Source organism: Haliotis asinina, chromosome 7 (genome assembly GCF_037392515.1).
Source record: "Haliotis asinina isolate JCU_RB_2024 chromosome 7, JCU_Hal_asi_v2, whole genome shotgun sequence".
Taxonomy (NCBI): Eukaryota; Metazoa; Mollusca; class Gastropoda; order Lepetellida; family Haliotidae; genus Haliotis; species Haliotis asinina.
The window spans coordinates 29943862-30004809 of record NC_090286.1 but is presented as its reverse complement, the minus strand read 5'-3'; the positions used below and the strand labels follow the sequence as shown (position 1 = coordinate 30004809).

At 39.6% G+C, this 60948-nt stretch overlaps 2 protein-coding genes across 4 annotated transcripts; one reads left to right on the top strand and one right to left on the bottom strand.

The window, feature by feature from the left end:
* The first annotated feature begins 5853 nt into the window (after nt 1-5853).
* On the top strand, nt 5854-7796 carry LOC137291131 (uncharacterized). The gene has a single exon (XM_067822417.1). It carries the CDS (start codon nt 5972-5974, stop codon nt 7640-7642), a length of 1671 nt encoding a protein of 556 aa, XP_067678518.1. The 5' UTR covers nt 5854-5971; the 3' UTR covers nt 7643-7796.
* Nucleotides 7797-13105: 5309 nt separating this feature from the next.
* LOC137290614 (EF-hand calcium-binding domain-containing protein 14-like) lies at nt 13106-37440 on the bottom strand. Of its 3 annotated transcripts, none has more exons than XM_067821672.1 (15): nt 34481-34816; nt 32351-32499; nt 30903-31048; nt 28903-29001; nt 27673-27795; nt 27099-27194; nt 26038-26130; nt 25108-25215; nt 23654-23776; nt 22617-22712; nt 22155-22296; nt 21594-21668; nt 20543-20632; nt 19745-19948; nt 13106-17731 (listed from the first exon to the last, which is right to left on the bottom strand). In XM_067821672.1, exons 1-15 carry the CDS (start codon nt 34633-34635, stop codon nt 17703-17705), a joined length of 1728 nt encoding a protein of 575 aa, XP_067677773.1. In that variant the 5' UTR covers nt 34636-34816; the 3' UTR covers nt 13106-17702. The 3 variants fall into 3 exon arrangements, with proteins under 3 accessions (XP_067677773.1, XP_067677772.1, XP_067677774.1); XM_067821671.1 differs by lacking the exons at nt 32351-32499; nt 34481-34816 and adding exons at nt 35929-36110; nt 37178-37440 and having other exon boundaries at nt 13802-17731; XM_067821673.1 differs by lacking the exons at nt 21594-21668; nt 32351-32499; nt 34481-34816 and adding exons at nt 35929-36110; nt 37178-37434 and having other exon boundaries at nt 17605-17731.
* Between the last annotated feature and the right edge of the window lie 23508 nt (nt 37441-60948).

Genomic DNA, 60948 nt, shown 5'->3' with positions numbered 1-60948 from the left:
CTCCACACCTCCATCTATATATAGATTCCTATGCTACAGTTAGCGTTTTCTTGGAGTATGTTAACGAAATGGAACAGGGTGCGCTTCTACAGTTACGAAATATTTTCAGATATGAAGACACGGATGGTTGGAGTTGCATTGTGACACTTGACGCGAAAACCTTAACACCTACAGGGATTGTTAAAATCGGACTGGTGTTTCAAATGTTTTCTAAATCAGGTCAACGATAGCAACCACGTGTCGAGTGAAAGGGAGGGGGACTGGTCAAGGAATGAAACGCTGTCAGTTTAAATCTTCATTAATCACAGTTTAAGCGTCTTTGATGTAGTAATCAAAGCGACAAGATGCTTTGCAAGGCCCAGGAGCTTTGTGTCAAAGATAGAGGGGGTCCGTGACGTGAAGCAGGGGGGATCGGAAGGGGAGGGGAAGAGACAATGCCCCTCAAACCCTCCCCAGTCAAGCGCTAACACCTATGATCTGATGCTTGCTTGAGAGCGGGTTCATAGTGGGAGAAGTGTTTATTATGAGAGAACGCTCAAATATACTCTCACCCTTCTTTGCCTTTCTCTGACTTTGCACGGCTCGGTAGATACATTTTATTAATTGTCCCAGTAGGGGGGTCCCTTAAATGACAAGTAATAACCTCAGATTTACCGCTCGGTGTCCGTCGGTATGCAGCACGTGACGAGAGTTGAAATTAAAAATATGGGCATGACATTAGAAACATGATACATCGGGGTGTGAGGCGGCCGGCTGTAATGGCGTTCCGGGTAGAAATCGGGAAATGATTGTCCTGGGGTATAGGGGGGCAGCGTTGCAGGTCCGACTTCCCGTGTGAGGGGGATCGGAATGGTGCGGGTGGATGGGACCAGGTGTTGCTTGAACTGAACACTTTGTAGTTCAGCTTTACGGGATGGGAAACCTTAAAATCGCGGTGAATTTCTGTGTGCAGCGTCATATTGTAATGAGGGTTTAGTAAAGAATGTTGTTACAATTATTACACAATAAAATCTTAAAATCAGTATGTTTGTGTGTTTTGTACTTCAGGTTCTTTACCTTGATTCGTTCAAGTAGGTCACTTCATCTCGGTGAAATGAATCAGGGAACAATGAACAATGGCGCAACTGTATGCCTGAAAATATGTTAACTAACAAATTGAAAAAATATGCTTCAAGCTGATCTGTTGACAAAGAAGCAGTTGTGAATATAATCATATCACGCAGAAGCGAATTAAATTTACCATGTGAATGTATTTTTTACATAAATTAATAAATTTACAACTCTCTGTCCACAATGGACAAACATGACCTGTAGTGTGTAACGACCAGCATCGCAAATACTTTACATAAGGGATTCTGTTATTAAGAATGGAATGGTATTTTGACGTGGTCGACTACAGTCTAAAATGGCGAAGCGTTTTCTCATTAAGATATTTTAAAAAATCAATAAACACATGATTTTGGATGATTTCTATTGCTTTAGTCCTATTTTATATCAAACCAACAGTCTCATGGAAACGAATAAGGGAACAGATGACTGTAGAAGTGTTCCTTTATTTGTTTAAAGAATTTCACCATGAGTGTAATACATTCCTTGTGAAGAAACCTGGAAAAGAATAAAGGAACACTTTCTTTTTCGTATGTTACCTTATTTGTTTCCATGAGTATATATGTATATTGAAAGCGTCTTGGTGTGCTGAAAGTGTAAGCTTGAACATTTATACAATGTCAGAGTAAACAGTCTCTCCTGAAAAAATGCATTACATGATTTGACATGTTTCAAACAAAATTAACTATTACTCAACAATTTCACCGAAATACATGCAAGCATTTTCAAACTCCAAACCCCGCCCCTACCGCCCGAAAGGCTGTACTGGGATCAAATCAATAGAGAATACACGGTAAGTTTTCATCATCTCCAATTCAACATCGTCAGTATTAATACAATCAAATCAATCAGAATTCTGATGAGAATATCTGTTCTTTACTATTAAACACTCTCCATGTGTACATCCACATATAGATGCTACTTGGAACGATTTGTCCGGGCAGGTTTCACTAAATGGGTTAAGATATTGCTTCTATTTAAAAAAATAGGAATAAAACGACAAACCATCCTTCCCAAACAAACACAATATACACAAGAAGAAAGAAAGAATGTGAAAGAAATAAAGAAGAATAAAATCCACACAAGCTTTCCTGAAAAGGGACATTAATGTAACATACTGGAAAATTCCACCTATATGCGGTTATTTATTAAAAGTGCGTGAGTGAGTGAATTTAGGTTTACACCGCACTCAGCAATATTCCAGTTAAAGGGAGGCGGTCTGTAAATAATCTAGTCTGGACCAGACAATCCAGCGATCAATAACATGAGCATTTGATCTGCGCAACTGGGAACCGATGACATGTGTCAACCAAGTCAGCGAGCCTGACCACCCGATCCCGTTAGTCGCCTCTTACGACAAACACAGACGCCTTTCATGACACGCATAGGTTACTGAAGGCCTCTTCTACCCCAGACCTTCAAGAGTCTTATTTATTAGAAAGTCTAACTTGTCAAAATATACTTCATCTAATGAGTGAGGGACATTATTGTAACATAGTGGAAAATTCCACCTATATGCGGTTATTTATTAAAAGTGCGTGAGTGAGTGAATTTAGGTTTACGTCGCACTTAACAATATTCCAGCTATATGGCAGCGGTCTGTAAATAATCGAGTCTGGACCAGACAAGCCAATGATCAACAACACGAGCATCGATCTGTGCATTTGGGAAACGATGACATGTGGCAACCAAGTCAGCGAACCTGACCACCCGATCCCGTTAGTCGCCTTTTATGACAAGAATAGTCGCCTTTTATGGCAAGCATGAGTTGTTGAAGGCCTATTCTACCCCGGGACCTTCACGAGTCTACTTCATCTAACACATCAAGGAAACAAATATCCTAATTTTCCCTTTTGCTGACTGACAGAATGCAGTCCAAAATTTTTAAATGTGTCTAAAATATGTATTATAATAATTATGGCTGTAACGATGGTCTGAACTATCTATGGATAGCAATTGTTGAGTCACAGGAAGCCATTATTCGATGGTAGAAACGACAAGCTATCGATAATGCATCGACAGTATGTGTGACTGTCGATAGTTTATTAATTCACCTTCTTTTTATTAAATATTTACATTGCATTGTGGTTATATATATATTTTTATGTTTTAACTGTATACTTGGTCTCGGTTTCTGGCCAGTTATTAAGAAAGTCTGAAACTAACTTGTTTAAATTTATATTTCATAAAAAAACTATACATTCATTTTGGAAATAACTTCCAACGAGACAATTCAAGGAGAACAAAATAACTATTGCAATAGTAAGTTGCAACAGACTATCGCTATCGCATTTGTTGTGTCTCGCTTACTGAACACCCCCAACAATAATAATATCCGTTCATTATTTCAAATGCAATGGGCTGGTAGTTAAGGTCAATGGAGTTGCTTCCCCTTAACACGTTCTACATCAATCACAACTTCCTCTCTGTAAATAATCGGGTCTGATCCAGACAACCCAGTGATCAACAGCACGTACTGGGTGACCTAGATGACTGTATGTCGTCGTGATTTTGGGGAGCTGATCATGCTATCAACCGCATATAGCTATATCTGTTTATATCGGAAGCGTGTCTATCCCTAACAAATATTTAATGCGTCTTAAAACAACATTCATTCTCTGTGGCTCACAAACTTTAAAAGCAGCACGAAGACTGATATCGCTAAAATGGGATCAGGGTGTCGTTGTACAAAACAGACTTAGCTATAACATTACCTTAAGTCTATATTAAGGTATGGGAGGTACATCACGTTATCGCTAAGAAAGCTCGTACCACGGTACCTTGTCCAAGAAAAACGTCATTTTTATGATCCAGTCTGAACAGGTGGACTTTATGATCGTTTGCGTTAAAAAAATTCTCTTTCAAACACACGTTGCAAACTTGTACATGTCTTAGAGAGAATCTCCGAATTCCGGACGGTACCAAACAGCAAAACCGCCCAGCTTTCACGAAGTTCAGACTGAACTAGTGACGGTAGACTTGCATAAGTCTCGAAAATATTAATTAACAGTTTCAGTGATAATTTCTAAACAAAATAAATAACAGGGTGGTCTCCTCACTGTCCGATTATCTAGACTTTTCTTTTTGAAGGATAGACTTACCATAAGACCATGAGCTTAGCATTCACATTCAGTACAGTCGTAGAGACGGAGCAATGTCCATGTTGATGGTCCACAGCAAAGGATTTGTGAATGTTTGGCTATTTACTGTTCAAATATATTCAGTGATGTGTTGTAACAGACATCAGGCGGAATCAAACGAACTTGTACAGGTTTAGGGTAAACTATAGTTGAACATTCGACATGAAGCGTCTGTCTTTGTACATAAGCGGAGGTTGTCATCGGTGAAAACGAACGTGCTTATTTTCAGGACAGAACTCGACTATTCACAGACGTAATATGTGTGGTAAAACAACATGCAATTACTAACTAACAATGTTGTTTTATGTGTACCCTTCGAACATTCCTGATTGCCCGACAAGAGCTGACAGAGATCATCGGTTTAACTTAATCCAGTTTTAACACACAATAACGGAAACAGACTGAAGTGCCGTAAAATCATACAATTCTTGTCTTTCGCTGTGGTGTCGGATTTGACAGTAAATGTGTGTGTTTAAAGGTCACCGCCTGGGAGTAATCGGGTCCCAGCAGCACAACCAGTGGGTGATAACATGAACAACGATTTATGCTGACACGCTGGCACGTATATGCAGCAGCCCACCTACATGTCCCCAGCCCAACACCCTGATCCTATTCAGTGGACACAATAACCTGCACAGGTGTACTAGGGACCTGTTCCTCCACTGTCAAATCATTGGGGGTGATCGGAAATATCGGTGGGGTGGTGTAGTGTTGTTGAATTCTTGTGTCCCTTTAGCAGACGTTTATCATAACACGCAAAACGGATCCCGGCGTTTCAAGGGGATACAACTCTGAACAGGCAGATAACAATGGAAATGAAAATAGTTGCAATCAGGGTTAGAATTTGTCTTCAGCAACCCATGCTTCTTTTTACAGAGACGACTTACGATATCGGCTCACTGACTTGATTGACACATGTCATCGTGTCCCAACTGCGTAGATCGATGCTCATGTTATTTATCACTGGATTGCTTCGTCCAGATTCGATTATTTGCGGACCGCGGCCAAATAGTTGGAATATTGTTGACAATATACAAGAAACAAAGCAAAACAATTGCTTGTTCTTTAACTTCATTTGGGTGGTAAGTAAATGAGCGGGCTCTTTCCGCAGTTATGACAGATTACAACGACAATATACATGTAAACAATTGACAATTTTGGTGCTATAGAAAGGTCCCTTATATCACTTAGTCCTTTCCTTACCCTGTTTAAAAGATCACGGTCAAGGAAAAAATCAAAAGGGAATATTGCTTTTAACTCAGCTTTTTATAAACGAGTAAAGTGTGTGCACTTGTCTCCCAAGTGACAGGGTTGTTAATTTCAAATCACATTAGTCATGTTTCCCACGTGCGCGGCGGGCGCAGTAAGATTGGTGATCCCATTTCGAACGAGTAGGGTGATGTTTATTATGCCAATTTGTATTGCTATTTACAATGGAAATTTATTGAGTTTACTTCTTTGAAAAGACCACTATAAAGATATAAACAATAGAAACATTAACGCCTGATGATATTTCATCATCAGTTTACGGTAAATATGTTAATTTATTTCAAACGTGAACCCTCCAAATAATATGGACTGTCCTAAGAGAATAGAATTGAGTGCGATATTTATACCATATAAACTCGTTAAAGGAACAGGATGTTTCATGGAAGCCGTCGAAAAGGCAGTCTCGTTGAAGAATATACTCGTCTTTGATCCGACATCGGAAATAATTCATCGTAATGGAATATTCAAACATGCCAGCGAGCAGAGAAAATAACATGACAATGGACCCAGGTTTGAACAACACCTTTCAAAACGACGTACATATGCACGAACGAATTGCTGTTATTTTACGTCAGCAGAACATCAATATGACCGTTGAAGAATACCTGTCATCAATATCGTCCTTGACCGACTCTGCAGCCTCTATAACAACGACGCTTCCCGTCAACATCCGTTACGTTAGTGAAGGCATCAGCTGGGGCGTTGTTGCACCGCTCATTCTGATTGGTCTGTTTCTCGTCGCCATAGCTTCCTGTCTGTACTGGCAATCGTGGAAAGAGAAACGGCGCATGCGTCACTTCATTTCCCAACAACGGCCACCGGACATGATGCCATACGAGAGGTCGGGCGAGACCAGAATGTCAATGAGATCAATTGAGTCTCAGAGATCACGTGGTTCTAGCACGTGCGAGAGAGTACCAGTGGTTCCTTTCCGACGTCAGAACTCAAAATTCTTCTTGCGGCCTGAGGAGGAGACCAGGACTGTGTCAACGTTGGCAAGAAAGTTGTCGCCGATAGACGAGAGGCCTCACCACAGATCGGTGGATACAATGGCAGAGCGTAGTGAAGACGATGGAGAGAGACCATTGGTTCCAGCTGTACAGGTGAGCTGGGGAACGCCCAAAACAAGTGGCACCGACAGCAGGCTCGACGTCCTGAAGGGTTTCGAGAACCCCTGCTTCTCGGCGCCGGGCAAGTTGGTCGGGAACGTCTACTGTGATGAGTGTAACGCCATGAGCTCACCCTACTTTCCCAACAACAACACTCCGACTACGGAGTACGACATGGACTCTGAAAAGAGTGGCAACGTTCCTGCTGCTATGGAACACCCCGACGGCGTGTACCCGTCAAAGGCCTACCGTACCATACACCCCTTGCCGACGTCTTTCGATGGAGCCGAAATATCATCCATCACTGTTCCAGAGAGTAGTCACGCGCAAGTGTTGAATAATGGACAATCGTCATCGGGTAGTGCTGCTTCCAGTGGGACTCTCAGCCTCCCCAGCAGCATCTCACGATTCCACGCCAGTCGCCATAACAACACCCCAAACTACCCTTTCGCCAGTACCCGGAACTGTTCCCCAATGCGGCTTAATTTCACAGTGTCCAGCAGCATCGAGATCTCTGACCACTACTCCGACAATACCTCCATGTATCCGTGTGTTGGAAGCAGTTCCACCTCTATCGGAACCCAAGCAGCGTCCAGAACAAACACCCTCCTCTCCCTCAACAGCGACGACATGAGGACCTACCATCTCGACCCAAGGTCGAGGTCAGTCAGCGCTCCCGAAACCCGTCGAGCAAGCGTCGAATTTGTTCCCGGATATAAAGCATGCAGCGTTGAGGTTGATTTGTTCCGAAGCATCAATGTCTCCGCCCACACGTCGTCGGGCACTCGTTCTTGCGTTTCGGCCTCAGTCTCGTGTTCTGTGACAGGGGGCGTGGCCCATCATCCCACCCCTGTATCGAATGACGGGACCCAATGGGATACACATTCCTCTTTGGGAACAGACAAACAGATGCTTGATGAGAACCAGAATGTTCATGGCTATGATCTGAGTGCTTTGCCAGGACGGAAGGTTAAGTTCTCTGTGCCTGTCCTCGACAAAAAACAGTACTGGGTCTGAGTTCGGACCTTTTTTTGACGTTTGTTAATGAGTTGGTTCCTGTTTTGTTAAATTTGATCTTTTTGTCAGTTTAATCTGGAAAGTTTCTCATGAATTATATCATATTATGTAAACACGTTGTATTGACATTGGACTTTTTTATAAACCTAATTAATTCATTCTTTGTGTTCACGTGTGACGTTAGTGCACCTTACCTGAACCGCTTGTAACATGGCAGGTCGTCCAGAAACGTGTTCCATTTTCGACTTGCAATGGCTGAACACATTCCGGAGAAATTGTGTAGATCTTTGTTATCGAAATGTTCTCAAACACAAGTTTAAAAGTTCAAAATTATAATTTCAATGTAGCATCTTGATCTTGAATCAAATATATCTTCCAGTGATAATGACAAGCCTAATCAGTACGAACTGGGATGCGATCCCGCAATCATAGACTATTGGCTGGCCAAAGGGACGCAACTCTATATAGCGACTTGCAGCTCCGTTGGTGATTAAAATGTTACTCGCAACACTAAGCGTCACATTTAGCGGTTTAGCTGATTATCCATGATACAAGACCCTCGCATATGTTTTGTGTTCCTCCCAACCTAAACAGGCGGGCGCAATATATAAAATACAAAACAAAATGAAGAAAAAAACGTATTTAATTAATTGTGTAGTTGTCGTAATCGTCTAAATTGTGAATCGTGTCGCTTTGCTAGGGAGACAATATTTTTACCATTCTAAGTAAACTTATACTCAGTACTTTTCGTTACACTCCACCACTGAGTCTAACAAAACCTTATAGGAGGTCGCGTCAGGTAAACTTTGAGATTGACCAATCAGAACACAGCTTACCAAATCGCGAAACTGCATATTCGCACATACCCTTTGAACTTTTTATCTCGAAACGATTCCGAATGCTATTTAGCGTACGCTCGCTTCCGGCTGATGCACACGGCGTACGTGCAACCATGACAACGGTGAGTAAACAGTCGCTGAAAATAGTGTTTTGGCAATATTCAAGGATGTTATCTTGCGGAAATATTAGCTAATGGTAACCATGTCAACAGAAACCCCAAATAACTGTGTTATATGCTGAGATTTGTTTGTGGAGAAACCTGTGTCGGTGACCTGAATATTTTGAAAGTCCCTCCGATCCCTAAACAGTAGCCGTTGTCTGATTGGACCTTCTTCTAGGTTTTGTTAGACTCAGTGGTGGAGTGTAACGAAATACACTGAGACTAAGTTTACTTAGACTGATATTTTTACGTCGAACTCACGCAAAAATTCATCTGTACGGCGGCTGTTTGAAAATAATTGAGTCTGGGCCAGACAATGCAGTGATCATTGAGCATCGACCTACGCAACTGGGATACCCTGACATGTGTCAACTAAGTCAGAGGCCTGCTAACAATATCTTCAAAATTGATGGAACTGGATTGAACGGATTCTCTTTTCTGTCTTGTTCTGGAGACAGGGCATTTACTGGTTGTTTCCCCAAGGGTGCCAAACCATCAACCCAGCCCATTGAGTACGTGTGTTTGTCTGTGTGTTATTCCAGATATCAGATCTTTATGGAAACCTTGGTAACTTTGAAAATTCTATTACAGAAGGAGCTATTCTCACTTTAAAATGGTTAAAGTAGGGAATATTCCATTTTGAGGTGATATCATTTTGAAAACAAGTTGTGGACTTCGATAATGATTATTGCATTCAAAATGTGTTTAGAAGTCTGTTTACAAAAAGTCAACTTCAGCAAATGGGTATGAACTTTCGAAACTTACAGTGTGTTGCTGTACATATCACGATAACAACTTGACTGAAAGTTTTTCTGGTTTTGTTTTAAACCCGTTTTAAACCCTTGCGTTTGTCAGGAACATCTACGTGCAACTGCTGCATTGCAACAATATGGTCAGTCAATAACGTTTGACAGTCTGCAGTTAGCAGACTGCAATCATAATATTCAAACTATAGTTGACGGCCGAATTATGGTCATCCAAGGGCGACAACAGGTGCACAAGACCGTTTCATAAGAACGACCAATTCGAAACAGTAGCTACATTGCCCCTCGTATTGAAGATGACCTTACACGCGAGTGCTTTGGTGTGGATCTTCGCCGCTTTTAGCAATATTCCAGCAATATCACGGCGCCGGACACCAGAAATGGTGTTCACACACTGTAGTGAGGATTCGAACATGACGAGGGGTCGCTTTAAGTACTAAGCTGCCCCACCGCCTGAACTTCACAGAGGAGAGGACAAACGATTCGTAATGTGTATATGTAATGGTACCTGATTGCTCTAGTCGATTATCTACAGGCCATGTGGTGCAATGGTGATCAACACATAATACATAACAAACTCGAGCAATACGCACCAGTTCATGCTCGACACACGAAATAACCGGTTGCTTACCCACGTTGGTACATGACACCCGTGAAGCCTTTTTCTGGTCTCCCGTAGCGATATAGCTGTGGACCTAATTTGGATCGAAGCGCCCCAAGACCATGCTCACTCAGGTTGGTTAGCGGGTGCTAACCGCAACACTCAACACTATTCCAGCAGTCTAGGCCAGACAATCCAGTGATCAACATCATGAGCATCGATTTACACAAATGGGATACGCTGACGCGTGTTAACCAAGTCAGAGAATCTGTCCACCCGATCCTGTTAACCGCTTCTTAAGACAAGCATGGTTTGCTGAAGATCAATTCAAACCCGGATCTTCAAGGGTCCACTGGTTTTTAAAAGAAAAGAGATGAAACTACGGCAGAACACACGAGGATGATAAAGCTTTATTGCATACAGCAAATATGAACCAAACAAACTCCCACAGTGCTAATGGACAGGACAAAAGGACTGGCGAAATGAACACTGACACCATCCCTCAAGATAAACTGACTGTCACATTACAGTTTGAGACGCCGTCAGACGTACACCTACCAGACATTCTTATCAAAACAGGACGCAGCTTTAACCACTGAATATTTTGTGGATAGTTCTAAAGCCCAATCTTACTTCTCGAATTCTTTAAATCCTTGTATTCAAACATTTCTGAGCCGCCTAATCCTAAAAAAACCCAAACCAATCTTTGCTTTTCCGTTACTCTGTCCTATGGGTAAAACTATTTTCAAGTTATCTAAGGTATGCTTCAGGAAGCTTAAAAACGTCTGCAAACAGCGCGCCAGAGAGTATCTGTAAGTTAATTTCCACTCCCGTTTGCTATGCCCGGGTAGCACCAGGATAAAACTAACCACTGTTCACGTTACGGTCGGTTTCCATTAGGCTACATAAAAAAATAATAAAAATAAATGTTTCTCGGTCACATTGTTTTTCAAAAGGGACGGGGCCTGTAGGACTTTATTTTATTATTTTTTTTTATAGAACAAATGAGTGACGAAGGACGAAAACATTTTTTTTTTCACACAGAAATACTAACACTCATTCTTAGAGTGGGCAAATGGATGATAGGGACGCGGCTAAGTCAAAATTACCTTTTTGAAATGCCAATAAAAAATTGTTACGCGCACAAATAAAAGTGACGCGCCGATGCCCGAGAAACATTTCACTTCTATATATTTTTTCATTTAGCCTTATCAACAGGGTAGGTTAGCAGGATAGAACCCCTCTTCATTTCAATACCTCGTGTTGATCTTAAACCAGTACTCCTATGACGTACAGAACGCCAAATGAGGTGTGTATTAATACTGAATAAAGGTTTGATTCCTTAATTTGAGTTACTGACTATTCTCTAACACTCTATTTACACACATAGTTCTATGACAGCAAGTAGGAAGGGAATCACACTTTTCAAACACGTACTAGAAAACTATAATACCCAAGTCCCTAGTTCACAGAGAGAGTGAGTGAGTGAGGATGTTAAGAAGTTCAGAGTACCAAGGTATTTCTGGAAGCAAAGTAATACTTCTGTTGAAACACATATCCAGTCTTAAAATGATGAGATTTTGCAGTCAAGAACAATTATCTATCTAGTGCAGTGATCATACCATGAAATATCTATCATTCTAGCAAAATGAATGAATCTCATCCAAAGGTTTAGATGTTTTAAATACTGGTACTTGCTTTCAGTCTTTAATAAAATCGCCCTGGAAAACCTATTAAATACAATGTTGGAAGTTAAAAGCTCAATATCGTTTTCAAACATAATATTTCACATGAGATTAGAGTTATACTGTGTGACTGAGTACAAATCCAAATTTGAGGTCAGTCAGGAAACAATAACACATTCTTTGGAAGTAAACAGTAATTCATATATAGTTATTTGTCTAATATGTTAAAATATCAGAACATGGCACCATTATGAGTATGAAAATTGCTAAATAGAAATCGTTGTTAGAAATCTTATCACAAAAAACTTAACATCAAAACATAACAAACTACTCAAAAAGTAAGTTTTCCATGATTCAAATGAAGGCAACTTCATAGCTCATGCAGGCTGTAATAAGCCTTTTGTTGTAAACAGTCATTCCCCAGAATTACTGTTCCTGTAACATCTTGTATTTAACTACGCAAACCTCCCATACGTCTTCTTGCTTAAAACAACACACCACTAGTTTGGACCAGACAATCCACTGATTTACATTATTAATCTCCATCTGAGATAGTTAACATGATGGCATGCCACGATCAAGCCAGCAAGCCTTACTATCCAAACTATACCTTAAACATTCCTTCCTTGATATCATTACTATCACTACTAAACCTACCTAGAAAGCAGATTTATTTTGTGGAGATACAGGGATGGCAACAGATGAAAGAGATTTCTGCTGAAAATCAGGCCCCCGACAGGATGGATTGATTTGCATTTATATTCGCGGATTTCCGAGGAAAATTGCCATCCCTGGCAATAACAGTGTCCGTTGGAATCCTCAATATCCTTAAAATAATCCATTACATAAGACATGGAACCTACAAAATTCAAAGTACAGTTTACATAATCTATAAGACATTTTAAAAAAAAAACATTTTTTTTTGGAAATTATTTTTAGTTGTAATTTCAGAGTACAAGAAAACAATATTCAAAACTGTTATTGTTTCTTCTTGAAATCATTATTAACATTATCATTTTTTAAAATTAATATTTAAGATAAATAAGAAAAATAAAAGGAAAATAGAAACAGGATACAAGGCCAAAGGTTTGACTGAGTGGTCAAAGTTAAAAAAAAGTGAGTGAGTGAGTGACCACATTTTATGCTGCCTTTTGCAATATTCCAGTAAATATGATGTTGGGAGACACCAGAAATGGGTTTAACACATAACACAGGCGTGATGAACGAATGTTTTAACCACTAGTCTTCCCCAATGCTCCTAATATTTGACTGAACCAAAACGAAACAATTAGATGGTCCTTTCAATGTGACTGCTCAACCTGTCAGTGAGAGAAAGCATCAGCACATTTAAAGGTGTGTGGTGGTGACAGTGACCATATACACTGGTTCAGCAGTAAATCACAAACTTACTGCTTTGTCGTTTTACGTTTTTATTGAATATCAATCAAAAATGGCTCTCATATTCTGATTCTGGCATTTGGTTTGGAAGATCTGCAATCTGGATAATACTCCAAGACTTTATTGGGAAAAAAATACCCTAAATGAGATCAGAACACTAAACATGTTGACCAACTCAAGGGTAAGAAAATATGAGCGAATATGGTTTTACCCCACTTTTAGCAATATTCTAGCAATATCACAGCAGCGGAAACCAGAAATGGGTTTCACACATTGTACCCATGTGCAACAAACAAATGCTTTAACCACTAGGCTACCCCACTGCCCCAACGTCTGAGGGAGTGAGGATAGTTTTACATCATTTTTAGCAACACTTGAGTAATATCACCCAATGGGAGATCAGAAACTGTCTTTGCCCACTGATCTCATTACATAATGAACATATTGTTACAAACTGCTAAATCAAGGAATCACCTCATCCAGCAAGATGAACGACTCTATAACAACACTCTCCATCCATTACGCTTCAATAAATATCTGGGGTAAATATCTATCAATTGTGTTTCACCAATGATATGTAGGGACAAAATAGCAAAGACTAGCATAAGCAACACGGAATCATCACAAGCAATTATCAAAATCTGAGAATTGACATAATCATGAAAATTCCTTCAAGGTGTCTATGTACAACTATTTACATACATACAAATTGAGAAAAATAAAACATCTTTATTTACAATGCTAAAGGGTGATGTTTGAACACGGTAGCCTTCTTAGAAAGCTTGATATGAACTTTGTTTCCATACAATGATATGGACAATGCCTCTTCAGTCACTAATCATTGATTGGTACATGATTCTTCATACAGTGAAATGCCATTACCACATTTTACTCTTAGGCCACACCAATTTCAGTTCTTGTTTTATGGATCGACCATTTGTGGGTATTTTTTCAAGAATAAGAAAAAAAAAAAAAAAATTTTCAGATCTCAAAAAATAGAATCCTTAAGTTTTTTTTGGCCCAAACTGTCGGCTTACTGGATGATCACCACCCTCTTAACAATAAGACAGAGCTGAATACTAGCACAAAAATGTTTTCCTGCAATAAAAAACATACCAGGGTCTAAAGCATTTGACGACGATTTTCATGCAGATCCTGAGATCTGAGAACTGTCCATATTTTGATAAATTCAAAGAGAGACATTTCTGAATGAATCTCTGTGCAGATCATATTTCAACTATGATATGAATGATAACAAACCTGGTAATGTTATTTTCACTAAATATTCCAGAATACATACTGAATTATGAGTGAGTGGGTGACTTTAGTTTCACGCTGCTTTCAGCAATATTCCACCAGAAATAGGCTCCACACATTGTACCCATGTGGGGAATCGATCCTGAGTATTCAGTGTGACAAGCAAATGCTTTAACCACTAGGCTACCCCACTGCCGTATTGAATTATGCACTATTTGAGAGGCATACTGCAGAAACAATGTGCTGATTCACACAGTAGTGACATTTCCAGATCGTCCAAAATCACCCACTGCATATCTACAGAGATAGAAATTTTTGAATAAATCATCTTTCCAGGTAATTTCACTCTGATTCTGGTGTAGTGTTTCAAGGCATTTCACTGTATAACAAAAAAGGAATGGATAACAGTATCAATATTTCAAAAGAATATCTAAAACATGTTATTGTTTGAAAAGTGATTTAACAGTGGCCAATTTGAAATCCTGAAACGAAGGAATGTAAGAATGAAAAAGTCCTGATGAAAAAGTTTAAAATCTTTGAAATACAAATTCTGTGCTGGAACTATTCTCAAACCGTGCTTATCTGTAGAGCTCCGCCCAAAACTAAGAATGAAAACATTCATTTACACTAGGAACACAGTGAACACTACAAGTGTATCCCTAATATGTAGTGTACTTCGTAGGTTCAGACCCTCTCCCATTTCAAATGGGAATCACATTTGTGAATCACAACTCTGAATGATTTGTTCTTACATTTCCAAAATGAAATTGGGATTAAAAAAAAGATGTTGTGGTTCCAATTATCCAACCAGCCCTTGAATTCCCGTGCAGACCATAATTGGCATGAATGTAATAAGCCTTCAAGCATCATCGTTTTTTTCATAGCACGAGGGACATTGGTTATTTTGATAGGGAAAATTGGCATGATGGCCACAAGCTTGACCGAATAACAATTACACAATGATAAATGTGTTAACAGTATGTACTTTACCTCTACAAATAAATGGGAAAAACACCCTACCTACCTACCCTAAATTTTAAAGAGGTGTAATCTGAACAACAACAATTTTTTTACATAGCCATGTATAGGCGGAACATAAAAGCTGGGTGACACTATCCAGGTTGTTCAATAGACAACCAGGAAGTATGGGAGAATCTGCATGAACCAGTTCTACATTTTCTATAATATACTGACTCATATGTGCTGTTAAACTGTTGTAAATCAACATGTTGTCCATTATGGCACACACCTTACTTGTCGTATCATTACATCACAACTGGAGATATTACAAAATCTCACTATGTTCTATACCAACAGCAAAAAGTTTCCATCTCATCACATGACAATTCACAGAGACTTCAGTGAACACAAGTCTTCCAGTATACACAATGTACATCTAAACAAAGTAGACAAAGTAGTATATTACGTTCAAAATAAATCAGACTGGAGATTGAATTTGTTTGATCATACTGTTTTAAAATTTACAACCTGGATGTGGGGTGAGTGAGGGTGATGCACCGCTCAAATACCGGGGGACACTAACCACATGACCTTGTTCAATTTAAGACAAGTCTGAAAAGTGAGTGAGTGACTTTAGTTTTGCTTCTAGCAATATTCCAGCAATATTACGGAAGAAAGTGTAAAGATGTCAAGATCATGTTGTTTACAACACGTTAAAAGACTTATTACATGTACTAGCAATTGTTGATCTTGGAACCTAACAAGTCTGAGACGGATAACATATTTTTCAGCCAGTCTGAACAATCATTCAGAAAAGTCGCTGGATTTACAGAAATATGACATTTACAAGAACAAAACTGCATTTCACATTTGTCCTTTCTAATATTACATCCTAGACTAAATTTATCGAAGAAAAGTGTATGTGCCATGTGGAATAGTGCAAACACTTTCAACACATCTACTTGTTAGTTGCATACACTCTAAAACATAACAATAATCATACTAAGGTGGACAAAAGCATCCTTCCTTATCTCATACATACAGTGGTCATTTCCTTGTATGTCCTGACAGACTCAATGAAAATAACCTGGAGAAACATTATTTACTGTTTATCACAAATCTTAACAAGCATACAACTGACTACAGGGGTAGTGTCACAAAAAGCATTTAATCTGATCATATTTACAAGGATTCAGCACTTCTACATCTCATGATAAACTTGTTTTGTAATGTGTCTTGTGACCTTGGATATCACGCCAATCTTTCACTAAATGAGAAGTTGAATACGTCAATATTGACAACTCAATTACGGTAAAATGGGAAAATATATTTCTGGTCTTTTGCTTTCACACAAAATGACAGGAAAATGCATTGCTGACAAGCTCCCACGTATGATTTAACAACACATACCTGAACGGCATGATCTTTGAACTCTGAAGAATAACATCTAGTTTTCACTTATCTTATAATGCCCTTTTCACATTAACTCCTTAAAATGCTATAAAGTGACTTCTGAATTGTATTTGACAAAGTAAAAACAAAATAGTAATCACCCTACCCTCATACCTCAACATACTCGCAATCTGCATAGACAGACACGACGTGTCTTCGATCACATGCAGAGTGGTTTTTTTAAATTATTGTTTTCATTGTCAAGAGAGCAGATCAGAGTTACCTACCCTTGGGTAAAACAGTGCCAATATACAAAACCGAAACAAACAAGTAAAAATGATGCAGGCAAGGACCAGAAACACAATACTCCTTTTCATCTAATATATACAACCAGAGGAAAATCTTAAGTTAAGATGAAACTATTTGTTCTCATGGCAACGAAGCATTTATTTAATCATTACAAGAGGGAAATGGCAAATTTTACGACCAGGCACATTCTGCTTGATTCTTTTCAAGGCAATTCCAAAAAGACCATCAAAATTTCGGTGGGTGTTGTAACTATTTTCATCAAGAAATCAATTTTTAAAAAATAGTTAAATTCTGGATTGAAAAATTACATTTGTATTTAGTTGCCACGATTTTCTTTCTTCACCGAGAAGTATTCATATTTGCAGATGATTTAGGAATTAAATACATCTGGTTAAGGCATAACTAACAAATTAAGTGTTCTTTAGCAGCTAATTCTAACTATCACAGTCACACCGTCACAATGACAACAAACTCCTGTGTAACCATGGCAACTATTTCATAATCTAGTCATACCAATTAACACTTCTGATGTGCTCTGGTAACAGGGATAATGAGCAACTTTGTCAAATATTTTTGTTCATAAAAATATGGTGATATTTCTTCTAAATATATGTCTGAACAACCAGTTGATGATCACCAATTATAATCCTTGTTTATAAAAATAGATGCTTTTCTGTCTTCTTCATCTGTGATTTCAGGCAAATATTTTCTCCAGATCTTCCTCTGTAAAAGAATATAAATGACAATCGTGAAGAAGCAAATATGGTAACTGTCCAAAACAGTGTTGTTGGTTAATGCCACAAATCAACAGGATTCCAACTACTGAGAATGGACCAGAAAATCCAAATTAATCTTATGACCAAAAGTGCATACTCACATTATCAACAGAGACACCTAGTCTCACCTACCAAATCCATAGCCTGCCTTTTTCCACCAGCATACATTGCTGGAAACATATTCAAACACATAACTGCAAGTGGATCATACAAAATTACAATAGGTGGCTGGGTTCAACACTGTTTGATTTGGTTTGGTTGATTATTGTCAGCAGTATTCCTGTTATAAGGAGGCAGTCTGTAACTCATTGATTCTGGACTAGACAATCCCATGATCAACAGCATGAGCATCAATAGATGCTGTTGGGATATGATGATGTGTGTCAATTAAGTCAGCAAACCTGACCACCAAATCCTGTTAATTGCCTCTTACAAGCTTGGGCTACTGAAGGCCAATGCAAACCAGGATCTTGACGGGACTTTGAACTGTTTTTCTTACATCCAACTCTTAAGCTGAGACAAAAACTCACCTTATGCACATCTGAGGCATTTACCACTTTGATAAAGCACATGAGCACTGGTTAATGCAGATAAACCAAGAAACTTAAATAAGGTGAACTACAGACAAAACCCACACTGAGGTTGCACGTATGCTAAAGGGAGACAACTCTGCACATCAAACTGCAGGCTTCTAACACTTTGTGTGCTTTGTCTCCCTTAGGAATTACTGCTGTTGAATGGGGTATTATATTACAGCTTATCAGCCTCGTGTGAAATAAAATACTATGACCACAGTGATATTTATTTCATGGTAGTGGACAGTGAGAGACTATGCTTTATGTTTTGATAACTCAGAAATTAAAATGTGTTTGTTTGACTGTTGTTTAATGCCACACAAAGGAATATTCTATAGGCCTTCTAATGAGGCTGGATCTGAGTTGGTTTAATGATTCCAGCAATATTCAAATAATATTACTGCAGGGGCAACACTAAACGCTTTACACTTTGTATCCATATGAGCAATCAAACCTGGATCTTTGCTGTAATAAATGAAGACATAAAAATAATATAAGGCAACCCCCACCACCCTAGATCAGACTAATTAATGACTGCTGTTATGAAGTATATATGTTGTCTTAGTATGATGACATACCATCGAGTCTAACAACTCAACATCTTAACTGCTATAAACTTTCAAATATGTAGGGATAATGAACTTTCAATTTTGATAGGAAGTGTAAACGTTAACAAACGTGTCAAGGACAGACATGTTATGAACACACCACCATTTCCCTCTATTACCACCCCTAAACACAACGTATGATATGCATGTGCACAACGCAGTAGCCCCATATATGTGCATGGGTTCCCATTCTGGATTTTGACACTTTTTCACGAAGATTGAGAAATCATTTAGAACACACCCCTGGCATCACACATATGTTAGTGCTTGTTTCTAGTTGTTTGCTTTAAAAAGAAAATCATACACAGTGCAAGCTGTCTAAACCGGCACTCATTGGTACTGAATAAATAATCCAGTTTTGACAGTGTGCCGGATTTCAGAGCTGATGACAAATGTTCAAGTCACGGATGGAACTGAGATTTTAAGCCGGTGTTGACAGCTTGCCGGATTTGACAGATGCCGGATTTGACAGATGCCGGTTTTGACAGCTTCCACTGTACATGCAAATTACATGCCATACACCAATCATCTTTCCAAAGTGACTACATACCAAATAACTAAAAGGAAGTTAAAAGGAAGTGCAAATGGTGATGCACTCTCAAAAGATTCAATAATATCATATCAACATCGATTGACTCCAATAAACCTCCTAGATATTTTTAATTGTCTATAAAAAAAATGAAGATCCGCTAGTTTATTTTTAAAGAGTATATTAAAAGGATAAGCTGATGGGGAACTATTCTACCCCTGAATCCATAGTGACATTAGCATACTTACTGGTTGTGTCAGTGTGATCAGTTTGGGATTTGAAACCGAGTGCAGCTGCAAATTCATTTATGGTGTATTTGCCATCACTGTCAGCATCAAAAGGTTTCAGTTGTTCCTTATTTGGAGCTGCTGGTCCTAGGTAGTCAGGCAGGATGTCTGGATCTACCCTGCCATCACCTTGTCTATCCCAGCGATTGAAAAATGTTTCGAGGTCTGAAAGGAAGCAAGTTGCTTGCAGGATATTTCAAACTGGCATAGCAGACAGCCTTTAAAATTACTGCTGCAACTTGTAAGTTGCACACTTAATGAGTTCCGACTAATATGAGAGACAAAACAATATGTATTAGTTGTTTTGATGTTGAATGATGTACCACACAATATAAGGCAGTTTTCTGTAAAATCAATGAATCTGAACCAGATAATCAAAAGCATGAACCAAGAAAACTGCAAAGGAAAGGATAAGGTTTTTGAGAATTTAAAATTTTAAACACCTGTTTAAACACACTGAAATCATCTATAGTCTCAAAGAAACTATGTTTGTCAAATGAAAAAGCAAAACAAAAAATAACTAGACTCATTACATCCTATGCAAATCTGCTTGTAGCAGTGGTTTAATAAACAGTAATCCCTATGCTGGAGTGGAAAAAACCGGGTCTTCAATCCACAAAGCAAACATTGTGTTAAAGTGATTGCAACTTCCATACTTAGCATAGACTTATTGCACTATAATGATTCTGAGAAACCATGACCTCATGCCCAAACACTGATGTTAACAAACAAACCAGTCACAACAAAACAACTTATCACCTGCCATGTTGTTGATTCCCTTGATTACAACTGCAGGTGTTGGCTTTACGGTTGTAGATGCAGGTGTTGTTCCAGGTGTAGACAGGTTTCCTATAAAGAATGGCAAATGTTAATTGAGCTCCAGCCCTTAACAGTGAACAGTTGTTGGTACAAACAGTACACATTCACAGGCCCCCTAAGTAACTGAAGGAATTACAGCAAATTTGAAGAATTGCATCTCAAATGTAAACAGATGCAGCCCACTCGTAAAACAATTGCAGTAATATCGGCAGTTTAGCGGTAATAACATAAACACAACGCCCCTTTCAGAAGCAATGTAATACTTGGAACATGCTTGGCCATCGTCGGAGATTTCTCGGCTCCTTTCCGTGATTTGTCAAGCATTCACTCATCACAGTGTAGACCCTGGTTTGACTGCCAATATTGGTACAATTTGCGAAGCACGTTTCTGATGTCCACAGCTGTGATATTGTTGGAACATTGCTAGAAGTGGCATAAACTCACTCACTCTTCTATAATGAAATTAAAAAACCTCTTACTTCTGATCACTTATCAGATTATAAATTATAAGAAACACCTCAGACTGATGCACCTGATTTGATCTCCACATCACCAAAATAGGATATATTCATAGGATTAGAGTAACCTTTCTCCCTTACCAATGTTACAAATTGGAGTGATTGGGTTTACATCATCTTTAGAAATATTCCAGAGATATCACAGCAGGGAGGACCTGGCCTAACTTATCACACAAATGTGGCAAATTGTATCTGGGTCTCTGCGAATTCCTTCTCCATTAGGCTAAGCCACCGCCCCATCACAAATTTGAAGTAATTTGTACAATTACATGATACAAACTGTAGTCAGAATCAACTTGTAGACTACTACAGGTATTCAAACTAGCATGACATTGTGGTAAAAATCATGACAGACACAGACTTACACAATATTTCAAGTTTCTAAGGTTCAAACAAAGTGTCAAGGCTAAGTAACAAGTAACCCAGCTCTGTACAATATATATATCTCCTAGTTTATATCCAAAAGCCAATACCTTTAGCAGAGACAGGAGATGAAACTGGGGTTTGAGGTGTCGTTTCCATGGTTGCATTTGAACTTTGACCCTGAGCTACAGGAAATAAAGAAACGACAAATCATATTCCAGGAGTGAGACATGCAACATAAGGAAGAAATATGCTCAGATGGAACACATACACAAAGACAGAGGTTGAAAGATCAACTGGAAGTTCTCATGCAAAACACAACATAAGAAACAGCACAGTACTGTGAAAGAAGGGGAAATACAACATGCAAATGAGGCATAATATAAAGAAATATAAGTGAAGTATGATTTCAGAACCAGTGCTTTTTTTCCCAACAGCAAATCCACTTACAGTGTTCAGTCATGCGCATGAAGACATTTACGGATAGACAACTTCTTTCTTGCAATGGATGCAATGTTTCGGTATTTGCAAGAAAGAAGTTGTCTATCCATAAAAGTCTTCATCCTCATCATACCAACTTCTAAAATGCCACTTACAGAAGTGTTCAGTCATGTTCAAGATAACTTCTTTGTGAAAAGATTCAAAGGGAGACAACCCTCCACACATCCTACCTGATGGGAAGTGTGCGCCAAGAAAACGCAGGATTCCTGCTATATGAGCTGTCACATTATTCAGCTCGTTCCTGTTCTTTGTATATGCAGTAAAAAGGTGATTAACCTCCTCGGTAAGTGTCAGCACAGTGGAGTTTAAATACTGGAATGAAAGTGGGGACAACATTTAAATAAACTAATGGATACTTTCAACACCCCAAACAGTTTTCTTTCACCTGAAGAAAGGGCAAGAAGAAGCCCAACTTCATTGTGTTATACAATAAAGAAGAAGTTGCCACCCATATATATTTGTCTTATACTTTTCCTTGTTTATTAAATTCAGGGAGATTCCAGGAAGACTGCTATGTTGCATGTCACTTTTGTGCTACGTTTCATTACAATGTCCATCTCTTCTGGTTAAGTTTGACTGGATTTATTTCACACATAAATAGAGCAGCCCAGAAACTTAATGAGGATACTCACTTCCATGCTGATCAATGCATCTGTTGGAAGCAATGAGTGTTCTCCCCCTTGTTCAGATGATCGTGATGAGTTGATACTGGCAATGTCAGACTGCAACTGAAACACCAGATGCATAGATAAGGAGGGGATTTATATGCATTTTCAGTCATATACATGTATTTAAGCATGTTTTTTAGCATGTACAAATGATGTACTTGGAACTGATGAACTGATAATAGGTGATATGAAAATATGGTTGTTTGGTTGGTTTTTCATGTGCACTCTGCAATATTCAAGCTATTTGGAGACAGTCTGTAAATAATCAAGTCTGGACCAGAAAATCCAGTGATCAACAGCATGAGCATCAACATATGCAAACAGTATATGATGACATGAATAACAAATATGGGTTGCTGAACTTCATGGGTACATTATATACAGTGAAGCCCTCTAAAATGGCGGCCATCCAATCTAGCATGGTCTCAATATTGGCACTAGAATTTGTCCCTGCAGAAAATTGTTAATTTATGATCATATACACATCCTCTAATATGCTGTCAGTCTGTTCTGTATTTCGGCAGAACAAAGACCACCCAACTGACTGGTTTTACAGTAATCAACGCTCTCTAAATCTTGGCTCTCCTCTTGATTGGCCAATTAGCTGAATGCATATGAACAGTTAGCCCCTCATTGAACAGTTAGCCCCCTCATTAACCACCCTCTGACAGGAATTGCAGCAAGAGTCCCATTAACTAACTACCACATTAAGCGTGCTAAGCTCATAGATGTTGCCTGATAAAAGCAGTATGTATAAGGATTAGGGAAATTCATGTTTGACATGTCATTTGTATTATAAACTAAAATGTCATGTCACAATTTGTGAGCCACTCACTATGTCTTACACCTTACGAAAGATTATTCTCAGATAAATAGGCAAAAGTTATCTAACCCTGTATGTCTCTATACCACCATTTTGTGTCTGTCCCAATGAATGCTGGTTTAGAGGGCTTCCACTGTATATATAAATGACTTCAGAATGCTTTTAGAGCTGAACCTACTTGAGAGTACATATCCTTCAACGACGTCAACGTAATGGTGTTGTTTTCCACCCTGCCCAACAAAGCAGATAGAACAGCCATGTCATTTGACGAGGAGGAATCCACAGGCGCTCCATGAATCAGCTAAGAATACAGAAATATTAACACTGTTAGATGTTTCAAACATTTGTTTCACAGACAAGTGTGTAAGTTCAATGTCGCTTTCAGCAGTATTCCAGATATATGACTTCAATGAGGGAGAAAAGTGTTGTGGATGTACACCATAGGCCTTTACCACAATGGTGAAACCAAGAAGCACAGAGATGGTGCTGGAGACCAGCAATCTTGGTGGGTGTAGGGGTTCGGTAGTTGTTGCTGATGTGCTCAAGGTTGAAAACTCTGCCAGTCTAAGTAAACTTATTCTCAGTGTATTTCGTTACACTCCACCACTGAGTCTAACAAAACCTAGTAGAAGGTCGCGTAAGGTAACCTTTGAGCGACCACTGATCATCCAATCATTTGCGAGATGATTAAATAGATTTAACCAATCAGACAACCGCTACTATTTAGGGATCGGAGGGACTTTCAAAATATTCAGGACACTGACACAGATCCCTCCACAAACAAAAATCCACATATAACAGTTATTTGACCTGCAGTATATACGCTTTGGGGTCTCTTTTGACATGGTTACCATTAGCTAATATTTCCGCAAGATAACATCCTTGAATATTGCCGAAACATTATTTTCAGCGACTGTTTACTTACTCACCGTTGTCATGGTTGTACGTATGCTGTGAGCATTATCCGGAAGCAAGTGTATGCTAAATAGCATTCGGAATCGTTCGAGTATGAACCTTTTCGAGATAAAAGTTCAAAAGGTATGCACAAATGTGCACTTTTGCGATTTGGTAAGTGTGTTCTGATTGGTCAATCTCAAAGGTTACCTGACGTGACCTCCCATAAGGTTTTGTTAAGACTCAGTGGTGGCATGTAACGAAAAGTACTGAGGATTTTACGTAGACTGACAACTTTGCTTAGTGAATTGCAGAGAAAACAGAAAATTGTCCTGAAAAAAATGTTGCAACAGATGGAAAGGGATATCTTTTTTTTGTTCTACATTTATAAGCCTGGAATTGGTGATAGTGCTCTTTTCCGGATCAGAACAGTAAAACCGTTCAATGTTTTAGATATAATAATTGCACAGGTTTCTGACATGATCAACACTGAAGTATGCCTGAAATAAATGAAAATGCTGATTTTTAAGACTTGCTCAGTTTAAAAATTCCTGAAAACCTTTAAAATCAGTCCTTTTGACTACTGTAACATCCAATATTATTGATTACAACATCAACAGCTTATGACGACTAAATGGTATATTTTACAAATCAGGTTCTCTGATTGTTGAGTTGAGGCATGACTTTCACACAGTATCTCAATAAATTCACTAGAAATACCACAAATAAACAACCTACCAGACTTTTAAGTGCATTCACTGCTTCGGTCTTGCTGTCAGGTGCTGCCGATGCTGTTGGACTGGGCTGCTGATGACTAGTGAAATTCTCCAGCAAACTCAGTCTTGTCTACAACAGACACACACAGTATTAAGACGGTGGGCCGTGTAAAACCTATGTCAAACCTGCATCAAGACTCTATCAAGCCTATGTTGAGCTTGCATTAAGACTGTGTCAAGAATGCAGGAAGACTGTCAAGCCTATATCAAGATTCTATCAGACAAATGTCAAGCCTGCGTCAAGGCAGTATCAGGACTTATGTCAAGCCTACATCAAGGCTGTGTGAAGTCTGCATCAGACCTATGTCAAGCCTGCATTAAGACTGTGTCAGACCTGCATCAAACATTAGGAAAACCTATGTCATTGTCAAACCTGCATCAAACCTGTCGAAAGTCTATGTCAAACTTGCATTAACCTATGATGCTTATTCCAAGGCATACCCAAAATCTCAACACAGATACCTTTCATTTTTGCAGGAACATAAAAGTTTCAGAAAAATGTTCCTGTTAGCAGCTTGAACATCTTCTATGATCAATACCCTGTAACTTTTTCAATATTCATTATGACAACAATGTTTTGTGCCTAAAATAAATAAATAAATAAATAAATAAATAAATAAATAAATAAATAAATAAATAAATAAATAAATAAATAAATAAATAAATAAATAGTCATCTATTCATCAGTTCCTTACACACAATGGTACAGAAGCATTCCAGGTAACATGATCCAGTTTAAGCTCAATGAAATAAAAAAGTTCTAATTAAGGAAAACCATGGGCAAAGGTAAGAAATGGGTAAACACATCTCTCTGTATCATTAGCGGATGGTCCAAATATAAATATAAACAATGACATTTCCTGAATAGCTGCCAGGAGAGTTGTTTACTTACCTCGTGTGTTAAAAGGCTGCTGTTTACTGCTTCAATCTTAGCCACAAGGCTGAGGTTTAGTTTTTTGATGTCTTCTTTAAGCTGGGTCAACATCTACAACAAATATATTAGGACCATGCGTTGAAATAATATGTTTCATATATCAAAATATGGGAATCTATATACTGAGATATTTTCACATTAATGAGTGAGTTAAGTGTTACGCTGCAATCAGTAATATTCCAGCAATATTCCAGCTATACAAATATACAAATATACAAGCTCTACAAATAATCGAGTCTGGACCAGACAATCAAGTGATCAACGGCATGAGCACTGATCTGTGCCATTGGGAACCAATGACATGTGCCGACCAAGTCATAGTACCTGACCACTTGATCCTGTTAGTTGCCTCTTATGACAAGCATAGTCGCCTTTTGTGGCAAGCATGGGTTGCTACCCCGGACTATTCTACCCCGGACTTTGATGGACCTCTTTTTGTTACATTAATCAATGCTAGACCTTGACTGTATATAGAGAGTGGTTTGAAATAGATATTGTGGATAACTATACACACATAGTAATGAAATTTGGACAGTCCCCTGACCAACAGCTGGGAAGCATCCACACAATGTTTAACAAACTATACAGAATATAAGAGCTGCAACGATTCATCAAGACCCTGATTCAATACGTTTCTCGTTATTAGAGCCTCAATTCAACCATTTCTTATTTGATTCTGCATACAAGTACAAACATCAGATTTCATTTTACCCTCAGAGACAACATTTCTTGCTTGTAATCCGTAGAACTGATATAGTGATAATGTCAATGGTCAAGGAAACTCAAAACTAAGGTGTCTGATTTGATTATCAATCGAACCGAATCATTACAGCTCTAATGGACATATGCATCCAGACCTCTACTCAGCTAAATCAGCAAATGGCCACGAACATGACCACATCACCAGTAGAGGACGTAACGTGTATGCGAGACGGTCTGTCGTTACGTGTACAAGTGACCACCTGAGAGGGGGTCAACTCATACTCATCACATCATCTCCTATGTTGAAATGACTGTACCTGCAGAGTTCCAGCTTGAGACAGATCATTCCCTTCACTTCCCTTCTCTCTACCAGGCTGAACATCAGGACTGTCGAGGGACCCACTTGGCTTACTCTGAATCATTCACAAACCATCCTCATTATTTTGACAATAGGTGAATTATTTGTGTCTTCTCTCCATGATCTTAACAACAGAGGGAGTGAGTGAGTGAGTTTAGTACTGAACCACTCTTAGCGATAGCCCAGCAATATTATGACAGGGTATACCAGAAACAGACTTTACTCATTGTACCCACGCTTTAAGCATTAGGCCATCACATGAACATAATACTATATGTTCATTTTCTGCATTTGTCCAGCAGACATGTGCAAAACTACACTTATCTTTCTCAATATAATACCCACTGGCATGAGTATTTTTGTTAGGAAATTATCCCTTTCTAAGTGGCACCAACTTAAACTCTAACAAATGGACATAAGTTCAAAAGCCACATGAGATGTGATGAGTGAGTTTAGTTTTTCTGGCAATATTCCAGCAATATCGCAGCAGTCCACATGAGATGTGACTACTGAATGGGTCAAGTGAACTCTACCTGAATATTTTTCACTCTTTCTGCCAGATCTTTCAGCTGTTGCTCAGCAGACTTCTGAAAATCAGTGAGAGTACTGAGGGTCTTCTTAGCTACCTGAATGTCACTTCCCATACTGGCAACACTCTGAAACACACAAGGACACATGGCACTGATCATTCATGGAACAAATCATGACAAAATTCAAATGCAAGATTCCAAGATGTCCAGTAACTAATTGAAATCTGAACAAAACCACTGTCTGAAATATGAATTTGTACTATGTGTATGAGTCTACAATATTCTACCTATAATATCAAACCTAGTATTATTGTTAACATTTGAACAGCAGCTTGTGATACACATCTAATTACTCCAAGTTTCTTCCTACTTAGACTGGGCACTACTCTGGGAGTTGGCCTTATCTATCACATGGACTCATCAATATAGTCTCAACTGTAAAAACTGAACTAGGGTTACATGAAAACTGTTATGGCCTAAAATATACTGGACAAAATAAGTTAAGGATATTGGTATTTTTATGACTGATATTTTATCACTGTGTCAATGAATAAATACATCACTATTCATAATTTCAAAAGATACAAATATCCCTAACTATTTTCGTCCAGTGTATAAAGTGATGATTTGTTTTTGTTTGTTCAGGGGTGGGTAGAACCCATTGCCCAACGTCCCAGTCTAGTGGTTTTTCCTGTCAGGCAAGCTAATTTGTTATATCACGCTGTAACAGTGTCCAGTTGATTTTCCACTGTTAATTATGTTGTTTATTTACATAATCAACAAGAAATCGGCTGGTTTAGTGGAAAAGTTATCAGGGCAAGTGATTTTACAAGTGCAAATGTACTGGGGTACTTTATCAATTCAAGAATTATTTCCATCCCTGTTTGTTGTTTCATGCTGCCCTCAACAATATTCCAGTTATATGGGAGCGGTCAGTAAATAACCAATTGAATTTGAAACTGAAATAATTAATCCATTGATAAAAAGCATGTCAATTGTTAATTGCCATGTTTCAAACAATCAGTGACTCTGACCATCCAATTCTGTTAGTAGTCTCTTACAACAAGCATGAGTTCCGAATTCTTACCCTGATGTTCATGGGTGTCAAGTGATGACTACAAACCGCAACACCTGAACAAGGCCATGACCATACTGGTACTTGTTTAGTTCAAGGTGAATGGATTGCATGCAAATGATAAACGAAGCAGAGACTGTTAAAACTTGTAAACTTACGCTTGTGAGTGTATCAAACTTTGTTGGCAGGTCTTTCAGCTCTGGAGCAGCTTTGAGGCTCTCTTTCAGCCCATTTGTTGTCTGACTTAGGCTGGACAGCTACAAACAACATGAACAAAGGAGATTACTCTCAAAGATTCTGTCCATTATGACAAATAGATGGGAAAAGTCCAGTTACAACATATTCCAGTTACTACACATCACCCTAAAGGCTGATTCTGTAAAAGCACTAGGCAGTAGCACAACTGCAAACAAGAATGAATATGCATTAAGTGTTTCATCTTGATCCTGAATTGCAAGGGGTCCTTTCAGGAAGAATGAGGGTCTACGTTGTGAAACTGAGTGCACTGTACAGTAAGATTTAGCACTAACTGTAATCATGGTAATTACAGAAATGGTGAAGAATTTGGCACAATGAAAATTACTGTGCGTCTGCAGAGATGCAATACTGTACATATTGTTTTGTAGACTGGTGTCAATTCCATACAACTGCTGTTACTTGATACACATTTCTGCATCACAGAACTTTGCCTCAGACTATGAATACAGGGCCTGTTAGGGTTAGTTTAGTTGCTTTACTTTAGGCCAGAACAATTTTACTTCTTTTTTTTTTCCTTCCGGGTCCACTGGTCATACTTTTTCAAGAAAGAACAGTGAAGAAAAAAGCACAACAGGGCAATTTATCCTGCTCAAAAAATAAAATCCTAATGTTTTTATTGGTCCAAAATGCAAACCTAAAAAATCATTTTTTTAGACTGTATTTTGGACATATACACTTCATAAATTGTCAAAAGTAAGATACTGTTGGTACTTAGGAGAAATATTACTATGACTGGTTATTTCATATTTATTCTTTTACCTCTTTACTTCAGGGTTTCTGAGGACAAAAATATGTAAAACATGAATTAAACTGGTCTGGCCTTACCTACAATCAACCAGACCCCACCGACCCCCATCACAATCACACACCAAAAAAACAAAAAACAATGGAAGCTGCTAGAGGAAACCAAATTACATTTGACTAATGAATTGATGCAAGGCTTGCATATATACATATAGATTAGAAAAGACGATGTATTACAATGAACGATTAACTATAGAAATTCAGCTCCAATGCTCCCTTTCCGCTCTGCCCATAACTCGATACTGTAACCATGGCAACCTAGGCATCCCGGTAATTACAAGCAATTGCCTAATATACAATACTGGTTAATCTCTGTATCTCTGTATTGATCATACCAGAGGTGTTCAATCATACAAGGCCACTGTACATTACAAAATTACCACACAGGTTATGCAAATTAAGCTAAAATTAACATTTGTATGCAATTATATATTGAAAATCATTACCTATATTACTTTCAGTTAACACTTATCACAACCTAAGATTATTACTAAAATAATACCCAACTATATGAAAGCCTTCATTGGTTCTGCTATCTATTGAATATGGATTAGTCTGTCGCACAGTTCCTGAACCACATTCTTTTTCCGACTGCCTAGCAATACCTGCAATAAGGCAAGTGTAGAATTCCTCAGGTTCCGAATCTCCCATCTCAATTGAGTTTGTTAGTTCCTATAAAAATTACATATATTCAAAGACCAAGGATGAATCTAAAAATGGGTCCCCTTAACATGTTTTGGTGATAACAAATAAACATCATGAAAATGTGAATGGGAGTGAATGTTAGCATGGCCTTAGTCCTAGTCTTACCTTTACTTTTAGCAATACTTCATCAAGATCATGACTGGCTATATTAGAAATGAGCTTTATAGATTGCATCCAGATAGGGAACTGAACCAGCTTTATGGTGTTTTTACCAATATCCCAGTAACATCACGACTGGGGACACCAGAAATGGGCTTTACACATTGTACCTATGTGGGGAATCAACCTGTGGTGAGTGAAACTACTGAAAACTTTAACCACTAGCAGGGCTTCAGTAAGGTTCAGTAGCAGTCTCTATAAAGAATATCTTGATAGTTCCATGGCAGTTTACCTGAGTTGTAATGGTTGTGAGATTTTTTGTGATCTTGCCGATCCCTTGGGGACCTGTGCGCATGTCCTGCACAGTTCTGTTGATAGACTGGATCTGACTGTGGTACTTCTGAAACTCTTCTGGTGCACCTTGGTTACGAGACTCCACTGCACAATGCACAGACACTGTTACATTTGGCATGTAAACATCAACAAGACACAGACTTTGGTCGATGATCTCTTATTTAAGAATTTACTGATATCATGTGACCTGCCATGTGAACGTTAGCTACATTTTATCTTTTGACATAAAAGCTCATGTACATTTGGAGATGTCGGTAAAAGGCTTTGGAGTTCACAAAAACACATCTTGTTTATATGTAAATAATATGAATGAGACTGAGTGAGTGAGTTTAGTTTTATACTGCTTTTAGCAACACTGCAGCAATATCATGGTTGGGTACACAAGACACTGACTTCACATACTGTACCCCTATGGGGAATCAAACCTGGGTCTTCAATGTGATGAGCGAACCTCACCCCCACTCTCGTGTCAATGAAAGAGCCAGTGAAGATTGTATTGTGTGCTCTCTCTCTGTGTGTATGTGTATGAGTGCGCGCGCATGTTTGTGTGTGTGATATGCAGCTTGAGATAACTGTAGACTACATATGCACTCAGTACCTGTTTCTAATGACCTCAATAAGCTGTATGGACTGATAATACACAAGGGAACATAAAATACTACAACAAGGATACCACTATCACAATAGTATTGTGATCAGGAAGCTACATCAGTACAAGAATGAATACCCAAGTTCAATTTCAAGGGTTATATTTTGACAATACAGTAAAAATCTTGTAGATCAGATTTGTTTGCTGTCCAACAATGCAGGAAAAAGAATTACTCGAGTTATGACAGTGATATGGAAATCACCAGGTCTGATCAGACTTTCCAGGGATAAGCACTGATCTTTAGTAATCGGTATGTGATCAACACAGCTACAACTTACAAGCCTGACCATCTGTTTAATTAAGTAATCTCCTATGACAAGCATTGTCGCTGCATACCACAAGCATGAGTTGAATGGATCTTCACGTTATAGTAGAGATGCGACAGGTGTCTACATCATGTACATATTCTAGCGATCATGGAAATAAAACTTACTGATGTTCTTTGAACAAAATCCATGATTATATTTGACATGGACATAGGCAGTTGAACTACATGGATTTAGGCTGGGTTAAACAGATCTTTGATATTGCTTGACCTGAGGCAATTTCTGAACTTTAATGCCCAAGAGGGCAGTATAAATCATTAACATTATCATATACCCTTCAGCTGTAGCTCTTTAATAATATGTCAACTGGCTATGATTTATAATTATAAGACATGCTTAATCAATCGTCTCAAGGACCTCATGTGTGTCAAAGGCAAGTGGGTTGGGATTTAGAGACTTGAGTTTATTTACCTGCGATTAGTCTCTCTCTTAGATTGTCAAGGTCTCTCTTAAGTTCAAAATGCATCCATATTAACCCCCCGCAGGCTATAAGGCAGGTTGTCATGACAACAAACACTAGCAAGGCTAAGCAGGAAGAGCATGGACAAAATCCAATCCATCTACAAGATGAAAAGAAGAATATAAATCATTTTCATAAGATCAATTCTGAAAATATTAATGATCTTGCAAAATTTAAAACTAAACAAAAACATCTCTAAATAGGCATATTTTTTTTAGAATATTAACTTGCTCAAAAGATTTTACTTTGATTTGCCAGTCGTTATGATGAGGCTTGATCATAATCATGTGGACCATTTTCAATGGCCACAATATTGATAAATAAGTATCGGAAATAATATTTCCGAAACAAATACAGCATGATTTACACATCATAATTCATCCTGACAAGACTATATCAACATGACTATCTCCTTTGAATTCAAACTGCTACCACATTACCATGAGCTTCTAAGCACTGAACATGCTGAATGCATAAAATGAGTTTTCAAAGAAAGCTTAGAAAAATTAGTCACCTTCTGCTTGTAAAACTCCATACAATGTATTATTACACACTAAAAGCAATGTTAAAAGGGACAGTAAGTTCACAGTTCTGTGCTTTTCAAATCATTCATGAAATATATGTGTGATGTCTCGGGTATATTTAACGTCTGATTAAAATCTTAAACCAAAACAATCTTAAACATAACACAACTGACTCAGTGTAAACTGGTTGCAGGTAGGTTTACGTTTATTAGTGTTAAAGAAAAACGAAATGTTCAGCCTACATTGAGAAAACATACTATAATATGAGAACATATTATTTCCATTTGCTGATAAATCATTCATGTCTTGCCATGAAGGAACTTCACAGAGCTTGTTATGTAAGACTATGTTCACTACCCAAGTTTAGACTCATTAGCATGATTAGTGTAAATGTTGCCACTTACTTCAATCAGCTGTTCTACACTAGATTTTGCTAAATAGTCCATACTGTTTACATATGAACTGATGTATTGAAAGACGAATTTAAAACATTGAAAACATTATTGTTTTCAGTTCAATAAATGATGAAACTCAATGAAAACTGGTGAATTCTTAACAAAACTTTACATCAAAACAAAGCGTTTCACATGTGCATGCTTTTCAGCAATTTGATGCATGATCCTCAAGCAATTCATCTGCATAAGGTTTGCAGTTGGTTTCCCCAATTTAGAGAAATCCATCTTTGATGTATCAAGGACTGGGAGAAAGAACTTTGACATTTTCAGGATTATTAAGCATTTTCTTAATTCAGAATGGGCCACTGTCCTTGTATCAACAGTAAACTTCAAAATTTTAATGGGCCATTTTTCACTCTAATGTGCAAAATCGACCATGGACCATGCCTTTCCAATCCCTGGATGAAACCCAATAATATATATGCAAAATATAGTGACTGCTTCAGTTGAGTCTAAACTTTTGATGGGTAGTATATAAAGTATAATACCACTAAACCATATTAAAATGAATACAGCAAAAGGTTTGCCTTAGGCCCCTGTCATTCAAGCTAGCTGTTGTAGATTTTTATTCCCAAACAAGACAGTCTGGTTATATGACATGTATGCGGTGGTCTCTGTAGAATAAATCTCTCTCATAATATAAGGTGAGCAAGGTAAAATAAGATGGGGATTTAATGCTGTTATTATTTCTAGAATTTCAGAACTGTCAACTTACTGCCCCTTCAGACTGGCTCAGTGCACAGATTTTTGACTTGCTGTAATCACTGCTTTGAGTGGTCACGCCAAATGTAATACTCACAGCATTATTACATACATATGACAGTAGATCTTGTTTCGGTTTTCATGCTTACACATCAAGGCTTGATTATGTAAGGTGAATACGCTGATGAGCGATTTACCTTTAAAAAGTTAATACACTTGCATTTTTGGATATGTCACTGAATCGCCAGCATGCAAATTCTGCCATATAATGTTAAGTATTCCGAAAATCAATAACTCTCTTTTAATGAGTCTACCTCAGGAAAGAATAATGAATTAGGCTGAAGGACAACGCATGAATTAATCATTACTTCTGACATGTAAGACGAAAACAATATCTCACTTTTTCCCATTCTGTTTGCCATTTGGGACGGAAAATTCTTCGACCTCTGATGAGTCGGAATCGTTAGAACGAAGTAATTCGTGACCGCTTTTGCTTTTTCTTCTCGGTAATTTCCCATTTGTGACAAGCGCATCGAGTTCTCGTCGTTTCTTCATCTTTTTGGACGGCTTAAAATCTACATTAATTCTACTTGAGGGCTCCAGCTTGTCAGACTATCGACGACGAACACACAAGAACCTGACGGGTCAAGAAGACATGGAGGAATTTTTGACATTAGTCTCAGATCAATAGGTAGCTATGTCGTCGACTTTTCATGTCGGACTCTCATCCGGAAGTAGAGCAGTAAATGTCAGGAAGGGAGAGAATGTGTCGTTGCACACCATTGGCTAAAATTATACAGCGCTGCTTGCATGATTTTATGAACGTTTTCACAACACAGTAACTCTCTTGAACCCAAGAAGTAAGGCTGGCATAAATATTGTTTATTGAAAGTTGTAACAGACGACAACATGGGTTGTTTGGTGATGGTAGGTGTCTTTGTTGTATCGATGTCATCGTGGTCAAATGGCAGGAGATGTTGCTCATGATATCAATCAATAAAAGGCGAAGGAATGATTGGATAATAAGGTAACATCAGTTATTCGGTCAATCAACTTCTTTAGGTGTCGTATTTAGGTCGATCAACAGCTGGTCATAAGTACAACCAGGTGATAAGTGAGATTTGACATCATTGATTAGGCGCAATAAAACAGTTGTCTACAACAGGATTCAATATGTCTCTGTTCTTCGAAACCGCTGCAAATGCGATGTATATGTGGTATTTTCGTATCTCGATTTAAGATTTGATCGATTGCGCCTGGATATTTCTATCTCCGAGGTCCGCCATACACTGGGATGAGCTGCCTTCTCACATGTAAATATGCGAATGTGTTTACAGTTAGATATCACAATAAATATTGCTCGCTACCACATGAATTCGTGACAAAACCGAATGACTTATGTTGAATTACATTCCCAGGTGAGCAGGTATTTGTTTTATTTCCAATATTTTCTTACTTCAACCAGTCTTAGAAAAAATGCGAATATGTGAGTGAATACATATGCATTTATTCAATAAACATATTTCAAGATATGGTGTCCGTTTTTATTTGCATTTTGTTTTAGACATTGGGTCTTGAATACTTACATTACTGTTATGTCGTCAATGTTCCGTTTTGTATGTGTGTTTATGAATGTGTTACTACATTCGGGCTGAGGCACTAAGTATTCAAACTCACTCACTCATGAAACAAGATGCACAAATGTACTAGCAGATCGTGAAAATCCGTTCACATGGCAAATTTTCACAAAATTATATGTTCACAAAATTAATGACACTTGCACAGAAACGTGTAAATGTGAGCATGGGATGGTTATACGAGGAAGCACTGGGATGACGCAATACCTACCTTGTTGCATTTGTTGTAACTGTGACTTCATCTCATACACCTGTCCCATTAGCCAATAACACACGACACCTAGCACTGCCACCGTTGCCAAGACAACAATCACCACTATGATTTTCAACATTGTCCATATTGGACACACACTTGTATCGCCGGATACGACCGACTTGTAGGAGCTTTTCTTTCTGGAATTCGAGAAAACACACGTGATAAATAACAGCTTCGCTGTTTTTCACTGATATTGATTCAAATATAATTTTCCAGATATGAAGTTTCGATTCACAACGTACATAAATATATGAGAATGAGAGAATGAGAGTTCTTCACAAATATATCCCCGGTGACCCACACCGGAGAGTCACAATAAAATGGCAATTTGGAGTACACGCTTTTTTATCATATTTAATTCCGATCAATAAGACTCCCCCGCATTCTCTAAATTTTAACGAGGAAAAAAATTGACTGTCTCTTTTTGAAGTTTGATATGTTTCCAAATGGCAATTTGGAGTACATGCTTTTTTATCATATTTACTTCAGATCAACATTTGTTTTATTGATTAGTGATAAGGTTAAGACTTCCGCCCGTACCGCCCCCACCCCCACCCTCATTGCCCTCCCTGCGCTCTAAATTTCAACGAAAATGAGTGGCTGTTTTTGAAGTTTGATATGTCTTTCAGTATGTTCAGATACAATGAAATAAACTTCTTAAAACTCGTCTTTATCTGAAGTCTTACCAAAACAACGTGGTAAATCAGTTCAATAATCTCAGATATTAAAATGATTTTATCATTTAGCACAGGATGATGGCATATCTTGAATTTGGTAGACCACAGAATCATGTACCTAATATTCTAAAAAACAAAAGTCAACATCTGCGACTTCTCATAATTTATTTTAAAACACACACACGGTCATTACGGTTGAGAGAGATATATTCGTGAAATACAATACTGAATATTTTGTCAAATGATATTATAATACACATGGCAAGTTTTTATCTTATCGCAATATGATATCGACAGCCGGTTCACGTGACGCCTACACACAATACTTGACAAGCACTGATTGATCTGTCAAGGGAAGCAACTCTGGTTGTTTACTTTCCGAAACTAGTATCATACACGGAAGTTTTTCAGGTTTACGCTCATTATCACAAACTAGGTAAACAAAACTACCCCTAAACCATTCATCATTCGCAGACATTTTTTTTTTCAATTGGACGACGACATTAACAATGAAATCAAACTCTTACTTTCTGGGCTTCTTGCCCTTCAAGGGAGGAAGTTTGAGATCTGGCGTATCGCTGTCTGAGTCAGAGTAGAGTAAGTTGGTATAATCCTGGCTAGAAGTTTTCAAACCTCCGTTCCTTGGTTTCATTTTGATCGTTAATGCTCTTAGACGATTAATGTATGAAGAGAACTGAACTGTAATCACAATATATCCATCCTGGTCCACGTAGGTATGTAAGACACACGAAGTCAAACTTTATGTGATGTGACGTTTAAGGGGGTGATTAGTTCGTGAGATAGTAGTATTTGTTTATCCGTTCGCCGCGTCTCCAAAACTTCACCACTCAAGCTGATTTTGAATTAGGGTAATATATATTATGAGTTTATCAAATAGTATGTGTGAATGTACGTGCTGTAGTATCTGCATTGACAACCATTGTTTTGTGAAAATGATTTCTCCCGTCTGGTAAATTCACACGAAGCTCCCATCTGTTATGCATTGACCCCAAGTTCGCATGTGATTTTATTTTAATGGTTGCCTGTTCATCGAGGCATCGACTGCTTTGTTTGGTTTTATTCGGAAACTCCCATCCACCTTCATAGCGAGTTAAGAAGACAATAAACGTAATATTCATGGAATCTGGAGTTTAGGAGTCAATTATAGGTGTTTAATTCACTCATATGTACACATTTACTCTGTTTCACAGTCCCTGAGCCACACGCTTCGCTCTCTGCAATGCTAAAATCCTAAACGAAGCAAGTAATCTCCTACGTCACTGGGGTTCCGTTTTAATTTGAATGGGTTTATTTGTTCCTATCAAAATTATATGTATGATAAGAGACTGAGCGTTAATCGAGTACACAACGAAAATGCAATTGTATTCTTCGCACAGAAGGTTCGTGTCTTCTTTATACCAGAAACCATATACGAGGGTGTCGGTATATGGTCTCTGTTTATACCCTTTAAGCTAATTCTTACGATAGCCATGTGGGTTTTGAAAACGATATGTAGTTACATGAAAGACAAAACAAATCATTTTGACATGTATATGCGTAGGTACAGCGTCGTAGGCAGAACTACTAAGTTCTATAGCATGTATCCGCTGCAACAAGGACTTGATCCCGGCAAGTGCTACACTGCTACCGCACAACTGCTACAATCTGTGTCCCACACATTTTCAGCTGAGATCGCCGATGTGTGATACTTAAGGGTTGTTTACATCACTGACCAGTAACTAAGAAGTGGCCCAAGTCTGAGAATTATCAAAATGTTGCAATGCAACGAATATTCGTGAGTTTTAACCAACTTGGAAAAATCGTAACTTTCCCCCGCCCTTTTCGACAACGTTACTTCCTCGTTATGTCGCGAGAATAGGAGACGCCTCGAAAAGTCAGCGGCGGACGACCATGCTTTTCATCGAGCTCAAGTCCGATAACACACCTGATGGATCAAGCAGTTGATAGATGCAGATGTTAGAGGGGGAATCTTTTCATTTAAAAACAACAAGCATACATATGAAAAGAACTGTTTGTATTATTTTTTCAGCCAGTATCCTTAAGTACCGCGAGAATAGGAGACGCCAGTACCCCTGAGCTGCCGCTGATGTTGTTGCTTCTACTACAACTTCTACAACCACCACCACCACTGCTGCTGCTGCTGCTGCTGCTACTACTACTACTACCATCACCACTGCTGTTGCTGTTGTTGCCACTACTACTACTACTACTACTACTACTACTACTACTACTACTACTACCTTCAGTCATCTATCCTTTATTTCATAACTTCACTCCATGACCGTTGATAAGTTGTCTCCCTTTAAACTAGCTAACACCACTACTATAACTGACACTAATTCTCTCCCACCGCCAGGAAGTTATGTCCTGGTCTCACTGCTACAACTACACTGCCGCCACCATGATTACGACCACGAGCCAGGTACTACGTGTACCACGACGACAATCGATAAAGAGCCATAAACTTAAGCGCCCTTTTCCACTCACCCTTCGGCCGCTGCCTTAATCCTCTTCTTAACCTTTGGGGGTAGCCTGACCCTTGCGTTCGGGTCACCCTCGCTCTCCGACTCTGTGCTGGGCAGGGATGCGTAACTTCCACCCCCTCTGCTTCCCACAGCCTTCCCCGTGGGGTACGACTTGCCATTCATTGTTCCTCAAGTGCCTCCGCCAGCAGTCAAGTCAGGTAACCCTACACAATAAGATCTCCCTATTTACCTTGTCTACATCTGTACCAAACACAACCTACAATAACACATATATTTATATGGTCATGGGCACTTCTAATCATACTCAGTTTACGGTCGATCCGTTCCTGAGATTACTGCATGAATGTATTCTTTACGACAGGCAACACCGCGTAACCTAATTTAGTCCACTTTCAGTGTCAGGTATATGCGATAAGCACCAGAACATATTTCCTATCTCGCCATTATACGCTCTCTGGGTCATATACATTTTTATTCAATGGACACGTGTCAACTGTGTACTGAAAACATACCGTTCATTCACGTTGTTACGGTAACAAGTGTTTGATCGTCACGTTAGTGTGATGTCTTAAGTTACCGTTTACTCTAAATACATTTATCTGAGTGTTTCCCTTGCCTCAGATACTGGGAGGGTAATGAAAAGACTTTGTATTTTTGTATCTGAATAATCATTATGTCGTTGGCCGTTATATTGTTCCCGGTGTGCTTATACTCTAGGGAAGGTGCGTTATCAAGGTACACAAACGGGTATGGGGGATTAATTCATGCGAAAATATCGAGTCAATAGTGTAGCGCTATTTGCCGTGTTCACTTGTCCGTGAAAACTTGACCAGCTGAGCTGAGTATGTCCATGAGAATATCCGACATAAACATGCTGGAAGTCGGGGACAACAGTAGGCAAGCCAGGTACACAGTGAGCAGGCAATCCAGGCTAGCTATTCTCGAAACGTTCGTAGCCCTACGAACTTCTTAAGCCCATTCTTAACACACAGACTACGATCAAAGTTAAGAATTCTTAGGGCTACGAACGTTTCGAGAATAAGGGCCCAGACCATCCTCTGTCCAAGTGTCATTGCTGCCTGGTAGTGTCTGGCGGACTCTCTGGAAGTGTTCGCCCTGACACACAAAGTTGTACTGCTAGAATAAACAACCATTCTTTGTTCACCTCTACACGTGTTATTTGAAGACTGCCAGAGCTGACACTGAGGATTGCGAATCCTAGTTACTATAGTATATATACTAACAAAAAGGTGAACACTTGTGTAACACAGACAGACCTATAGGAGACTTACAGAAGCTGTCAAGGACAATGTGTTTGTAAATTTGTTTTTTAAAATTTCAAGATACAATATACCAAGTTGAAATATTGCCACGTGTGAGGCTTTACACTCGCTTCAACACTATTCAAGTCATATCCTTGTAGGCAGTTATATATCTCTGTTGTACTCAATCTGTGCACCGCTCCTAAGCAGTATTCGAAGTATATTGTTTTGCTTATCGCTAAGATACTGATGATTTATACTTTGAGTTTGTGTTTTTGTTAATACATAAACAGACAGTGTAATGAAAATGAAATATGCATTTGCCTCTAGTCTCTTCCAGAAATACTGGAACACGATGATGAGCTCCCTCCAGCGCTCTTAAGACTCCTACAGTGAGAGGGACCCGTTCGTCATCTCTCTCTCTCTCTCTCTCTCTCTCTGTCTCTCTCTGTCTCTCTCTCAGAGAGAACAAATACATATTGAGTCCTGTGGTAAGCAATTATGTTTAGTGTATCGAATCGATGGTGTTTAATCTCGGACATCACCAGGTCGTATAGTTGAGCAGATGTTGATCGACCTACATACGTGACGGAATGAACTACAATAACAGATGTTACCATATTATCCAATCAGTGCTTTCATCTCTCGCTCTCTCTCGTTCCATTCGTCTTTCTCATCTCTTTCTCCTTGTCAGTTTGAACATCGCTCAGCACCTTTACAGACGCTGCCTAGTATTATTGACTGGTTCGATCCCCGATTCGCTCCGATGTCATTTACGCGTTTTTGTTAGCATACTGGTTGGTTTTATCAAAGCGGTGTACTTGTATAACCTCGGGCGTTCCTGCCACATTAAGCAGCCACACCGTGATTGAAGGGAAATACTGTTCAAAGCGGAGTGAAACTTCACTGAGTCGTCTGTACATTTCCTTGGACCAACAGCTTTCTGGAAAGCTTTGTTCACGTCAAGGAAACACGATGAACAGGTAACACTTTCTATATAAACGATACCTTGGACGTGTGAGGAGTTGGGGGTAGTGAGGTGCGTGGTCCTCGTTTCAGGTGTCCACCCAGGTGATATTGCTAAAAGCGGCATTAAGCTATACTCGCTCATTGACTAACTCAATCACTTACTCTGGACGTGTAGTTAAAAACATGTAGATGGTAAAAGAACTGACTGAAGTGGGAGTGACGTTGTTAGCGCGGTAGCAGTAATTGATTGAAACGCCCGTAAAATAACAAGGGAAGGCAATAACATTGGATGAGTTAATATGCTTACCATCATAAAACATACTTGCTCAACATATCTCACACAAACATGTAGTGATGTATAGTAGTAGCAAGCTAGTCAGTATGGTAAGCCATTTTGCTTTACCGTATCCGTAATTAAGGTAAAGATATGATTACTATTGCATACGTGTATGATATATGGCGGCGCTGTGTAGATAATCAGGTCTGGACCAGACAAACCACCAAGGTATCAACAGCATGCTGATCGATCTTCGCAATAGGGTTACGATGACAGTCGCCTCTTACCACAAGCATGGGTTACTGAAGATCAATTCTAACCCGGATCTTCACGGGTCTTTACCTTGAATGTCTTGTCGACTCTGAGCCAGACGAACTAATGGTTGGTAGCAACACTCGACGTCGTCAAAACCGAAGACACAAAATCAGTGACCTGCACACACAGCATCTCAATGCAGCTTCTCACTGTTGTTGCATCGTGGAAATACGCACAAGGCTCTGTTAGTCACAGGTACAAGTGGAATGAAGTATTGTAATTGCTTCTGTAGTGTTGTACTTGGTACATTTACGAAGCTTAACTTTTAAAAATTTCTTCAAAATTGGGACTCATTGAGCTCTTCTTGACTCCCTTTTGAATGCTCTGACTGTCTTGTAACCTCAGTGGCTCACCTATATTGTCCTAGACTGTTAGTAGCCCACTGAAATTGTCCGAGAATCCCAATAGCCCACTAAAACTGCCACAGACGCTCAGTAGCCCTCTGAGAGTTTCCTACATTCTCGGTAGCCCATTGAAACTGTCATAGACTCCCAGTAGCCCATTGAGACTGTCCTAGACTCTCAGTAGCTCACTGAGATTGGTTTGGCTCTCTACAGCCCAGGGTGATTGTCCTAGAAACCCAGTAGCCCACTGATACTGTCGTAAATTCTCAGCAGCCCGAGGGAGTATCTAAAACTCGCAGTAATTAGCTGGAGTTGTCCTTGACTTGAAATGCCTGATTGTCTCAGGTTTTCATTATGATGTTCTGGCAGTCCTAGATTCCTATTAGAACCTTTGGACTGCCCTAGACTGCTTTCAGTACCCTTTAAGGTGGAAGAGGAACATAATTCCTGGTTGCCTGAGCTACAACCAGCTGTCAACATGTACGTACAAGTTTTTCACGATCGTACTTACCCGGGCACCTGTTTTCCACAACAAACACTCATTTTGGAGATCATTTTATTGTACACATTTTAAGATCTAATTTGATTTACGAACACAAAGGAGTTTTAATAAATACATCGAGTTCAACCGAGTGTGTTTGGGTATCCACGGGGTGATACAGAATAAAGGGTATCCAGGGAAGTTGGTACAGTATCTAGTCTATTAGATCAGTTCTGTTATGATAAATGCACTTGGTCACTTGCCCTTCGGGGCGATATCACCGCCCGACACTTCAATCACTAACTTAACACAGAACCATCCCGGTCATGAGTGCTGGGACTGTTTTAACTTCTTGCAATTTGAACTGCGCTTAAACGAAACTATTGGAGTGAGTCAAGTTTTAAGCCACATTTAACAATATTCCATCAAAATCACGGGGAGGACACCCAAAATGGGCTTCACACATTGCACCCATCTGGGTATCGAACCCGGGTCTTCAGCTTGACGAGCGAACGCTTAAACCATTATGACACCGCCCCCGAGGTTATTGGGACATAATCTGGGTGTTTATCACAACAGAAAGGATATATAGTTGGACACCGTTGTCTCGACATTCATCGGAACACGAAAGATATTATCCGAACTTAGAGATATCCGACCAGATCCTATACTCAGTATTCAAAGATCACATACACACCAGGGCAAAAGAAAGTATACTTCCACACTTGGCGGTGGCTTAAACTGAGACAAACAAGAAATGGTTATACGGTGGTGATGTATAGGATCACAGGCAAACTGTAACGCAAATGGGTTGCGCAGCAAAGAGAAAATGACCAGTCTCCTTATATGCAAGCGAAGCGAGCAAAGGTTCGCAACGTACTATCCTCGTTTCGGTTCGAAAAATATTTTTCATGTCAAAGTAAAATATATATTTTTCATTCAACAGTTAAAGCGCATCTCGTGGTATGTCAGACCGTTCTTCGCCTCCATTACCCCTTCCAGCTTCCGGTTCAACGGAGTGAAGGAACAGGAGGGTATTACTCTATATGAAATACTTACACTTACCTCCCCTGCATCATTCGCAAATTTCCCCAGGAGTGTTTTTATGTAGAATCAACGTTACGAAAATTCTAACAATAACGACGACAGAAATGACAAATAAACTCCAACATGTTCATGATAAAAATAAGCAGTATGGTGTTCCTTTTTAATTTCTGCTATATTCTTGTTCCGTCACTTCGTTCGACCGGAAGCTGGCAGGGGGTAATGGAGGCGAAGAACGATCTGAATACCCAGCTTGGCGCTAAAACTGTTAAAAAAACCAAATTTCACGTGAGTAATTGTTAAACATGGGGTAGGAAATCTGAGAGCACAACCAAGAGTGTACCGTTGATGGTGGAGATATTTTATTTTGACATGAAAAATATTTTTCGATCCGAAGCGATTGAAGTACGTTGCCAACCTTTGCTCGCTTCGCTCGCATATAAGAAGACTTGTCATATTCTCCATGCTGCGCAGCCCCATTTGCGCTACAATTTTCCTGTGATAAGATACAGATGTCCCAAGTGCGTTTTGGACTTTCGATCAGCAGCGCTGTTTGCATGAACGTTCTGCGCCTATTGATTGTTACGTTTCATAACAGTTGTAACTGTATGATCACTCCATATTGTCAAGGGTGGACTTTAAGGAGAGATAACAATTTAGGGATGATTAGATTCTTTGAAACGCCGCTCTTGCTGTAACGAACAAGTTATTGATGTTGGATTGGAATAAGGCTAGGAATGCTCCTAAGAATGTGAAACTATTGGTGCTCCAAATATCTTACCTTAACAAAGCATGGTATGAACGTAAAACTTCTATAATATTTACAACACGATGTTTCTGGGCTACTTCTTGCTCCAAATAATTACCAATATCAGTGATTCCAAAAACACAAGTGATTTTACACACAACTTCCATATTTTGTTATCCTTACTTGCTGTTCCATTTTCTGACTGCCTCACAAAGAACCTAAGTGTACTCTTTGTTTTGCCCTGCTAGCATCTGTACCCTACATACACTTCCACGCCGGGAACCCATTCTCTTAGACTCTGTGACTGTATATAAATAAACAAATAAATCTGACCTTTATAAAAAAATGTGTATACTGAAGCACGATAAGTGAGTTATCAGTTACATTTGCCATTAAAGGACACACTTCTCTATTCACCGCACGCTTCAAATTATATAAGGCGATTCGGACGTTTCGGAATTATAATTCAGTGTTACATGAAACAGACAACGTGTGATGTCCAAGCATTGCGAGTCCATTTGGAAGTCATCATTTGAAATCCGTACAGGAAAATGGGAATTTTCCGAAAAAATGCTTGCCCGAAAATCACTGCCGCCTTTCATAGTTTTCTGCAAGGGAGTTATACGTCATATGTGGAATTCAAGTAGTGCATTTTCACGAATTTTCACCACTCGAAATAGAAGCTTTAGTTTTAGCTTTGCATGTAAAAATGAAATACGTTCTCCGTTATTGCGTCACAATATGATATATACAGAGAATGACTACAAACTACACACATACCAAATGCCATATTTAGTATAGAGATGCACTGAAGAATGCCCCAAATATCGGAAAATCGGATTTGAACAAACTGATTATCATCAATGGTGGTTAAAAGTAAGGCGTGTTTCAGTTTTATTGTCCAGTGATTTTGAAGACAGGATGTTTTCGGCTCGTGTCGGGCTCCGAACAGACGTGCCATTACTTAACCTCAGCTGACTTTCAGAGTGTGCGTAAGGTGAGTTTGAAATTAAGTTAAACATTCAGTTAATATCATGTGTTTTCATTAATCATAGAAGTAGCTTCTGTAGTTTACATATTGTTGTGTAAAGCATGATAAACTGAACAGCAAAAGAAATGCAACTATGGCTTCTTGTCAAGTTTTTAGACACAAGACATAAACATAAAGGTTTACTATCATGAGATCATTTCTTCGAAACTTGCGTTTCTTTTCCTGTTCAGCATGTAAGGACCTCACCTCACCATACTGCATGGTGATGGGACGGAATGCTCACACCAGCTATTCCATACAGAAACACATACAATGACCCCTGTTAATCTGGAACCCGGCAATCAGAACAATCTGGTTTAACAGGGTTCATGTATACCACCCAGTCACTAACTGATAGTGTACAAATACACAGCTGTTTCAGGGATAGATCAACAAACATTCAATGAGCGAAAGACATACCTACATTACAACAAGAACTACCTGTAATGTAGGTGCCCTATACTTGAATCACAACTGACATTTAGTGGAGTCTATTAAAGACTACATGGTTAAAAAAACGTAATCATTACAAACAATTCTATATATAAAATAAAGTAATTAGTGAATAAATATAATGCAAGCAGCCCCCGCCTTACTAGGACTATTGACAGATGTAAACTCAGTACAGTTAAACCCTGCTTATGAGGACAGACCCCGTTTGAAGATTCTTAACCCTTTCGTAACAAAACACGCTTTAGTAGATATATGCACGTACGCTTATTCCGGTACACTCTGCGAGACGTTCTGATGTAGTGTTTTTAAGGTCAAAATTTGCGAAAAGGGGTCAGTATATGAAGTGTATGCTTTCAGCACGTAAACAGGTCTCAGAAATACCATTGCATCAAGTCAACGACACACTGAATCACACGAAGCTCTCATAAAAGCATAAATTGGCCCGAGAATGACTGATTGAGTAAAATATTTCTACGCAAGAGAGAATTCCCGTTCTTCAAGAACTCCAATGGTAATATTTTCGGTTGGCTCATTACCTCGTAGCCTGTAAAGATGACTGAGATTCTATTTTTTAAATACAGGTAATTATTGTGCATGACTTACAATGTTTTTGGCAGTAACCTGTCTTACAGAGTCATTCGGGTTAACTTAATTTGGAGATTTTCAAAAGCGTAGTACAAAGCCTTTAGAGTGATAAGTACTCCAATGTTTCGACGGAAATGAATTCATGCGAGAATCATCTCCTCTTAAGTACTTACTTAAAAGATACACGTATGTCGGTAAAATTACATCGTACACCACAAGTGCACCGTAAATCTAGACTGGTTAGCCTGCCCCCGAGCGCTTGCGATCCTCGCCGCATTTGGAGGGGAAGGTCACGGTGTCGGTGCATATCGAGAGTTATCCACCTTTGTGTATTACACTTGGGGACTTCCAAGGACTGACTGACCTCAAGTGATGCTCTTTTGATGCGATGGACTATACAACTTAGTCCCGGAAAGAAGACAATTGAAACGATCCGACCTAAACACTATCATTATAAGTAGGGGTTCAAGGCGTGCAAATGTGGATCAGAGGCCAACAGGAGGGGCGGTTCACTTGATTGCAGGATGGTAACTGACGTCAGATCTTTGCAGATGCACAGAAACGTTAAGCCTTTGACAGATGGGAGGATTTAGGTGTTGAGAGAAAATGAACCATTGACACTCTGGTCTTTAATTGTATATTTCTGGTCGTTGGTAAAAAAGGCATTTTGCATCGGACTAGAAATGTCAGTTACGTGTACCGCGTAAACCGCATCTCAGTGCTTACCACTTGCATCCCGAAGACTAAACACAACACAAATTCTCAAACATGATCACTCTACAAATACATAACTAACACGTTCCTTACTGATATAAGCGAGTGATTTAAGGCTAAATAAAAAATCCATTTATATATAAATACAAAGTAAAATCCAAAAAATCATTTTGGACGAAAATCTCTTTACAACCTGAGACCCGAATAACTTATAAATAGACCACGAGTCTCGTTTGTAGGCAGCCTCGTAAACTGGCATGAATCAGTCCACCTGTGTAAAACCAAAGAGGCTGGGAATGGGGGTGCAAGAGGAAAGGGGAGTGGGTGCAATTTAAAGAGGTCACTTGGTTCTTGGACACGCTGGCAGTTCCAGCGTTTCTGAGTCTCGAAGATATTATACACTGCTAAGGTGAACTACACAGTTTCACAAAATGGAAACCAAACCTCGCAGCAATGTCCTTATTTACGCTTCAGGTACGAATCTTACATAAAACGCATTATTGGTGTGATCGCAGCAGACAGTATAGAAAAAAAGGGTTACAGGGATTGGCTTATGAAACCTTATATATGTCACGATGACCTTTTCGTAATAGATTAATAATATGAGTCAGCGTGTTTAAATACCTGGAATTGAAATGCCGCTAAGCTGGTGTTGGTTTTTCAGACGAGGAGACAAAAGGTCGATTTGGACGTGTATTTCACTTACTATCGGCGTGTTGGGGTGGAAGCCGTCGACGTTCGCGAAAACCATGATGCATGTTGCTGACAAACCATCATAACCAGAACGTGTCTGATTTTACACAAAAAAGCGAATCCTGTCTTCAGAGGGAGAGGCAACTTTGAATTGGGACGACACCTGTATTTAAATTGGGTTTTTTTTAATTTATAGCCTATTGTAAGTATGTTCTAGGTTCACATGTGAGACATAAATGTATGTTATGTCATGGTCATTTCTGTTGTAATATTATCCTGTCCATCTCTGACACTGACATGCAGATACCCATATAGTTTTGTATGATTATTAACATCACTGATGCACTTTGTGTGATATACTACTTTCTTTTAACGGTACTTAAACGTCTTAAAAGAAAAATCAACAAAAATAATTATAACTAAAAACAACAATGACAACGTATCTATTTGTGAGTGAACAGCCATAAACACCACAGTCGAAACTGATCATCGCCAAAGGCTCTGACCACTATTGGTGGCTAAAGACAATATTGTCCACTGTTAGAAATCCTTGCTGAGAACAAATATACACACTTTTCTATACGTAATTTACAAATCGTTCCATAAAATACTGAGCTGATTAATTAATGCCCGAAACTGCCAGTGTTTGTGTCACCCCCTATTACTCTTGTATCACCTGAGCGTTTGATTCTTGATATCCGCAGAAGGCGGTGTTCAGCAAAATACGAGCATTGATGTTTATCTTATTTAAATCAAACGAATTCAATTTGAAATAAACATACAGCCAAATTCCTGTCTTTAGAAACATTTTTCTCTTTTCTCTGAACTACAACAGGACTACTGTCAAACAGATTTGACACAATTTCAAAACAGGTGAAAAGTTTACAACAATAGCAACACTCGTGTACATCGCGAAAATACATATACAGTACAATAGGTGTTGCATATAAGATGTTCCATAACACCTGCACATCTGTACATCAATGATATTGTCCAGTCCAAACTGATGAATTGTCCACCTCCTTTAGGTGAAGTGTCCACATTTCATTTCATTTCGTGGTATATATCTGACAAAAACATTTTCTTTGCGACTCATGGTATATCGCCACTGCACCGAAACCTCTATAAAACAATTATCTCTCATCCATAACGGGTTAACATTCAATCTACGGAAAGGGAATATTTAAGATCCCAACTCCAGTGCAAATGAACGTGCGAAAAAATGTGACGTTTCGGCATATTCCTGAGTAACATTGACAAGATTGCAAAAATAGATGAAATTGTTAACTCTCAACTGAGAGTAGGCACATCCTGTCAACTGCAAATCGTCCCGTTGAAAAGACGCCATTTTGTATCCATCCAACGAGTAAAATGCGAAAACAAAATGGCGGACAACGTAGACTTCACACCGAACAACAAAGGCTCGATCCGATACTCAGTACAAGGAACAGCTCCTTCTTGAAATAGGTGGCGCTTAGAAAATAATAGCTGCCTAAAGAAGAGTTCTGTCTCAGGTCCAATGACGTGACAGGAACGAGTCGAAGAAGACGTTGAGGACGAGTGCAACCGTTAACGTCACTGTTGTCAAACAGCATACGACACAACAAGGCGTCTTCGAAGCGTTGCGTCGATGCTGCCTGAAACAAACAAAACAACCGTTATTAAATGTCTACCCAGATCGTATCAATGTATATTGCCAGAGGGGAGGATTTAAGCATTCTCTCGCCAAGGTTCAGAAGCCATGTTTGGTTTCCCCGGCTTGATATTGCTGGAATACTGAAAAAGTATACTGGCGAAAAATTATACTTATTCACCATATCAATGTTAAATGCAAGTGACACCTGATACAACAATTGGTCAACAATAAGAGACAGAATAAAAAATAAAAATAAAACAATTTCTGCCCGGGGGCCTTCGGTCCAGATTTATGAGAGAGACGGGTAAGGATCGGATGACCTAACCCTAGCAAAAATTGAAGTAAGCTTTCTGGAAAAATGAAACACACAAGGAGGCGTTACTTACTGCACGTGTTGAAAGGTATACGGTGTTATGCGAATCATCTGTTTCAAATGCAAAACAATAACTTCAGACGTACATGCTCAATGAATGCAAACATGCCCTTTGTCTACTTTAAATATACGAATAAATCAGGTCATCGGTACCTCAGTAGGACAGGTAATGGGTCAGACTAGAGGTAAATAAATATCCTTAGAGTCGTGGTCAATACCAAACATGGATACTGTGCATTTGGACCATTCATGGCGTATCCAAACACAATATTGCTGGAAGATGGCTAAACATGAGGGGATGAAGTGAAGAAATCTGGGATGCAACGTCGTCTCTGAGATTACTGCAGCTGACGTGTGTGCGGCCCTTAAGACCTGTCGGGGTTTAAGGGCTCTACAGACGTGCATGCATGCACGCGTGTGTATATTGCTAGCGTTTGCGCGCGAGATTATTGCCGCTTTAAAGTGCTTGCAGAGTGAGATACCATGCAGTACTTAACCATGGATACCCTACTCAGAGAAACCTCAAGACCGGCCAATCCCTGCTTTTTGCCGATCACGCCTCGTGTCGGACAGGGTACGACTCGTCAGCAAGCACCATCTTTAAACAGCGTGTGTTATTAAAAGATTAATAAAGGTTAAAAGAAGACTCTGTATACACATAGACATAGACATATAATGTCACCAATCGCAGGGGGCGGTGGGGCGGTGGGGTGGTGGGGCGCTGTAATCACTAGACGACCCCCACCGCCCCACCGCCCCCTGCGATTGGTGACATTATATACCAATACACTAACAACAAACACCACATGCATATTGGCCCGGTCGCAATGTCGACACACGGCAGTTTATTGCAAATGGTGTGACATCAACACAGGAACATCCCAAACACACAATTTGCTCCAACATTATACACCATCAGGTATGGAACCGCTGCCCGACAGGTAAACCAGAGATCAAAAACTACATTTAAGAGAAAATTACTCTGGACCGTGTTCTCCCAAAGTTTACAGTTTGACCTTGGATGTACAGAACATGCTATAAACGCAAATATAATGTGTACAATACGACATAACAGAAGAAAAATAATCCTCGTTCAAACAGGACACATTCAATGTTGAACTCGTATTATCGAGGCTCGTCGGCCTAAAACACAGACAATACACCTCTCATGTACACATGTAAATCAACTGTATGATAAGCAGCATTACAACATTTATATTTCATTTTATCACCGCTCGACAACCAAATAAGCAAACATACGTATTATAAAGACTCGTCAGCCTAAGTTTCTGAATTAATAAACTTTAATACATGATTAGGCTCACTTGTCAACTGGACCAGACAAACAGAGGTAAATCAATTGTTTTAGCTTCATTAGAACACTCATATTTAGTATTATCACGGCTCGACAGCCAAATAAACAAAAACATTGACACAGTAAACGTATTATAAAGACTCGTCAACCTAAGTTTCGACCATACAAAACACAGGTCGACCCGACAAGGGAAGATCCACACGCACGAGCATCATGCACTCGACAAGTCACATGCTCAATCTGAAAATAGAAATTATGTGAATATTTTGCAACACTCAAACATTTATAAAAATTGTAATATTAAATTGCCGTGGTGATTAGCGAGAGAGGAGACCTACTGCCACACACCATTATTTATACCCCTAATTCTCCCGAAGTAATTACCTCCCTTTACCATTGCATACCACTAAGGAGAAAGTAGTTTCTCTCTTATTCGTAATGCATTCAACCGAAAGAAACATCCTTTACACGTTAGTGTGACTAGTCCTGAAGAAGACTAGTTAATATGCCACGCGAAGATGCATGTCAATTGATAATCTGTATCCCCGTGAGCTCAGATATTACAAACTAACATGAATATGTAACACATGTTATATTTGGGATTACACTTTCTTACTCAAGTACGAATTCTAGTACTTTTTGGGTTGAGTCCCCTCCGGGATCCGAACCAACACCCTCAGAGTCAGGCATCTAATCGCCAGCACTAAGAGACGCCTAATCCGCTCAGTCACCGCGACTTTCAAAAAGTCCTGGCGATTAGGTTCCTGACGCTGAGGGTGTGGGTTCAAATCCCGGATGGGACTCAACCCCAAAACGAACTAGAATTTGTACTTTACTAAGAAAGTATAATCCCAAATATAAGAGATGCTTACATGTGACTACTTCCTAAAATGGCATGGTGTAATCGGGACATGGACATATCATACTCTGGGCGAATCTTGGGCTCGAATTCACGGAAATCGGATCCTGATTCTTCTTCTAAGGGCCGCTACTCCGCCGTCTGGATTTACATGCTAACAGATTCCCATAAATAAAGGTAAAGTCATGAAAAAGATGTCACTCTACATTTACAAGATTCTGGTATTTCTCACCTCTCCAGACTTTCAGCAATCCTGTTGTTACAAAATTCCTCGTAAACCCTGAAATCCTACCATAATACATATAATGTGTCAGAGATCTGCAGGTGATAACGTTTTACTGACGATATTTGTAGAACCGACGAGGACCCACAGTGCATGATGTACGGCATTTGCTACTAAAACTATATATACATGTCGGCTTGCAACTGTTTGGCTGTCCCAGAATAGGGAAAGTATTTTTCATCAGCAAATGCCGCTATCAGCATCTTTAAAAGTAGGCCTGCTCAATTTGCTGTCTTCTACAGGTTTTGCAATGAACACACATGCCAACAGAATATTTTAACTTAGGACGACTGCCTTGAACCCTCTCATGCCATCGATGACGTTGCTTCGATAAAAACAAAAGGCAAATGTCTTAAAGCTAATTGCGTCAATGTACTCTGGAACTCGCAGGTAATATAGACAACATGTGGAAAATACACAGGCACGGATAGTTCAGGGCTGTGTTATGTTTAAAGACAAACGCGGCGTTTATATTAGTATACAAAAATCTACCTAGCCAGGATTACGTTACGTAGAGGATAACGCATGGCCCGTGGGCATTACGGAAAAGTAAGGATGTTTTCCCGAGAAATCATCCTCACTTTTACATAACGCCCATGGATCATGCTTTATCTAACTCATAAACCGAAGATGTACTTTGGATATTATTTCAATATTTGGTACATGCTGTTGATCAACTGGGATTAGACTGGCAGCTGACGCCTCGCCTTGCACGCGCTACCCGTGCCCAGCACATGGACTGCCGTCCGTGAATGTCCGGGGTAGAATAGGCCTTCAGCAACCAATGCTTGCCATAAAAGGCGACTATGCTTGTAAGAGGCGACTAACGGGATCGGGTGGTCAGGCTCGCTGAGTTGGTTCACACATGTCATCTGTTCCCAATTGCGCAGATCGATGCTCATGCTGTTGATCACTGGAGTGTCTGGTCCAGATTCGATTATTTACAGACCGCCGCCATATAGCTGGAATATTGTTGAGTGCGGCGTAAAACTTAACTCACTCACTCACTCACATGGACTGCTCACACTACCCGTCTTGCGACTAACACACGGCTCATACCGACCAATAATCTCATTCTTCCCAGCGAACCTTCGTAGCATAGTGAGGAAAACAGCTGCTCTAATTTGCGAAGGGTCACGGGTTCGAAACCGGCTGTCGACACTACATGTGGGAAACTATCAATAACGTCATGCTTCGCAACCGCATTCGGTGATGGCAAAACAAGGTTGTGTCAATGTTTAAAAAAAAGTAATAATTCAAAATCAAAGACTGGTCCTCGGAAATTCCGCGGGCAGCGGGACACTATTGAAGTAGATGACAAGAAGTGGTGCCTCGCTAGAACATTTGAGTGACGTGACTGGAGGTATATAATTCGGACTACCTCGCAAGCACGCCTTGAATACGAGGAGGATTTCAAGGAACACAAAGCGGTAAGTTTCGTTTTTTCGTTTGTTTTCAAACAGTCTCCTGCGTCTTCCTTGAACGTTGATAATGTCACAGAGAGCAGTCGTAGAATAACAGGACACAAGTGAACGATGCCTGTCGAAAAAGCCGTTTTTCCTAACACTCAAGCTGTTGGAATGAATGTCTTCGAGCACATTCGCAGATTTCTGCAGAGATTGTCACCCACAGGTTTGCGAAAGCAGTGCTTGCAAGTTTACGCAGCTTATCTTGGTAAGGTTTAACGGCACAACCCCTCTGCGACGCGTAGCCTCTTAGACCTCCAGTCCGACACATCCTTAATGAAGACCTTCATCCTGGCTGGCGACTTCAAAGGCATTGACCATTCCTGTTTTTACATCCGTTAGAATGTCAGGTCTCAAAACGTTTCAAATCCAGGAACATAAAGGGGTTTTAAATCAGCTAGTAGTAAAACCGACGCGCTCTGAATAGGATCCTTCCGTTTATAAAGTCTTCTGATTGACAGATCTGATCCCCTAAACCTCTGTAAACGCACCACGGGAGGGGAACTTACCAACGCAAGCGTTAGTTTACATGTACACATCGATACAGACTGTGTACTTCATCCAGTGACGGCATAGCGCGACGCTGTGAAACACTTCCCCACGATGAAGCTTACAGCAACGTAGGTGGCGCGCAATCACATAATGGGCGAGGTCTTATCAAGATGACAGCCGCACCAGTGATCATTGCAGTTTTGATTGCATTAGGGAATAAGACTGACGCAGAGGTGGCCGAGCTTGTGGTGATCGCAACAATGTTTTATGAGGTCAAGGTCAACAGAATATGAGGTCAAGGTTAAATGATGACGGTGTGCATTTAATGAATTGTTACTGTATTGTAAAATTCTCTTGAATCTTTCGAATAGAACAAGTCCTGGTAGGATAACAAATAGTTAACAACTTACAGCGGCACTGATTTAATGACAATTTTTGCGCCGAGAATGCAACTAATGCTGCTCCCTGACGGAATTGTACTTCCAAAGCTGCTGCTAAGCGCGACCTTTTCTTATATACCCATTCTAAACAGCTGGGTGGACTGAGTGCAATGTGGATGAAGTGCCTTGCCCAGGGACGCATCACAGTATGAGACCCAGGTCACATATTGCGGTGTCACCACCGGGATTCGAACCTAGGCCTTTGGCATGAGAGGCCAGCATGCTAACCACTACACCACTGTGCTCCACATGTATGTACCCGTGTGTCAGACCCTGTATATAATGTTTCAGAACTAAAAGTTAGTCTATCACTTTAGCAGCATACATCATACTGGCTACAATGGGCAGCTACGCTATGTCTTTATGAAACACATCATTTACTTAGCGTGATATGCTCCACGCATTATGAAGATCCTGGTAAGAATTGATCTGCGGTCACCCAAAAGCCGACTAACGGGATCGGGCGATACAGCCTGTGACTTGCTTCACACATGTCATTGTATCCCAGTTGCGTAGATCGATGCTTATGCTGTCGACCACCGGATTGTCTGGTCCAGTTTGATTATATACAGACCGATGCCATACAGCTGGAATATTGCTGAGTGCGGCGTAAAACACAACTTACTCACTTATGATTATGCAGACAATTGTCAAGTCAAAACTTGTACACAGTTACCAGTTTTGATGACAAAGTGTATTGCATAACACGACAAGTTAAGTGCGCATGTCAACTCGTAAGTCCATCAAATTAAGCGTTGATGCGAAGGTGAAGGTCACTGAACGCTATCGTGCAATCTGACATTGATTGTAGGTCCGTCCAACGCCGTACTCGCGTGATCGAGAATGGCACAAAAACTTATCCGATTTCAAAATACACTGTTAACTACAGGAAGCACACAGCGGACAAGGAATTATCAACGATGGTTCGCGGCGGTGTTCAATACAATCCAATTAAAGCGATGTGACCATGTTGACTTCACTGTCTGGCTTTAAGTCCTCCCCTCAAACGACATGCAAATGTCCCCAACCGCGTTGCGCAGAACATGTATTATTTGCCTCGCCAAAAAGGATTAATTCACTTCCATCAAACCATAATTCAGCGTTTATAGTCACAAACAATTCGATAAATCCACAGTAATGTCTGGCGGGACTGGTTTTCTATGCGACAGCTACATGCAAAGCCTTTTAACTGTTAACAAGTTACGTCATAAGGGGATTTACAGCAATCAAAATGGATTTTTTATACTGAATATTTTACATATGCTGCACATTATTGGTGCTCAATGTGGTCTACGTCTAAAAACATACACTGTTTACGTTCGTAGGCCGATACAATGCATTGGTGATTTCAAACCAAATGGGCTTCACACATTGTACCCATGTTGGGAAATCGAACCCGGGTCTCCGACGTGACGAGCTAACGCCTTAACCACGAGGCTAACCCAAAATACATTTTGGTTCATAATAGAGTTCAATCACATTTTAATATAATTAGTATATATGCATACATGTTCAACGAAAAGGGGGCGGGGGGTAGCCCAGTGGTCAAAGTCTTCGCCAGTCTCGTCAAAGTCCCGGGTTCGATTCCCGGGTGAGTGAAGCCCATTTCTGGTGTCCCCCGCAGTGACATTGCTGGAATATTGCTAAAGGCAGCGTAGAGTTTTACTCCCTCACGCTTGATATGAAATACACTGCCTGTAGTTACATTTTCTTGAGTGACACGGTCTTTGGAAGCGTATGCACTAAATATATACACTTTAATTAAAAGCATACCAAGTTCATGTGAGAATCAATATTGGAATCGAGAGCAGTAGCATACAAAGAGAGTCGGGCCAACAGTTTTTCACCCTGGCGCTGTATTCACGCCCACTGTCATATTCCAGTTTTCCGCTCTGACTGGTATCAAGTGGGCTCCCCTGTAAAGATCCGGGTAAGGATGTGGCTTTAGCATCACATGCTAGTCGCAATACGACTGACGGGTCCGACCCGATGATTTGGTTCAAACATTGCATGTCAACAGCGTATGTCCACATTCATGATGTCAGTCACTTGACTGTCTGGCACAGACTCGACTATTTACAGACCGCCTTAATATAATTGAAATATTACCGGGAACAGCGGTTAACAACAAAGTGAGAAAGATATAGGGTCTTCGTTTTACCTCATCTCAACAATGTCCAAGCGTTGCAAGGAGCAACGAAAAATACCATGCAACGGAATCATTATTGGGGCTTGACACTTCGGATGGATCTGTAAATATCACCTGTGTGTCCTCGGAAAGGCCATAGGCAGCTGACACGGAAAATTGTTGTGTGCAACGACAAGCTCTTGTGATCTGTTCAGATTTGATTTCTGCAAATATCATCGTAACCTTTCAGCTAAGAAATTTGCTATCCAATTGTAAATTCTTCTAAACGTAACATCTTCTTCAAATAAGGTACTGTACCTGAAGTATCGAATATGACCAGCAGTATCGACAGAATTCAATCAGTGAGTGTGTCAGGTTTATGTATGTAGCAGTATAGTATTCCCAGAAATTATTGAGAATCATGTTGCGTCATGTAACTCATTACGTTTATTAACTTCTGGCGTTTTACTTACATAAACATGTTAAAACATCATCCTTTTACAGTCTCGGTCTTGTTTTAGTATTTTGTTAGACCTCCTCGCTCAACAATGCATGCCTGAATACGCCTAAGCACACTACCCATCAAAGTTTGTAGGTAATCGTGTGACAGGGTATCCCAATATTGGACCACCTCGGCCTTCATATCTTCAATATTTCTCAGTCCCTTTTGGTTTATTCTGTCCTTCATGACTCCCCACACATTCTTAATTGGGTTTAGGTCTGGGCTGTAACTGGGCCAGTCTAAAACTTGAACATTTTCGCCCGACAATCACTGTTTTGTGTAGCGCGCAGTGTGTTTTGGGTCATTATCATGCTGGAAAATCCAATCATCTTCATAAAATGTTTGTGCTGTCGGAAGAAGGTGACCATTTAGAATGTCAACGTATCTTTCTTTTGTCAAGTTTCCCGTGAAAACACACAATGGCGTCACTCCGCGAGCCGATATGCCACCCCACATGTGAAACTTCGGGCTATGTTTTGGTCGCTGGTAGATAGGTTTGACAGTATCTTTGGTCCAAATTTTCACACAATTAGGGAAAAGCCAAACAGAACTTTCATTCGAAAAGAAAACATTATCCCAATCTTGATTTTCATGAGCCCGACACCAGTTTAAACGTTTTTCCTTTTGTGCATCTTTCATCAACGGCGAGGGAATTCCACGTTTTTTCATCCAATTAAGTCTCTGTAATTTCTGCCTAACTGTTTCATTGCATACCTGAGGACTTCCTCTGCTAATCATTTCATTTCTGATGTTCTCAACACTTTTCAATTTGCCCTACTCACAATCTGCCCAAGTCTTCGGCGATCCATAACACTGAATTTCCTTGGCCGACCTGCCCCTGCTTTGTGCTCTATCCCGGTTCCTGTTTGTATATTCTTCAAAGTTCTGTATACTATAGACAGAGGAATACCATGTCTACAAGCTAACACTTTAGCATCAGCCTCACCCCTTTCAAAATCATCTAGAATGAGCTTTCTTTTCTCTCTTGCTGTAAATTTTGCCATGTCAACACAGGAAGCCGTCTGCTCAGACAAGGGAGATAACTCTTGACGTAATGAGCTGCCTTCTAAACCTTCAAGAGTTGTCTCCCTTATTTAGTATGCTCAGTGCATAGTGAAAGCCCTTTTTCCAATCTTAGCATCATTAGAAAAAAAACAAAGATTTTCTCAATAATTTCTGGGAACACTGTATATTCCAGCACTATTACGACGGGGAACACCAGGAAAACGGCATCACGCATTGTACCCACATGGGGACTTGAACCCGAGTCTTTAGCGTGACTAAAGGACGCTTTAACCATTAGGCTTCCACTCTGCCCAATCCCGAACAAATTGATGTGATCACAGATAACTAACTGTTTGTATCCTTTTTCCTACAGGATGTCATACATTTTCAGGGTGTCTTTAGACATCTTCGCAGTCGGCTCCTTCGTATTGGTTTAAATATTATATATATCCTATGGGAAGCAAACATAAAAATAGAGATAAGACCTCAATGCCAGAGAATGACCAGTCTCGATTATCATTCCATTTAACTTAAAGTTCAAATTTGGTTAGAAAATCACATAAAAGTTTGCTTAAGTATTGAATTTATGATAATCTTAGTGCAATGGTCACTCTCTGGAGCGTGACTTCTCCCGTATCAAACGGACACTCGTACATATAAATGAAATATTCAAAACTGCATTTAACAAATCGACTCACGCGGTACCATCGACTACCCTTATTCAAAGTGAAAATCTGTTACATTTATAATCTTCATTCACCAATACGTCAAGTGTCACGAGAAGATAACTAAACCAAATCCATTACTGAGATCTGTGCTACCCGTGAAGATCCGGGTAAGTATTGTTTTTTCAGAAACACACGATACTTGTTAAAGGCGTCCAACGGATGGGGTGGTCAGGCTCGATGTTGGTTGGTTGGTTGTTTAACAACGCCCTCAGCAATATTCCAGCTATGTGGCTGCGACAGTCCAACATCACGAGCATTGATCTACGCAAACAGGATGCGATGACACGTGTTAATCAAGTCCGCGAAGCTGACTATCTGGGCGTTGATCTTCGAAGCTCTCTTAGCGTTAAGATAGTCGTAAATTAATGTTTATGAATGGCACTTACGACTATCTTAGCGCTAAGAGAACTTCGAAAATCAGGGCACTGATCCCGTTGGTCGCCCCTTACAACAGCAACTCAAATCGGTTTTTCACAGGCCAGGTCAGCCTCAATGACTTGGTTGACACGTGTCATCGTACAAATGCCTAGATCAATGTTCATGATGTTGGTCACTGGATTGTCTGGTCCAGAATTGATTATGTATAGACCGACAAAATATATAGCTTGAATGATGCTTCGTAGAACAATAAACAAGCGAAGAAATATAAGGGCTGTCAAAGTCGGACGCTATTTCATCATAGGCAATGTCAATCATGCGGCCATAAACAAACGTCGGCGGTATCACTACGGTAATTACGGCAAATTAAATCATCCTGGGTAATGAGACTGTCCTAATGAAGACAATCTGGCTTGTTATCTATGAAATGAAAAGAGGCGGGGCGGCGGGCGCATTGCATAGAACCTCTGATTGGGATAATCTGGTGGCAACAGAATGAAACTAATCTGACAATGTCGTAATAATCGTAACATTCGACGTTGAAATATGTAATCATTCGAGTCAGGTGAGGTGATGTGAAAGCTATTTTAACACCGAATTCAAGATAATCCCACATATCGCATGACCTGCTTGCACGTGTGTGTAAAAATCCAGACAAATGGCGATGCGGCAGGAGAAATCACTCTATAATTGAGTGAAAGTATTCTAGGAAGAAAACACTCCGCTCAGGTTAAAATCAACACCTTTAGGATGAAATAACTTGCCTGCACACAACGCAAAATGTGGGATGAGGTTATTATTTTTTTGCGAAATAATATAACTCGAAGTGGCTCAAAGAGGTTCTAAATTCCATAGTAAAATGTCCACAGGCATGTTACCATTGCATCGTGTGTACAGTGGCATGGACGCGAGAAGATTCACATGTTGACGAATTATATTTCTCTAATACGAAAGGGGGATGGGGAACCTCAGTGGTCAAAGTGTTCGCTCGCCATGCCGAAGGCCCGGGTTCAACTCCTCACATGTGTACACTGTGTGAAGCCAATTTCTGGTGTCCGCTACAGTGATATTGCTGGAATACTGCTAAAAGGGCATAAAACTAAATTATACACTGTTGGTATGAACTACACTATATGAAGTTCAAGTTTCCGGAGTGATATGGTCCTCGTGAGTTACCTAATGTTGTAGCCTACAGGGGCGGTAGCTTGTCCACTGTGAGACGCCGAGGTATAGTTCAGTGCCTTGATGCTGAACAAATACCATATTTAAAT

Bases quoted from the DNA above. Each gene is read 5' to 3' on its own strand.
- LOC137290614 (XM_067821671.1), bottom strand. From the start codon at position 37,302: ATGAAACCAAGGAACGGAGGTTTGAAAACTTCTAGCCAGGATTATACC. The intron at 31,049-35,928 runs GTAGGTATTGCG...TGCATTGTGCAG, and splicing joins GTTACAACAAATGCAACAAG to TGGAGTCTCGTAACCAAGGT. The intron at 20,633-21,593 runs GTATTGGCTTTT...CATTCTTTATAG, and splicing joins ATCTCCTGTCTCTGCTAAAG to GAAACCTGTCTACACCTGGA.
- LOC137291131 (XM_067822417.1), top strand. From the start codon at position 5,972: ATGGAATATTCAAACATGCCAGCGAGCAGAGAAAATAACATGACAATG.